This window comes from Pan troglodytes, chromosome 13 (genome assembly GCF_028858775.2).
Source record: "Pan troglodytes isolate AG18354 chromosome 13, NHGRI_mPanTro3-v2.0_pri, whole genome shotgun sequence".
Taxonomy (NCBI): Eukaryota; Metazoa; Chordata; class Mammalia; order Primates; family Hominidae; genus Pan; species Pan troglodytes.
Genome location: NC_072411.2, coordinates 47625168 through 47697256, shown reverse-complemented (window position 1 = coordinate 47697256; position 72089 = coordinate 47625168). Strand labels below are relative to the sequence as shown.

Sequence of the window (72089 nt, the reverse complement as noted above, 5' to 3'; positions counted from 1 at the left end):
AGCCAAGTGCATTAAAATTTAGCAGAAATTCCCAAGAGGAACACTCACACGGGGTAATATAAATGTATATTTCTGTGTATACATATATGTATAAAGGAAAGTAGGTAGGTCAGCAAATATATTATGAAATATATTCATAATAATTAAATGCTTCTTCTCATACTAATTCGTTTTATTATATAGCCAAAGGATTAGCTTAAGAACGCTGATTCAAAAAGGGGTAAATGAACCTTGTTCGTTTGGTAGCTGGACTAGTTTAGCTCATCTCGGTTAGAACTAGTAAATAATTTTCAGCAGCAGCATGAAGAAAATCTCGGTCAGTTTCCTGCATTTTAAATCAATCTCAGGTTTAAGAGAAGGTTCAGGCTTAAAAGTTATTACAACTCCACTGTTTTCTCTGATAAATTACGTGAATAACATTTGAGACAATGCATTGTTAAATATTTATGTCTAGTACTATAGAACCAAGAAAAGCACAAGAACCCCTAGAAGAATAAATATATTTACCTAAATAAATTACTAAGACAAATATACTCCTATGTGCTCTGTACCAATAAACAGTAGGTATTCACTAAATTGTAGAATATAAATGGTTCATTTCCTCTAAATGTACACTGAAAGATCTATAACATGTTACACATTTCCTGTGCTTTGCATATATATTTCAATATTCATCATGAAAAGCCTTGCTTATGTGTCAATATACATTACTTTGCATATATTAAGAAAGGCTTTTAAAAAAAATTTCAACATTACGGATGCTTTTTACTATGGGGGAAAGCTTAGGTCTTATTTCATGATTAACCCTTTCACAGCGTATCCTTTTTTCTCTACATGACATTTGCACAAAATGAATTGCTTGCTTAGACACAGCTAACTAAATAAAAGCAGGCCAGAGCTGATAGTATGAAAAATGGATTTTCATTACTGTTTCATTGATTCTTGTAAATAAGGGCCTGAGGCCTGCTCCGAAAAGGCTGCAAACAGTAATAATTTAATCTGAGGTGACATAGACCAAAATGTATGTGGACAAAAATCATCCTTGAATATTAAACAACAGCCTCAAGACAGAGAAAAGTGTTGCAGGCGAATTTAAATGTATGCAGATCGGTGGGTAACATATTTAAAAACAGAAATTAAAGATTCCTGTCATAAATCACATTTGCTGCCATGGATATGCCTTGTTATGCTGGCGTTTAAGAAAACCTGAAAGGTTAAGGCAGTTGGTGCATTAAATCGTACAAGGATAATTAATACTTTTCTTGTGGCTATTTATAAGAAATGGAAAATATTGTCAGATCAGCTGTGGCACTGTAGTAATTTGAGGGGGAAGCCATGAAAGCATGAGTCAATAGTTTTAACTGGACAAATGTCAAATGCTTAATGATGCAGTATCCCAATTTGGAAGCTGTTTGAAAGTCGTATATATTTTAAAATGAGATAAAATAGTTTATTCTCATACTAGGATTATAATTTGCTTGTCTCCCATCCTCTTCATATTGCCCAAGAAAAAAAAAAAACACATTTTTTTCCACATGGATTTTTTTGAAAGTTATTATGCCTCAGTCACCTATACTGTAGATAGTACATGAAAATAAATACCATTTTTGGCATCAAGCATCATAAATTCTGCCTTTCACCATGTCTCAAAAAATAGTAATGACACTATTTTTTTTGAATGACTAATTTGTTTGTCTCCTCAGGAATTACATTAGTAACATCAGAGGACTCTCCAACCACTTCCCCAGAGGAAAATCTACCTTTGTTACTCGATGAACTTAGGTTTATGACAAATCAATTAGTTAGAAATCCTCCTGTCATATCTTGTAGGTTTTCTATACTCTAAACTAAAATCAGTGCTGTTTATTAGTATCAGGCATTATGAAAAAGTCCCTCCACATGACAGAATGCTTATAGTCCTAAATCCTTGGGATTTGAAAGGGCCTTTTGTCTTTTACGGCACTGCTACCTGTATAGTATTCCTTTAAGCTCAGAGAAAGGAATGGGTGTCCTTTGGAAAGGAAACTATTCTTGTTATGAATAAAATAGTCTCACAAATATAAGTGCATCGTTTGTGCAAAATATAATGTAATTTATGGATTTTTCTTTTATAAGTTGGTTTCAAAATAACAGTGGGTTTAAAAGTATCGCAGGAGTAAACTATTGTATTTTAGCACAAAATAATATAAGTAAGAATAATTTCTTTTTGATGAAAGTATACTGACATGATTACACCCAGGTGCTTACTTTTCTGGTAATAAAATCTATTAATACATTTATAGTCATATTCAGCCTGGGTATCATTAACTGAAAGTTCAAATAGTCATTTAATACAAAAGCCTTTTAAATATCTTTTACAAAATAAGTAACTTTAAGTCAGTTCTGAGTTTTTGCTAGACTATGCCATCATTGAATGTTCCCCATGGCCTGAGAAACAAATTTGTTGGGGCTCTCATGGTTCTTTAAATAGGGTGACTCAGGAAACCTTGTTCACTCATCATTGATAGCTAACACTGAAGGGAAGTGATAAAACCATTTTCACATTAACACCCCTGTTCCATATTGCAGTCATTGGGTAGAGCAATAGTTATATATACCATCTTTCATTACACTCACACAACTCAAGACTTACTTGCATATCTATTTTTATTGATATTAACCCTTGTAACCAAATGCTCTATGATGAGTCTGAGTGGGTGAAAATTACTCTAGTGAAAGCTATGAGATTTATTTTAAAATTGTAGAATGTATTTTCAGAAAGTTAAAAAAAAAGAAAAAACATGTAAATGAAAGGAAAAAAAATCCCAAACAGATGGGGTAAATGAAACCTCCCTTGCTAACATCTGCAGGTTTATAATTGCTGAAATTGTTCAACCCTCCCCTGTGACTCAGTATCCAGAGACATTGCCTCATAGGTAGAGGATGAACACCAATACATCTGGCCTGACAAATATTCTGTGAGTAATGCCCCCATTGGCCAACACTTCTTCCGGTTTGAACAAAAATGATGTGGCTTTGAGGGAATGAAAATGGTTTAATATTATGACAATCTTCCTGACTAAGTGTGTGAAGTGCAAAGCATGTAATCAGACAAGGCTGAAAGAGTAAAATTGACAAGGCCATAGGAAGAACAGAACTCCTGTCTTCACAGGCTGGCCCCAGAAAATTTGGATTAAATACTGTCTCTGCTTGAAGTAAATTGGCCCTAACCCAGAGGCTTCTCGAAACATAGAAAGTAAAGCTAGGGATTAAGCTGTAATTTAAACAAAAATGATTATCTTTGCTTACGTTTCCTGTGTTTCTGTAGACTGGAACTTAAGTTCATAATTATCTTTTTTAATGATTAATGTCATGATCACTAATTTGGTGATCAACTTAAAAATTCTTCAGCAGATTGTTTTAAACTTAAATGCAAAGCTATTTTCAGTTTTCAACGTTCTTTTTAGCTATTGGTATTAAACATACATAACACATTTCCCTGGAAGTAGATATAACCCAGCTGTTAAGGATAAGATAGGAAAAACAGACTAAACATGAATCGCAAGTGAGAATTTTTCTTGAAGAGAAAGCCTCTGTAAGTTATGTTGCAAGGCGCTGGATCTAAGGCATAACATTTTATGCCTTGCTATCACTTACTATTTCAAGATAGCCAAATCCTTTGCTAGAAGTGAAATATTTTCTACATAACAGTAGATTATTGTCTAGACCATTATCAAGGGTGAATTAGCAAGAATAGGGACACAACCTCAAAGTCAAAGAGCAAGTACTAGCAATTCTAGAAATAGATTTTGATTTACACACCAATAAAATATATTCTGAAATCTATAACAGACAGGTATAAGACTAATTTTACTATTAGAATGTATAAATTGTTTCAGTATGAGTGGAATTTTTTTTTAAAAAAACAGCTCGCCAGAGTAAGAAGTAAACAGAGTAAGAAGGAGATAGAATAAAATGGGAGAGATCATAGACACTAATCTCTTAAGAGCTCTAATGGCTCCTGTGGGTCTGTTATTGCCTGCGTAATAAATATATCTACTGTGCATAAACATTAAGCTCTGCAAAAATATCAAGAGGATATGTAGCACATTGGCTTGTAAACATTAGTGGCAGCTGTACTGATATATAAGTGTACAATGAAATGACTCCAAAGTAGCTATTATGTCCTATCATGGCAGGCTTGGTGAATACCAATGCATTTACATGCTCAAAGAGACAAATGAATTGGCTTTAAAGGTATCATTCATTGTGAGCTTCACAGTTTTTCATAATTGACACAGGCCTTCAATGTCATGTAGAATGAAGCACATTAAAGTTATAGAGAAAACTATGGCTTCAAGGTTTCCACACAGGTCTGTGCATTGGGTGGAATCAACAGTACCATTTCACACGTGTTAGATCTGTACTCAAAGCAAACTTTAAAGAAAATGTACAATGTGAGCTGCATAAATACTCCATGATATCTACCTTAAACAGTAATTGACTACAGGAACCAGAGATAGTACAAATGTTACATTAGGTTTACTTTCTGAAATGTGATTTCTCAGCCATAACTCTAATAAATAATAAATTGTTCTTAAACATCCCTTAAGCATACCTTTTAATGAAATACTTTTACTTCTAAGGACACATGATTATTATACCACTTGTAAAGAAGGCCCTTTGAGTTTTTTGTAATGAATAAAAATTAGCACCTATATTATGTCCAACAACAGGGGAATGGATACACTTTTAATGTATTGCCATCAATGATAATACTTGAAATTTTCAAAGAATATCTAATGACTTGGGGCAATACTTTAAAACAGAAAATAAACAGGAACAAGGTAAAAAATTGTGTTGTGAATTTTGTAGAAAATATATATGTCAATATTAAAAGAATTAGAAGAAAATACATGAAGTTATTAATAGCATCTTCATGTATTTTTTTCTATAAACTTTCTAGTATTTTTCATATATTATACAAGTATTATTGTATTTAGATTTATCCTAAATATTTTCTAAATAAAAAAATTGAAAGACACATCCAATAAAGTAGTAATAAAAAACTCTTGAGTCTACTGGAATCGCTTTTCTATTCCTCTTCAAAAGAATTTAATTGATTTTCTTTCGTTTAAAGCAGAGTTTTATTAAGGAGTCCTCTTAGTGCTTCCCATTCCTCTGTAGTGATGATGAGAACTAAGGAAAGATTTTCCAACACTGGAATTATCCCTAGAATAGGTTTTGGAAGACAGGGATCTTCTCCTTTATTAAATCATCCCAATGAATATTCATTCAAATCCCCATTATTTTGTGTGGCACTGTCAGCTAGATAGACACCATATTAGCAACCTTTCCTGACCTTAAATCTGCTTCAGGTCAACTCAGGGCTATAGAGTTGACTAAGAACTGGCTCCATTTTGCCTTTACACTACCCTTTAGAGTGAAAAGACAAGGATACTTGCAGACCTGACCTGTGAACATTGGTACTCGAGTGCCTACTCATTCTCTCCATTTTGAAATCCACCATGTTACAAAATTGAATGACCGAAACTCTCTTCCTGAGCCACTTCAAATGCTGCCGCTCAGTATCTTCATCACAAACCTCGGTATTATTTGTGACACACCCTTTCTAGTCTTACAAATAACAATTCAGTCTTGTAAATTACTGACACCATTGATTGGTCTCAGTCATTTCCTCCATGATCCTAGTTCAGCCTACCATCCTTTCTCATCTAGATTGCTCCAACAGCTCCCTAATAGTTCTAATATTCAGGGTCTCCAGACTTATTTGACAAGCTAGTCTCACATTGTAGACATAGTCATATTTGTAAGACACTAATTGTGTCATGTCACCTCCTACATATAGCTCATGACCTTTGAAAAAAACCTAAAGGCCTCAGTGCAGTCTTGAATCCCTTCATGGTCTTGTCACTGCGTCCCTATCCAACCACATCTTTCTCCATATCCCTCTGTCCTTTCCCCTGATCCTGTTGCTCCAGTGATTCTTAAGATTCTACCATGTTTTTCTTCCCTCCTAGCCTCAGTATGTGATTTTCCTTCTGTGTGGACTTCTATTCTCTTTCCTGTCTAGCCCCCATATCCACCCAGTTCAATTAGATAAGCCCCCCAACAACTCCCACTTATGACCAAAGCCTTTTCTTACAGCCCTGGGTTCCTCAACATTTTGTTAGGTGCCCAACTTACTTGCTTCCATTTCATTCTTATCTACTTTGAATATAAGACTTATTTTATTGTATTGTTATTGCAGAGCAATTTCTTGCTTTTAGTTTCCTCCATTAAATGACATGCTTTGTGAGGGCTGGAAAAATGTCTGCCATATTCAGTTTTATATCTGTAATTCATAGCTTATGCTTCATAAATAGTATGTATTTGGTATTTTAATGTGTGAATAAATAAAATAAGTATTAACATTTTTCATATGAAATAGGTCAAACATAGAAATTAATCTTTAATGTTTATTTGTGCAATGTAAGGCCATGCTTAGCAATTAAACATTATACATACTGAATTCTCATAATGGTAATGATAATAATGGCCAAGACTTCATAGTGCTTGTTGTGAATTTGGCTTTATTCAAAGTACTTAACATACATTACTTCATTTAATCCTTTCACCACCCTGTAATGAAGTGTTTATTATAGTCGTTTTATACATGAGAAGGCTGAGGCACTGAAGGTTTACATTTTTTAAGGTCACACCGCTAGTAAGTGCTTACATTAGGATTCTGTGGCAACTGTGATGTATAAACCCTAGATTTTGAAAGGATTTCTATAATAGATGAGTATTTTTATTTTTATAATACTCCATTGCAGTCTCAGGTTGGGAATGAATGGACAGTGGAGAAATTCACTTTCACACAATATTCATGGAACTAGGCTGATAAAAGTTCTGCGAAACTTAAAAACCTGGTTTTCACCATCATCATAAAAGGCACGTTAAGATGACAGAAGGAGAAGAGTTTATGCAACAGATAGTTGTCTCATATTACTTCTGCTCACATTTCATTGTCAAGAACTCAGACATATCCTCATCCTAATAGCAAAGAATGCAGACAAATATCCTTATGGAGAAAGAAAATACATATTTTTGTTACATAGTTTGCATTCTGTACCACAGGGACTAGGCTGGGTTTGAACCCAGTCTGAATGGCTCCAGAGCCTAATTCTTAGCACCCTATTAAACCTTCTGTAATAGGAATGTGATTTACCTGTTTAATCCATCTCTTAATTAGATGTATTTAGCATGGCTTAAAGCTGTTTGCTCCCTGCTTAAGAAAATATAGATTGTATGCATTTTTAAAGTTTGGACAGCCTTCTGTTCCTTTTATGTTTACATAGAAAGTAGTTGGCATATGTTGTTCTGAAATCTAATGGAAAGGATTTGTAGCATCATTGCCAAAAGTTTGTCTGCACACCCAGGTTATTATAGTTATATTTGTAGCTATAACAATAATTATATATTTAATTATATACGAGGCATTTTCCTCACCTCTAAAGATGTTTAGCTAAATCCAAGATGAAAAACTGTTGGCCAAATTTAATAACATCATTTTTCAACACCTATAAATTTTGGTTTAAGAGAGAAATCCGTGTGAAAATTTTATTAATTTCATAAAAGTTAACCAATATTAGTTGAAGAAAACACGAGGGATGTTTTCCCTGGGATACCATGGAGGGAAAAGAGTATCAAAAAGTAAGGGAAAAAAACCACAGCTGACAGTTGTCTGACATGAAGTAGAATATCAAAGGAATTATCTGAAAATTAGAATTAATTAAACCTAGTCCCTTACAAGAAATTTCAAATTTGAAAAAAAAAATGCCAGCCTAAAATATTCCTCTGAGAAGCTTTGTTGCTTAGAATAAACAATTGGATAAATTAATTCATGCCATAATTTTTGGTCAGAAAGTTTGCAGAAATATAGTTCTCTAATCTGTACCAGTTCATATACCAGCAAAATGAATTACCCCAAATTTCCTCTTAAAACAATAATCTTACTTTGCTCATGATTTTGTGAATATGGATTAGGAATTTGAGAGGCACTAACTGGGTCGTTCTTGTTTGGGTCTCTTCTGCGACTCTAGTCAGATGACGACTGAGCATGCCATTATTTGAAGGCTCGACTGGGTTTAACATCCATCATGGTTCACTCACTTGGCTGGCAATTAATTCTGGTTGTTGAGAGGGACCTCAGCTGAGCTGTTATCTGGAGTACTTACATGGGTCTCTTGAGCATGGTGGTGTCAGAGTGGTCAGTTTTCTTGGAGAGACTTTCTCCAAATTTAACATCTCAAAATGGAGGAAGAAGCATGGCCTTTTATTACCTAGAGTTAGAAGTCACATAGGACAACATCTGTTGCATTTTATTTCTCACAAGTAAATCACCAAGGTCAGCCCTGATTAAAGGGAAGAGACATAGAACCTACCTCTCCATTGGAGAAGAGTTAAATAAGCTATGGATATGGCTTAAAACCACCACAAATTTTGATTATAATATCAAATTTATTATTACAAGTAATATTTTTACTAATATTATTTCAGGGGAGTATTGTAGAGGGCTGAGTGAATCAGGATAGACTTGTGACAATAGCTCTATACTCAAGAAATTTTTACTAAATATTGAACCTCTATATACCACTATTCATCATAAACTTTCATTTTATCAAAACTTACTTAATTTTTCCTTCATGTTATATAAAGTATGGGTAAAGATGAAATACTGAACAGATTATTTAAAGGGTTTTTTTTTTCTAACAGTGAGCCCTGTTCTTTGCCAAATTAACTTTAACTGTTTCCTCAGAAATGATTCCTCTGTATGGATTCAAAGTACAGTTCATGCAATTATTTTTACATTTCTTACTCCTTGGAATTGTATGTGAATCACTTCTTGGCCTTTTGACTAAGGTGAAGTATAAATTGTGACTTTTTATTTCTTATTAACAAGTTGCAGATTTTGGTCTTTCAGTTCATCATTTTATAAATGAAGCAAGCGATGTCAAGTTTTACTATTAACTATTCTGATATATGAATAAAATGGATACTTGCAGCATACCATGAAAAACAGAGATAATATAATAAGCACTGATAACACCATTTGGTTATCAAGAACTAAGAGTGAGTAGTTTTAGGGTAATAATACTGAATAATACTGATTGGTAGCCAATATAAAGAATCAGAGCTTATGGTAAACCACAGCAAAAACAACTCCTCTCCTTCAAAAGTATATTTTGTATAATTGATAGATAATTTTCAACAATTATTTGATCAACACAAAATTATTTCATTCCATCTGTCCATTTAAAACATATTTCTATGGCTATAAGCTATGAATAAAATTAGGAATATTCTTATGACTAGTCCTATGAATATTCCTAAATCAACCAAATATTTGGGTGAGAGTCTATTAAAAGAAGATGCTAAAGAGTTCTTTCACCTTCCTTAATGTTTAGGTTAAAATCTGTCATGATATTCTAAAACACTATGAAGTAGCCTTTTAATAGAAAAATTTGGTCCATTTTGGAGCAGATTGAAAGCTGATTCCTTATGCAAACCCTAGTCTTGCTAATATTGTCAATGAATATTAATCGACTGCATATTATACATCAGATGCTGTTCTAGAATGGAGCTATATCAGTGCACACACACATTCAAATGACTAAATATGTAATCAGTCAAGTGATGTTATGAAGAAAACTAAAACAGCTAAAGAATAAAGAAGTATAGAGAAAGGGTGAGGTATGTTAATTTAGATAGAACAATTAGGGTATGTCTTTCTGATGAAATCACATTTAGCAGATAGAAAAACTAGTGAAAGAGCCATGTGAGCCATCTCATAGAAGAAAAATACAGGTCAAGACTTCCTCTCTGACCTTGTTATTGTTTTTATCTGAAGATTAATTGGTTTAAGGAGATGTGTATGGATGCCAAGTTGGCAAGGGGTAAACTTGTGATGGTTAATTTTATGTCAACTTGACTAGGCTAAGGGATTCCCATATAGCTGATACAACATTCTTTCTGAGTGTGTGTATCTAGAGGGTGATTCTGGAAGAGATGTGTATTTGGATCAATAGACTGAGTAAAGAAGATCTGCTCTCACCAATATTGATGGACATCATACAATCTATTAAGAGCCTGAATAGAACAAACAGATAAGGAAGGGCTAATTCTCTCTTTCTGTTCTTGAGCTGTGACATCCATATTCTCCTGCCCTTGGACTTTGGAGCTCCTGGTTCTCTGGCCTTCCAACTCTGGGACTTATATTACTGTCCTTCTGCCCTCCCTGGTCACCAGGCTTTGGACTAGAATTGCGAATTGTACCCTCTGTTCCTCTGGTTCTCAGACCTTTGGACATGAACGAAATTATATCAACAGCACTCCTAGTTATCTAACTTAAATAGTTCCAAAATTTGTTGATAAATCTGTCTTTTTTCGATCCAGTTGGGTAATTGTTAAATTATCATTTACAAAATGTAGTTCATTCACAAAAACTTAATCATTTTCCTGTTGTTTACTTATTCTGGCTCCTAGTAAAATTTTTATCATTAATATTGAAAATTTTTATTAAAATATTTGATGGCAATGGGTTCTTCAGTTTTTTTGCTCTTGATATTTGTTAAGCTGTATCAATCTGTAACTGGATTTTCTGTCATCCCAATACAGTTTTTTCTTAAAAACAAAATATTTTTGATTATTTTTCCTTATATTTGTTATTGTTTTGGGCTTTTGTCTTGTGTTTTCTTTCTTTTATCTGTACTCGACCTTTCTCCTTTTTTTTCCTTTTCTTTCTTTTTTTTTTTTGGACAGTTTTTCTCTGAGTCCTACATGAATTTCTTGAGTTTAATTCCCACAAATCCCTTTTCTATTGTATCTTTTTTGTTGCTTTTGAGCCCTATCTTACGTTCAATTAAGCAATCACATTTTCCTTCTTATGCAATATTTTCTGATTTTACATTGTTTCTGTTTCATATTTTCTTCTTCCATGTAAATATATAAAATATTCTCTCAAATATTAATGAGATTATAAACCAGAAAGCTTCTAATTTTTTTTTGTTGTTTCAATTCTGTTTTGTGGCTTTTGTCTTGTTTTATTTTACAGTATATCTACTTTTTTTGAATCAATTCTTCTAAGCATTCAGGAATGTCCTCTTGTTTTGACATAATGCATCTTTTTATACAGCTATTAGCTTTTTTATTTTTTATTATTTTTTTATTCTGATACTCACTTAAAAAGAAACTTTATTTGTTCTGGCTGCTAGAGAAGGGAGAAACCCTGCCATATTGGGTTTCTAAAATGATCATTGAGACCACATCCTGTCCTTTTTCCTCAGAGACTGTGAAAGGGGTTTTCTCATCATTAGCTCTACTCAGATCCTGGCCACATTGTTCCTGCAGGCAGTGGGGGAAGGTCAGAAATCCTACTTCTGACTCTGATTCCCTCTTGCATAGCAATGGAGAGGAAGATAGGGAGGTGACTACTGCTAACTTCCCACTGAACAGACACCTGGCTGAGGACTTGCCATGTTAATTAAATCTCACAAATCTAGGATATAGATACAAATGCATTCTCTTTACATTTTACATGTAAGAAAATTGAGGGATAGGGATTTTTAATTTTCCTGTAAGACCAAGCAGCTATTGAGTGAAGAATCCAGACCAAACTTAGGTTCTTACCAAATACATCATTTCCTTTGGTTTATTATTTAATTAAAATCCTCTGGGCCAGGTGTGGTGGCTCATGCTTGTAATCCCAGCACTTTGGGAGGCCAAGGTGGGTGGATCACCTGAGGTCAGGAGTCCCAGACCAGCCTGGCCAACCTGGTGAAACCCCGCCTATACTAAAAAATACAAAAATTAGCTGGGTGTGGTGGCAGGTGGCTGTAAGCCCAGCTACTCGGGAGGCTGAGGCAGGAAAATCACTTGAACCCCAGAGGTGGAGGTTGCAGTGAGCCGAGATCGCGCCATTGCACTCCAGCCTGGGTGACAGAGCAAGACTCCATCTCAAAAAAAAAAAAAAAAAAAAATCCTTTGAAGTTGAGGGCATGAGACTATTATTTTTCCTATTTTTATCACCAATGAGGGTTTCCCTCCATTTTATATTCTTCTAGCCACTCCCATGGGTCTCTCAAAAGAGGAAGGTAGAGGATCAAATTTACAAAAATCATATTTCTCAGAAAGAAAGGCTCTTTAAATTGTACAAAAGAATGACCACTCAATGTGACCAGTTTATCTGACTTCTAAATCATAGGTCTCTGCCCTTTTTAAACAACATAAAAAGCTTGAAGTCTTCGCATTCTAAAAGATGTGGGTTCCAAAAGGATATCCGCTTCTTTTCAAAAATGTTGGTCAGAAAATAACATTTAAGGAATACAATTAAAATTGACTGCATAGACTTTAGGCTTTTTACCTTTACATTTCAAGGGTTTCGAAAAATTGACTATGAAGCTTTATTCCACAGGATTAACTACCATTTGATGACACCAGTGCCATTTTCAAAGGATTGTAAGTAGTTGCACATTGACCATCATGTAGCTAATATGACCTCAGTCCACCTCAGGTGAATGAGAGCATCGTAAAATTTATAAAGCAGCAGGTCATAAAAGCATTCATCAACCAGCGTACTCACGTACAGTGTCTTTATCAGGGTTTTTGGAATAAAAAAATAAAAATTAACTGTTAGCTAAGTGGAACATAAATCAGATAGATAAAAAGGTGGAAAGTACAACAGTATGAAATGTAGTAGACAAGTCGGGTATTTGTGAAAAGGATGACTTCTGAGATTTTGGAGCTCGAGTACTTATTTTATATATGGCCATCAGCACTTACTTGGATGCTTTGTCCATAGGAAATGCTCAGTAAATACCTCCCCAAGAGGTGATGAAATAGTCAGTGTCTAGAGAAGGATAATTAAAACAGAATGCTGCATTGATTTGTCAGTTATCATCTGAGGAGATACACGTAACAATGTCAACAAAATTGTATGTAGGCATTTGAACTCCATGACAATAGGGTTCTGACTGAAGTAAAACTTAAGCAACCTTTTCACTTATGGTAAGATCACATCCTTCAAAAATTATATCTGAAAGTGTGTCAGAAATAACAGTGGTAAAAAAGAATAATGGATTATTATTATTCATAAACATATCCAAATTTGGCTATTTAAGTGTGAACTTTTGGCATTTCTTTGAAATCCGCATTTTAAATTTTTTTTCATTTAGCATTGTAATGACAACATTTTACTTATACAAAGTGTTTCCATCCCTTTTGTCCTACAAAGACATGCATATTTCATTTAAGTCCCATAATGTTAATTTTAGCATTTCATGTATTGGAAACAATTGTCATGTAGCAAAAATCAGGGGTTTTTGGACACGGTGGTTATTTCTCGTAAAATAAGAAGTAATTATTGTAGGAACATACTAGTCCTTGAGAAGAGGAAGGGGATGGTTACATGTATGGGTTTCAGGGCATAGCTATGTGTAACTATTAGTTAACATATTTCCAGTTGACAACTTTTGAATATTTCTATTTAGACATGAAGCACCTTCAAATACTTGCTCTAAACTCAACTAATGACTTTTCTACTAACCTATATTTATTTTTGGCCTTTTCTCTGAGACTGTGGTGCTACCATATCTACTCAGCAGTCTCTAAACCTCCATCTCATCCTCACCTCCTGGTTTATCCTCACCATATCCATCCACCTTGGAACTGAACAAGCTCTATTGGTCTCACTGAGGCAGTATCTCTGTCATCAGTAATTTTTTTTTTTAGCTACAAATTTTTATTTGAATACAAGTGTGAAGGAGCAACTGCAGATTTTTCTACTTTATTGGATAGGCTCATTTTTACAAATCAGTTCTTTCAATTACCAACTGTTTCTTATTATTCTTTTAAAAAAATTATATCTGTCTTTTTTTTCAGTTTCCACTATTGGTGTTTTTGGCCAGGATTTTATTCTGTTTTGGAAATACATATATTCTGTTTTGTAAATATATATATATATGTGTGTGTGTGTGTGTGTGTGTGTATGGTAAATATATGTATTGACTTAATAATAGCTTTCTGGTTATTTTATACCATTAGATTGTAGACAGTCTGAGACTCCAACATGGTTTAATAACATAGGGATGTCAATTTTACCTTCCTGCTTTATACTATCTACCAAATATCTCTTAATTTCTTATCCAAAATTTACAGCCTCCCCAAATATGACTTCCAACCCTATTCAATTGCGGAACCATTGAAATGCAAATATGAAAGGATATGGCTTCTTCATCTTTTTTTATCCCATCATAAAATAGAACATAGCTCTTGGGCTATGCTAAGTTCAACACAAGAAACAATTAATATTTATGGATATGAACTAGGACTTATTTAATGAACAAGTTTTATACAATATGCTCTATTATATAATAGTTTCTGAACACTGTAGTTGAAACCAACTTCACATAAAGCTATTAGAGGAGCATATAAAAATGAAAACCTTACATAGTCTTGAGCTTTAAATTAAATATTTCTACTAAAATATAACACCTGAAGGTATACAGAAAAACCAATTTGGCAGTTATATTGAAGATGTTCATTAATTTTCCAGATTTTATATACCTATACATGCTCCATAAATGATGGAAATAAAATTACTGAATAGTCATTGAGTATCATTTTATTAAACATATATATCTTGGTATAAAACAATCACATAGATATATTAATTCCCAAACTAAGGCTTTCCTCTGTCACACAGTGATGAAACACATACTGTCACTGTTCCTCAAATGCATGTTACCACGGAGTATCAATAGTGCATTAGTAGGGCTCAATGAATATATTGATTTTTTATTCTTTTTCCTTTTATTATTTTTTAATAATCTTAATTAAAGAAATAATTTCAGGGTCTGATGGTCTGGTTTCAATTCCTTGGCTGCCAGTAGTGTGATCTTAAGGAAGTCATTCAAGTTCTCTAAATTTGAATTTCCTCTTCTCTAATGTGGGGATAATAACAATACCTACCTCATACTTACACTGTGAGGATCAATAAAATCATGTATGAAAGAGGCAAGCCAGAAAGAGCTACCCAAGTGTTGAATAGAGTATAGTTTTGCCAGTTATTTTCATATTTGATATGACAAAGTACTTAAGTCAAAAATGAATGAGACCACGCACCTTAGACAGTCTCCTGTCCATCTCTGTCTCCTCCTGCACCCAAATTTGTTTCAGTTTAAAAGTAAGCAGTTATTGAATGTGTATTATGTGTCAAGCAATATGGTAAATATTAGAAATGAAAAGCAAACAATATTTTCCCACTACTGCACAAAGTCTAGTAGAAGAGAGACACATAAAAGGCCAACATGGTGAAACCTCATCTCTACTAAAAACTACAAAAATCAGCTGGTTGTGGTGGCGGGCGCCTGTAATCCCAGCTACTTGGGAGGCTGAGGCAGAAGAATAGCTTGAACCCGGGAGGTGGAGGTTGCAGTGAGCCGAGATGGCACCACTGCACTCCAGCTTGGGCAACAGAGGGAAACTCCGTTTCAAAAAAAAAATAATAATAATCCCAATAAAGTACATGCTAAAATTGTTTATTGCACAGGGTGTTAAACATGTCAGGCAGGGTAGGGTAGCATTTCACTTAGCTTTTGTGATTAGGAATGTTCCAAAAAAATGACAACTGTATTGAGTTGCTGACTAATACTTCCAGTTATCATAATGAAGACCTGTAGGGTTTTCTATACAGAACATGCAGCAATAACACAGCCATAAAAGTGCAGCTAAGTATTCAGTGGTAATGAACCTGCAAGCTGCTAATTGTGTATATATAAATAATATACATAAACCTGGCACATAGTAAACACACAATAAATTCTATTCTATCATTTTTAAGCCAGTAGAGAAGGTGTTCGTTCAGTCAGTTAAGAGGTGATCATAGCAGTTCAGATAAGAGATAAAGGCCTGAGAGTGCAATGATGGATGAAAATATCTGGCACTGGTATCTGGCACTTCATAGAAATTCCATTTATGTTGAATAATGTGTAATAGATATAGAATTAGGTATATAGAAATCTTACATCATAGATTTAAACATACAATTAGTGTTTCATTCTAATTAAAGAATAACTACACAATTGTCCTATAACTAGGCAAAGAAAAAAAATTATGAACTTTTTTTTCCTCTATAAGATTGACTGGTTGTGCTGGCCTTTGAAAGTTGTGGTCCAACTCCGTTTAAGATAATTAGGCTAAGACTTAAAAGGTACAGGAAACAGAGATTTAGAAAGATTATTTAAACTTTGTATGGTACCTCTAAGATATGCACTAGATTAATAGCATTAGCAAGAAACCTTATGCTTATTCGGTTAAACCCTTTCTTTGCTCTTTTTTTTAAAAATTGTAAATTGACAATTTTATAAAAATTATGGAGTACAAATTAATGTTATAATTAATGAACACAATGTAGAATAATTCAATAAAGTTAGTTTACATATCTGTCATCTCAAATACTAACATTTTCTGTGGTGAGTACATTTAACATTTATTTTGAGAAATTTCGAAATGTACAACAGTCTATTTTTAACTATATTCACTATCCAGTGCAGTAGAACTAAAAAAAAAAAAAAAAGAAAGAAAGAAAAAAAGAAAAGAAAACGTATTTCTCCCGTCTAATTGAGATTTGGCACCTTTTGACCATCATCTCCCCATTCCAGCCACCCTCCAGTCTCTGTAATCACTATTCTACTCTTTGCTTCTATGAATTCATTTGTTTTAGATTCCCATATATATGTGAGAACATGGCGTGTTTGTCTTTCTGTGCCTGATTTATTTCACTTAGCATAATGCTCACCAATACAATCCATGTTGTTGCATATGACAAAATTTCATTCGTTGTAAAGTCTGACTAGTATTTCATCGTGTATATATAAATACCGCATTTTCTTTATCCATTTATTTGTTGAACACAGGTTGATTTCATAACTTAGCTATTATGAATGGAACTGCAATGAATATAGGCATGCAGACATCTCATAAATTAAATGGTTTCTAGTCTTTCGGGTAAATCACCAGAACTGGAATTGCTGGATCACATGATAATTCTCTTTTAAGGTTTTTAAAGATCTTCCATACTGTTTTCTAATTTACATTACCACCAACAATGTACTAGGGTTCCCTTTTTCTCACATCCTCTGCAGCACTTGTTATGTTTAATCTTTTCTATAAAAGCCATTCTGACAAATTGTGAAATGAAAGTTTATTGTATTTTTTATTCGTATTTCTTTAATGATTAGCAATATTGAGCATTTTTAAATATATCTGTTGACAAAGTTACTAACAATAGGAGGCTGCGATAGGAACTACAGCTACTGTGCAGCTGATGTCAAGGGGGAAGTTCCCCAAACACGCCAGCAGGGTATTTCCCTCTGTAAATTTCCTGTACCTTCAATTGTGCTGCAGGGAATTGCTCTTTTTAAAACTATATTTATATAAGTACTTCCCATCTTCTGGGTTCTTTTTGCTCTCATTTTTTCCACAAATCAAATTTTGAACAAATTAACTATGTTTCTTCATCATATAGGAAAGCACTTGTAATTTAGTCAAAACATATTGTAACTATTTGCCATTTTAAAGCACTGATAAGAGTGATAAGCAGATAATCTCTGTTCTTTTAATTTTCTTTGTGATTGGATTGGGACAATTTCCCTCACTGTGAACTTTTCAAGGGCAAAAACTATGTCTAAAACTTTTCTATCTGTTTCTATTTGGCAATATTAGATTCTCAATAAATATTTGATAAGTGAATAATTATAAATGAATGAGTAAAATAATATCATAAAGGTACTGAAGATAAGAAAAAGCTCCAAATAGTAAGATTATGAAAGTTTTGCTAAAGAAGTGGCATGCTAGCTGAGTTTTGGTGGATAAAAATTTCAGTAGGCGAAGTGGGTAAGCAGAGAATGCCAGTCTTGCATAAGCAAAGACATCCAAATGGGTCAAAGATGGCATAATGTTCAGGTGTCAGTAGCACAAAGATATGAAAGAAAGATACAGAAGAGTAACCTAGTAATGTAGACAGAGATCAATTGTGATTGGTCTTTAAAAACTATGCAGAAGAGATTGGGCTTTTTTCTCCTGTCAAAGCAGGGCTATGTTTTAAAGAAGAGCAGAGCCTAATGTGTACTATAGTTTGAGATGACTTTCCTCAGAAACCAGAAAACAGGAGCAATATAATATAGATGGTTGTGCAATGGAAAGTCCTCCAGCATGCAACACATACACACACACACACACACATGCATGCGTGCACACACACACACACACACATCACTGCATACCACACACCACACCTAACTTACTAAATTTTTTAAAGCAGTTCCTTAGTAAATCAACTGGATAGAATAGAACAGAATTCATGGGTTTGAAAACACAAGTCAATAACATTAGTTAAATGACATGCTTTCTATAATGAAGTCAGCCTTAGTGTTGACTTTCTATAGCAAATCAACATTAGTAAAATGACATGCTTTCTATAACAAAGACAACTTTCCTATTTTTATTGTTGTTGTCATTGTTGTTTTAACATAGGAGAAAATTCTGCGGACAGCGTTGTAGTGAAGACTGTCTCATGGCTGTGTTATATACAATTTTTAATGTCCTTATTGTAATAATGTTATATAGCTGTTTGGGAAATATCATTGTTCCTTGCCTGAGAACCATTGCTTTATAGTACTAAATTTAAAAATATATATATTTTTAGGGAAAATCCAACTTCTCTTTTTATTTGATTACTGAAAAAAAAAAATCTGTATTTCCTGAAAGCACTAGGCAACATTTTAGGAGCGGTCTCTCTGATCAGAGTGGAACTGGGTATCCCAGGTCACAAAAACAGTTAAGTTTCATTTTCAGGGTCTCTATCCAAACTCATGGATTCCTGAATAAGGTACAGTCAAGTTAAAGTAATATTTTTTATCTGAATGGGTAGAACCAAAATTAAAATACCTAGAATAAACATGATATTATCAGTAATTTCATTTCAAGTGTTATTCTGTATTTCTGAAAATAGGGACAGTGACTTTTTTCCAAGAGGGGAGAAGACCAAAAAAAAAAAAAAAAAAAAAAAAGTGTGTATTGGAGCCAAAAGCCTTATTTGCTGTGAAAATTGCAAATGTTTGCCTGGAGCAAATACGTGAAAATTTGCAATTTGTTGTAGGTGTGGAATTTTGCTATTTTTCACAGTGGAAGAACTGTTCTGTGTAGTTTGTTTTTCCCCCTAGATGTGTGAATACTCCAAGAAATTTTGAGATCTATGCATTTTGATGCCAAAGATGGCAAGGTGAACAATTACTTTCAACAATAACTCAAAGTTCTGCTATGTAATTCAATGAAATATTTTTTTTTCATAGTTCAAATTAAGATAAACAGTAGTCCCAATTTTGTATTAAGCTTTCATCTGGTGAAAAGCTCTGTATTAATGTAGTATAATTCTTTTTTTAGGAGTATATTGATATATAAAATTACAGATATGGAGAGTAGGTAGTTTAAAAATCATTCACGCTTTTATGACTTGTAATAAGAGACCAAAAGTCCTGCTGTCTTATACATGCAATGATTATATTTGCAATCTTATATATGCAAAATTACATTAAGATACCATATAAAATCAAATCAATTTACTAAGTACAAATAAATAACAATAAAAACTCCAAGTTACTTAACTGAATAATATCTGAATAATATACTTTTTTAAACTTCAGAGTGAAGGTATACAAGGTATTCAGTTTTTTGTTTGTTTGTTTGTTTATTTGTTTAGACAGGGTTTCATCCTGTCGCCCAGGCTGGAGTGCAGTGGTGCAATCTCAGCTCACTGTAATCATTGCCACCCAGGCTTAAGTAATCCTCCCACCTGTGCCTCTCAAGTAGCTTGAACCACAGGTGTGTGCCACCATGCTTGGCTAATTTATAAATTTTTTGTAATCCCAGGGCTCTGGGATTACAGGTGTGAGCCACTGCACCCAGCCTAAGTATACAGTTTTGAAGCTAGATAAGATTAATTAATTGTTCAGGAAAAAGGAAATAAAATAATTATGCTATTGTGAAATATAGTCATGTGTCACATAATGATGAGGACACATTCTGAGAAAGGCATTGGTAGGCAATTTTGTCCCATGTGAACATCATAGGGTGTTGCTTTTATGCTATAATCTTGTACAGCATGTTATGTACTGAATAATGTACGCAACTGTAACACAATGGTAAGTATTCACCTGAACATATGTTAACATAGAACATATACAGTAAAAATATGATATAAAAGATTTAAAAAATGATATACCTGTATAGGGCACTTACCATGAATGGAGCTTGCAGGATTCAAGTTGCTCTGACTGAGTCAGTGAATGAGTGGTGAGTGAATGCGAAGGCCTGAGACATTACTGTACACTTTATAAACACTGTAAATTTAGGCTACACTTCATTTATTTTAAAAAAGTAATCACACTATGACCTTACAATGGCTATGGTTTCACTAGATGACAGAAATTTTTTAGCTGCATTATAATCTTATGAGACCACCATCATATATGTCATCTGCTGTTGACTGAAACGTTGTTATGCGGCTCATGACTATATATACTGTTTATCCTTGAACACTGTGAGGGTTAAGGGGGCCAATCCCCATGCAGGAAAAAAAAATCCAGGTGTAACTTTTGACTCCTCCAAAATATAACTACAAATAGCCTTCTGTTGACTGGAAGCCATATTGATTGATTAACACATATTTTGTAAGTTTTATGTATTCTATACTATATTCTTCCAATAAAGTAAGCTATAGGAAAGAAAATGTTATTAGAAAATTTATAAGAAAGAGAATATATATTCATTAAATCCAGGTGAATCATCATAAAGCCTTTATCATTGTCTTCACATTGATTAGGCTGAGAAGGAAGAGGAAGAGAAGGGGTTGGTCTTGCTGTCTCAAGGGTGGCACAGGTGGAAAAAATCTGCATATAGGCTGGACACAGTGGCTCACACCTGTAATCCCAGCATGTTGGGAGGCCAAGGCATGTTGGGAGGCCGAGGCAGGTGGATCACCTGAGGTCAGTAGTTCGAGACCAGCCTGGCCAACATGATAAAACCTGGTCTCTACTAAAAATACAAAAATTAGCCAGGAGTGATGGCAGGAGCCTGTAGTCCCAGCTACTTGGGAGGCTGAGGCAGGAGAATCACTTGAACCCAGGAGGCAGAGGTTGCAGTGAGCTGAGATCTGCCACTGCACTGCAGCCTGGGCAACAGGGTGAGAATCCATCCCCCCCCCTAAAAAAAAAAAGTGCATATAAGTGGATCCTTGAAGTTCAAACCTGTGTTGTTCAAGGGTCAGTTGTATTTGGTCTTTAGCCTGGTTTCCTGACATACAGCTCCTGAAAGCCTTGGAATCTCTGAGGTGATTAGTGTCCCTTATGAGCTAAGAGATGACTGGTAGCTGGAAGGTTCTAAATAGTTTCAATATGGGGGCTGATCACGGGAAACACAAAGCCATGTTTAGAGGTTTGGGACTTTCAGCCCCACCCTCTAACCTCCAGGGAGGGGAGATGGGCTGAAGGTTGAGTTGATCACTAAGGGTCAGTGATTTAATCAGTTGTGCTTAGGTAATAAAGCTTACATAAAACTCAAAAGGACTGAGTCCAGACAGCTTCTGGATCGCTAAACATGTAGAGGTTCCTGGAGGGTGGTGCACAAGAGAGGAGATCCCATGCTCCTTCTTCCATGCCTTGCCCTGTATAACTCTTCCATCTGGCTGTTCATCTGTATCTTTTATAATATCCTTCATAATAAATGGGTAAATGTAAGTAAAGTATTTCTCTGAGTTCTATAAGCTGCTCTAGCAAATTAATCAAACCTAAGGAATAGGGTGTGGGAACCTGGATTTATATCTGGTTAATGAGAAGTACAGTTCACAACCTGGGGCTTGCAATTCGCATGTGAATTAGAGGGCAGTCTTGGGACTGAGTCCTCAGCCTGTGAGATCTGATGCTATCTTCAGGCAGATAGAGTCAGAATTGTGGACACGTCTGGTGGGGAAAATACTCACTCATTTCTTAGTGATCAGAGGTCACAGAAGTATTGAGTGATAAACAGAGAATAGGAAGACCTGTTTGCTTTTTCTATATTCTTGTGGTAGTACTCTATTTCTTTCTAGTCAATGTGATACTGTAACTGCCATGTTCCTTCTCTTTATGGTCTCTTCTGAAAAGCATAAAATGTTTGGATTGTCTTTGCTGTCCTTCCCAAGGTGATGCCTGCCCAGATTAGCTACTGTGAAGGAATGCTGATTGCTTCATCCTGGTCCTGCTTCTTTATATTGAGACGTTGTCTCCCTCTCACTCTGCCGCCCAGGCTGAAGTGCAGTGGTGCGATCTCAGCTCACTTCAACTTCCGCCTCCTGGGTTCAAGCAATTCTCCTTTCTCAGCCTTCTGAGTAGCTGGGATTACAGACGTGCACCACCACGCCCAGCTAATTTTGTTTGTTTGTTTTTTCTTTTGTATTTTTTAATAGAGACAGGGTTTCACCATGTTGGCCATCCTGGTCTCTAACCTCAAGTGATGTGCCCACCTCAGCCTCCCAAAATGTTAGCATGACAGGCGTGAGCCACCATGCACGACCTCCTCTCCTCTTTCACATGCAATTTTCTGTCCCATTTCTTATACCCTCAGAGACACCCTTCCTTTTAAGCTCTAAAATCATAATTAGCTTCTTTCATTAAGTAACTTGTGCTTTAACAGATTTCCCAGACCACTCCCTTTTTTTCTCCCCCAGGTAAGATGTGCCTTTTAGAGTTCTTCCAAAGGACATGTAGGACAATATACTTCTTTGGGTTAACGAAATTTTCTAATATGCATAAAGCAAGCCTAGATGGTTTGTGTTACAGTTATCCAATTAATCTACTCAATTAAAGTATGTTTTAATTAACAATATAGTATATGTATAAGATTCTAAAAGGCTAGCTTATCATTTGAATTAGTGCATAGGTTGCCGTTCACTTTTCAAGTATCAAAATCACTGGAATCTGAAAAAACTTTGCAGACTATTTCTGCATCTCTCCAATCTTTCTTGGAATGCTGCATAAAGCTATTTTTGGTTTGTGTTCGTTTCAGTAAGATTCAGTAACTTCAAAGCTTTTCTTAATATCAAATAACCTTAACACGGGTACCTGGTTTTCTTCATGCATTTCTGAAACTTGGAATATATATTTATCTTTCCATAGGAATAAGGAGAAAATCCACTACTAAATGATTCTTGCCATATGCACATAGGGTAAAAAAATGGTGGAGAAATGATCAAGGGAAATCATCTATTTAGAAGTATGCTACAGTTTTATTCCCCTTAAAATAGTAGTCTAATTGAAAATAATCATTGAAAATATTTTTGTAAAAATCAACTTTAAGAGATTGCTTATGAAGCTAAACACCACTTATAATAAAATGATTTACAATTGATACATACAAGAAAATAGTCTTCCCCTTAGAAAGAAACAAAAATCACAATTGTAAGGTTTATTGCTGTATTTTTCATTGTGGAGAATGCCTCTTGAAGTTTAATTCTTTAGTGAATTTCATTTACAGATCACCCTTCCAGCTCAGCCGTCTACTCGCCAATAAGCACCGAGGAATGTCTCCTTTCTGTGTCCTGACCATATTGCTACCCCTTTTTCTTATCTGCCCAATTAGCTTTAGAGGCCTTAGCTACCACCAGCCTAACTACCTTGGAGCTCCTAGATGAAAGTTTCTTATCCTAGGCTATTCTATTCATCAGAAATCTAGCAAAACTTAGGTTTGAATAGTTTCCTATGAAACACCTCCCACTCAACTGATTTGTGGTTCCTAATGAACCATAAGCTGATGGACAATTACTCATTTGGCTGAGCCCCATGGAACATTTAAAGGATACTAGGGATCTCACAAAGCTACATATGTGACTTCCATTTAAGTTTAGATACAAGCTTTTTGACAAGAGCAAGAAATATAACAAGACTTTAAATGGAATTACCGTGAAAGAGCAACTTTGACTTGAAATCTCAAGTTATCTGCGATTGGTGTTCAGATAAACCAAAAAATAATAAGGGTAACAATTTCTAACATTTAGAAAAGCAACATTGGGTTACATTAAATGGAAACTTTCTAGTTTTAAACCACCACCATGGTGTATTATAACTAGGAAGAGACTGCATTTTTTACATCCTTAATCAACGTGATTTTTTTCTATATTTGCAAAAGTTTGGACTTATATTTTACTTAAACCAAACATCCAGAAATAAAATAGAGTGGAAATTTTTTTTTGTTAAAACAAAACAGAACAAGGATATAGATGGCTAAATTTGTGATTTGTTTAAAAAGTGCTATTTAGGCTTAATAGGCATATCTAGGCACACTTCATGGTGAACACTTCTTAAATACTTCTGTACAATACATTTTCAGGTAACTAGATAATCAGAAATCCTAAGACAAGAGGATGCATGTTTAGTAATTGAAGACATCACTTGAAAGAATGTATTCCCTGGTGAGCATCATCTGACTCAGCATCTACAGTTAGAATATGAAGGACAAAGATGAACACACAGCAAAACCAGACACAGCACTTGGTAAATATATAGTGCACACCCTTAGAGCATCCCTTTTCATCCCAGGCTGGCCATAGGAAGAGTTTGTAGGTGCAACCACACACTAAGGCCTTCAAACCGGCGTTTGGTCTCATCAGCTGAGAATAAGCCTTGTTTCGTTGTTAGGTGTTGTTTTTGTTTTCTTTTATTTAGTTTTGAGGATGAGGGCACTACTATTATTTAAGGCTATGTGGCCAGGCCACTATTGTTAATTTAGGCTTATTGCCAGTGAATTTACTAATTAAAACAATGTTTATACTGACGGATACATTAAGAAACATAAAGCTTACTTTAGGGAGATCTCTCTCATCTCCACCCTGTGCCACAATAAAATGCCAATAGTAATAGTGCATGTCACAGACAGCACCAGCTTTAAAAATATAGCGGAGAACAAAAAGAAGAAAGGAAGTGGGGACTGAGACAATGAAAAATGGCAATATTATTTTATTCCAATTCAGATTCTTATTTTGACAGGTAACAGGCCTTAATCTGTGGAATAAAATCTATGGTACACAAAAGTAATATATGATATAAATATTCTGTTTTAGGACACAGTGAAGCAGTTTAATTAGTTAGAGGAAACATTAAAGGGAGAATAAAGAGATCTGGGCTTGGGTCCAGAATCTCATTGACTAACCTTTCCCAAATTTCTATTTTAAAATTTCTATCAGGTATAATGGGCTGCCTTAGTGAACAATTATAATATGCATAGTTGTAATACATTTTACCTACATATTGAATTTACTCTGGCTGTTTTTTAAAATATTGTAATAATCCATTTCCACTATGAGATTGTGGCAATTTTCTCTAAGTATTGCTTTTAATTTTGAAATTTCCAGTCTTGGAGATATTCTCTTAGAATTTTCTCAATATTCCATATCTTAAAATGTTTTGATAACAAATGATACGATGAAAGAATTATATTGATATTACTGATCATTAAAACATGTCTATTTTCATACCAGCTTGTGTGAGATTGATTCAAGCCTTTTTTTTTCTTATCTATTTCTGATGAATGAACAAACTGCAGAATCCTATAAGAGCTATATTGTAAGCATTAGCACTATGTACTGTAATCAGTGTCCAGAAGACTTCTCGTGTCATAAGAAATTGTTCTTGCACTATTTTAATGGCGCAATTGGAAGAAGTGTATATAATAAATTGCAAATTGGAGGCAGTTATTATAGTAAAGCTCATTCTTGTTAACACCCTATGAAACAAAAAATGGTCTATCATTTATTGAATTGAGAAAATTGTTTGAACTATGAATAAGCTTACCTATCTATTTGAATTTGTCTGTGCCTTGGAATTTTTTTCTTTTTGTTTTTTTTTTTGAGGAAGAATGTGCTTTTTGCTAGACTTGGTAATACTAATTTGACTATCTTCTGACATGTAACTGATTCAATGTTTAATGGAACTGTAAGAAATGTTCATTCCTTTCCAGATAAAAAATGGTTAAACCTTTGCAATTTCATATAGATCAACTAACTTCTAGGTGGCACGGTTTTCTGGTAACAGGGAAGAATTGGATAATGAGCAAAATGAGAGCTGGCTGACAACTATTTGGAGTTGTAGTACCTTGTAATATCATGGCTACACAGCTTTCTTCAAAGGTAATTGGCAACATTATTCACTTGATGAAGATTCTTTTATTTTCTTGCAACACATGTATATTGTGTAGCTTGTAGCAGTAGGAGATTCATAAAAATAAGTCAAATAAAAAAGAATCTTATGAAAATTATTCACTTATTGTGTCCTTACAATTCCAAAGTTGTGATATCAATAAGTATGCCTAGACACATTTTAAAAAGCATTTCAGCCATTGGAGAAGCATAACACAATTAATTTTGGTTTAAAAATATGACAATAACTTAGACCCTTCCATTTTATGTAGAAACGCATTGTTTCCCTTTAATAGCACTTTAATGCTATCTTATACTATTAATATAAAAAAGAGATTTTGTACTTGAAAATTGGAAAATATTTAATATGCAAGAAGAAAAATATGTTCAAAAATAGACCTGTGATTGTGAATCTCCATAAGCTAGCCACTTATTATGATGTAAATATTTGGGGTTTCTACGTTGTGTCAAGTCAAGGTGTCCAGAGAATCAACCAATCAAAACAAAAACAATAACACAGATTTAAGGCCCTGTATTACATTTCACTCATTTAGTGAAAAAAAAAAACAAAAGTCAATGAATAAAAACACAAAAGCTCTATTTATATATTCAAAGATTATTTTTTAGTAATTCAACTTTGAAACTTTGTTAGTATTAACAAGAATTTGCTTTAAGAAACTATTTCTGGCTGGGCATGGTAGCTCTCTCCCAGCACTTTGGGAGATTGTGGTGGGCAGATGACCTGAAGTCAGTTGTTCGAGACCAGCCTGGCCAACATGATGAAATCCCATCTCTACTAAAAAGACAAAAATTAGCCAGGCATGGTGGCTTGTCTGTGACCCCAGCTATTTGACTGGCTAAGGCAGGAGAACTGCTTGAACTCGGGAGGTAGGGGTTGCAGTCAGCCGAGATCATACCACTGCACTCCAGCCTGGGTGACAGAGCAAAACTCTGCCTCAAAGCAAAACAAAATTATTTCTTTCCCAGGCTCAAGCAATCCTCTCACCTCAGCCTCCCAAGTAGCAGGGACCACAGGCACATGCCACCATGCCTAGCTAATTTTTTTTGTTGTTGTTGTTGCTGTTAAGATGTGGTCTCACTCTGCTGCAAGAAACTGTTTCTTAAGACTGCACCCTAAACTCTGGAAATAGATCATATGAATCCCCTTTTTGGTCAGTATCATATTCTGGAAGTGGTATACTCAGATAACAGTGTCATCAAGAATGGGGATTCTCCTTTGAGCCTAGTCTGGTCTGCTTTTTCATAGACGCGACTTTATTTAAAGCCACAATAGCTGCCAATAAGAAAGGCTCAAGTAAGCCGAATCTGATCCAGACTCAGTCATGACGACACCTCTGGGGCCAAAGTGTCCTTCAGTTTCATTCTGATGAAAAAGACCCAGGGAAGAAGCACAAATATGGAAAGGCCAAGGAGAAACGCGGGAGGCCCCTATTCCTGGCTGTGTCCTTTTCTTTCCTGTATCAGCCTGTCTTTTTCAATGCTGAAACAGTGTCTTAATTCTTCCATGTGGCACCAGGAATAAAACTGTACTCTTAAGAAAGAAGATGAAACAACAAGTATATAGCATACAAAAAGCTCTTTGCCGTCATTATATATTTTAATAATAATAACAATATTTGAGAAAATATTAGTATCCCCATTATAAAATGAATACATTTAAGTCAAAAAGGGATGATTTATTTTGTCCAGCCTCTTATAGAGATTAAGTGGTGAAACTGAGATTTCAATTCAAATCCTGTGACTCCAAATTTACAGTTCTGTACTGTTGTAATGTCTCTCTAATTAGTCCATTCACACTGAGAAGGGAAAAGATTGATAGAGATTTAAGTAATAATTACTAAAATTACCTGGGAACTTCAAAATATTAATAAAGATTTCTCAACTCCAGCTTTAGCTACTATGTTTGAAAAGATCTAGGGTTTTGTAAGGTGTCTATATATTTTTAAAGTTTTTTCTAAGTAATTGCTGTTGCTCAGCCAGATTTGGGAACTTCTTTAAAGTATTGAGACAGTGTTAAAGAATTTGCAAGAATATTTGCATTTTTCAGAGGAGAAAATAAATCTTTTAAAAGAAGCATTTCTACTCAGAAGTTTTGCATTATGTAGATGGTTTGAGAAGGCATTTTGAGGAGGGGGGCAGGTTTCCTGGCACCTCTAAAATCATGACGTAAAGAGAAATACTCTCCTTTCTCAAAACTGTACTCTTACTTGCATTGCACATGCATGGATGCTGATTTGAAAAATAAGTCAGTAGGCTGCTTATCATTTCTGGTAGAACATAGTCTACAGAACACATTATTTCAAGATTTAGCTTCATCTTTGTTAGCTGCATGGACTTGAGAAAAAATATTTAGCCTTCTTGGGTCTTAGCTTGTTTGTTCATTAAAGGCAGATATTCACATGTATCTCATGGGGTTATCCCAAGGACAAAACAAGCTGTTGTACAGTGTTTGGCCTAGTAGATATGCAACTAGCATTCATTTTAAAAGGATGTAGACTTTGAACAATAACTGTTTGAACCACAGTGACCTTCTATTTGTCAATGTATCTCATCTTATGTTTTATTTTTCTTAGAAGATGCTGCGAAAATAACTTTCTATGAACAAATTTGTTTGGCCAATATAGAATAACTCTCATTGAGAGATTCATAATAAATAAGTTAAAAATCTTGAAGTTTTTCATGAAAAAAATGAGTTTAAACCATAATTTCTATAAACACATGTAGCTATGGAGACCTTTTCCTTATGGGACACCTATTAATATCGTAGAAATGATATCCAAAAATAAAAACTTTGGGAAAAGATTCTCCTTTTATTACAAATGTCTTCACAAACACATACAATTTTGCACTTAGGCAAATTGAGAGAGTGTAAAATGAAACTTCAGAGTGTAGAATTTAATTATAAGTAGGTATTATACTCACATTGTAATAGAGTAGCAGAAGTGAAATCCATCTATAATATGAGATTCCATGTACAGCTGATTTTTTCCTGTTTGCATGTAAGTGTGAATATCTATGTGTGTATGTTTATATGAGTATGTCTTCACGTGTGTGAGTTCGTTTGTATGTGTATGTAGAATCAGGAATTTTTTTGTAATTACTATATCAATTTGTGAATGATGTATGAAATGTAATTCCCCATTCAATAAAAAATGATTTATAATCAGTGCTATGCTGTTATACTCTTTATCTTATATGATAAATCTAGACTTACTACTCTTAGAAAGCCTATTAATTTAAATATCAAATCTAAGAACAAATTTAAAATAAAATACTTTAATCTATTTTCCCACATTCTCTCCTACTCTTCAGAGTTCACCTCTACTGGCTGGTATTTTCTCAGATAACCAGTTTATTTACAAAAATCCAAATAACTGAAAATTATGTTGTACACAAAGCTGTATTTAAGTTCTTTCAACATTTGAGGCAAAGCAACAAGAGATTTGACTTCCTCCAAGACCAACTTAGGGTCACTGCTTGTTTGTTTTCCTTCACATGGGCACTCCAGCCTTCCTTAACATCCAATTTGCTTTCAATCAGTGGGTATTTAAGCTTCAGGAGGAATCCAGCCAAAATAAGCCATCCTTCTGCCAGGCCCAAAGTCTCCTTTCCTCCTACTCTCTCTGGGTTTCCTCTTATAACTTACCCTTCACTTAGTTCCATGGAATTTGCCTGGGCTTTCTGAGGGACAATTAACTTCAGGGAGTCATTTGTATATTTCAAACAAAGTGGCAGAATCACTATTCCTGGAGAAAGTAATTGGCAGAAAAACAAAAAATCAACATGAGGACAAGCCCCTCTTCTTACCTTGGCCTTGTTCATAATGACTTTCTACTGATTCTGAAAATGTGGGTTGCTAGGGATAACCTCTTGACTATGACTGCCTCTCTCTGTCTCCCTCTCTCTGTCTCTGTCTCACTCTCTCTCTCTCTCTATATATATATATATACACATAAATAATATATGCAATATATTATATATATCTAAAGTGAATGAATTATATACATCATATATGAAATGAATTATATATCTATATATATAGAGAGAGAGAGAGAGAGAGAATGCACATAATAAAGAGGTGGTCAAATTCACAGTGTAAGAAAATTATTTCACATAAGTTCAGGCTTGTCTAAAGCTGTGGAAGCAAGTGCATCTACCACTGAAGGATACACTGCTCTATGCTTCTTCTTTTTTGTCATTTTCTAAGCAATATATCCAGGTTTATCCCCACCCCTATCAGTCTCCAAAACTCAAGTCCTGTACTTTCTCTTTTCTGAACACAAACTTTAATAAAAAAGGACCGTAACACATGCAGCCTACTAAACAACACTGCAGAGACTTTAGCTCACCTGATCTGAAGCATCTACCTGAAGGTACCTTGGTTTTACTTTCTGATTTCTCCCCTTGGGCGCCCCTTTCACTTAACAGGCATCCAACTCACCCATAGCAATCATGAACTACAGAATTTAGGAGTGAGAAACCTTCCCTAAAGATACATCCAAAAATGATTTTTTCTCATATCAAGAGCCCTTTAAAATTCTTTTTTAAAATAACACTTTGAAAAAAATAACATCTGCTTAAATCCTTTTATCATGATTTAAACACATTTTCAGTTATCACATTTTTTTCTTATTTTTTTCTTTTTTTTAAGTTCTTTTTATACCTGTTACCATGGACACAATGTTGCTTGCCTCAGAGTCTAATTAAAATGGTTCCTTGCTCAGCCAGGGATTTAGAGAAGAATCACGTGTTGGGGGAGTGGCATCAAAATCTGAGGAAACTACTGTTTAGGTTCTCTTGATAGAAATGTTTCTCCTCTACTAAAATCTTCTTTCCATTTTACAAAAAATGTTTTGACCAATAAATTTCCAAAAAGACCCAAAACATACTGTTTAGAAGATTATGCCCCAGATTTTAATCTCATATGCCTCTGATCTTTGGGTAGGTTTCCATGGGTTATAAAGCAAGGATCTGGTATCTGTATACCAAATATACAGAGGAGGAGGGGAGAGAGGAAATATACACAGTAGAGGGGAGGGAGGAAATTCCCTTCTTGCTAAAATATTGAATATGTGATAGTGGGTCCAAAGTAGAATTTTTAAAATACATTGACAAAGGAATTTTCTACATTGAAATCCTTCTTCCTGTAAAATCATGCTTTATCTCTTTTTATACCATTGATTTCCTTATTTTGGACTAAATCTCTTTATTATTTTTGTTAAGAGAAAAATCAAACATTTTAGGTGGTCACAAGCTTTGCTTTAACTTAATTGTGATAATGGCTTTGTGTAATACATCATCATGCAAGCGTGCATTTGAAATGAGATAAGTCAGAAATAATTTCTTTTTTTCCCCTTCAATTATAGTGCACACCACTGACAATGTTGACTACCGGGCTGATCAGAATAGATGATGATAATGGAGAAAGTTTTCATGGTTTTCTAGCAAGAGTATAAGCACAGTACTTAAAATCTTCAGGAGTAGAGAGACTTTACTATTTTATTTATTTTCCAAAGCCCATTCACTTTTGTGATTTTAAAAAATTATATACGATCTTAATATAGTTCTCATATCATCCAGCTTCTTATTAGAGAGAGCTGAAAGGTGTTCCAATGATTATTTAATATGAGCTCCTAATAGTTTGGGCCTGGGAGGTCGAGGCGTCATTGAGCCAAGATAATGTCACTGCACTCCAGCCTGTGTGGCAGAGGGAGACCCTGACTCTAATAATAATGATAATAATAATAATGATAATGTGAGCCCCTATCTCTTGAAATCTGTCATGAGTTTACAATTAGCTTTACCTGATGGTACATTTAGATGATTCTATGTTGTGTGGTTATTAAACAAACCACATAGAAATGAAATTCTATTGAGCAGCAATGCAGTAACAAGTAGTGGCCCAAGCAGCATCCAGCTAATGAGAAGTTGACTAGATGCTGTGGCAAGACATGAGAATTCAAGCAGAATCTGAGTTAGTTGCTAATAAACTACAAGACATTTTGTTGAACCGTCACACACCCTCTCTAATACAAAAGGGTGGGCCCATGGTCTCTAATTTTCTTCCACTTCCAACATTCTGCTATTCAATTTTCTAGCAACATCTAAATCAGTACCTCTCAAACTACCAATGACTTACACTAGCAATTAAGGATTACATTTCCCTGAAGCATAATCTTACTCATAGATTGGGAGAATTAGTTATGTGAGAATGCAGAAGGAAATTTTCTGGTAGATGAAACAGACTCTCCATGAATTTTGTGATGAACTGTGGAATTTTACAGAACTTGTTTGATTATGGTAGGTCGTTTTGGGTTTTAACCACAAATCCCCAAATGTCCAATTTCTTTGTCGTTAAGGTAACTGTACGATGTTAGTTGGTAAATATTGTTTGGTTAACTTCATTTGATTTGTTTGTCTCATTCATATTTCGCATTAAAACTGGTGGTTTTTCATTAAAACACATTGCCTAGGTTTTTAGACATATCCTCTACTGTTGCTGAAAACAAGAAACTTAGTAATTTATTATGTTTTTCCCAAGCAGAGAAAACTGCAGTTTTTACATTGAGCCTATAGGAAAAAAGCGGGGAAAAAATACAACTTACTTCTCATTTAACCCCTAAATTGTTTCTCCTTTGACCATTCTGCTGACTGTTTCATCAAACAATATACCAACGCCTGAGTGAATAATTCCTGGTCTGTCCCACACATAGTTTATAACCCACAGAAGCAGGAAAGGTCCTTGTAAGGATGCCAGATGACTCTGGCTTGACTAAGGGACAAAAAAAAAAAGGCAAATATTTCCAGAAAATCAAGTTTGACCTTACCCTTGGTACTTTGAGAATGAAATTTAAAATGTGAATGGAATTCAATTCACTTATATCTATAGCTATTCTTTCATGGTTAAGAAGGCTATAGGAGTAAGGAAAAGTAATGCATTACCTATATTGTCTTGGTTATACTAAATATATATTCTTTTTATTTAATTAGTCACTTTGGTGTGTTTAAGTTTCGCATTCAAATTAAGATGAAATCCAAAGTTTGAAAATTAAATTTAACAAAGTTCCAAAGCAAAAGGCCACACTGATTCGAAAAGGTGCTATAATTCACTTAGGGATGCTCCTAATCTAAACAGTATTCATTCATTGAAGAAGTATTTAGTAAGCTTCTTCTATGTGACAGTGCCGCACGAGGTGATTTAGATACAGGGAGGAGCAAAAGACAGAAGGATTATTCTCTTACGGAGTTTATATTCTACTGAGAGAGGCAGGTGATCAACAACAACAACCACAACTACAAATATGCAATTTCAGAGAAAAATAAGATTTGTAAAAAAACATTAAAATTAGTTGGGCAAAGCTCTGTTTCTTTAGACTGGAATTTGTGAAGGTAAAATTTAAGCTAACAATGGAATGACAAAGGGAAGCACAGTATATGAAAGTCTGAGAGGGAGAATTTCCAGAAAAGGCCTTTAAGACCGTGGTCAGGAGTTTGAATTTCACTTTAAGAAGGGGGAAGCTTCTGGAGTATTTCAGGCAGTGGAGTGACATACATGATCAGGTTTATACTAGCTAACTCCTACTCATCAGTCAGATCTCAGTCCCAATATCACTTCCTCCAGGAAGCATTCTTTAGTCAACTAGGATCCTTTGTTAGATCCCTTCATGACACTGAGATACTTTCCTCAATTGCATTTTGCCAAAAGTTACAACATTTACTTTCTTTGTCTGCTTGTTTTATTAAATCTCTCTTCTCTATTGGACTCTGAGCTTCGTGAAGTTAGGAACTTTGCTATTGTTTGTCTTGTATATCCCTGTTTCTAGCACATCTCAATAAACTTCTTTTAAGCATATGCATAAACAAATGAACTATAAATTAATAAATGAGTAAAACATTATGTGTAAGAATGGAAAAATTTTAAAGTCTAGGAATTACAAATACTAAATATTTGACAGACATTGAGGAAGATAAAAAGTTAGATAAACTCACTTCTTCTCTAATCCACCTGACTTAGGAAGAAGGAGAGTCGCAGAGTGAAAGTCAAATCAGCCTTGTCCTGAAGCCAAGGGCACAGACATAGATGGATTGATACTCTGACTTTTATTTCTGTTCTTTGCTGATGACCAGATTTATCATACAATAATTATTATAGAACATACATTTAACTGCAAAAGTATGCCTCATATCTGCCTGGAATAATTTTACTCTTTGCTTGGATTAAAGGTTTTCTCTGATATTTCCCAGTGGATTAAGAGAAGACTGGGAAACATATTATCCTTGTTTTTGCTTTCTTCCCAGTTGATGAGTCTATATTCTCCAGGAGCACGCCTGCCCATTGTTTTCCTGTCTTTTCAAAGGTGTTAAATATCCACTTATTTAGTGGACAAAAATATCTGTTCTTAGTTCCATTCATAATTAGAAAAAAAGACTTTAGCCAGACTAAGATACAGAAGCAAAAGCCCCTGTAGCAAGAGAGAACATTATAAGAACCAGAATGCGTAGTTGCAGCATAGAGGGGGAGAGAGAGTGTGTCTTCAGGTGCGACAGATATTAGTCCTATAGACAATATAAGAGATTTTATCTGTAAACTAAGAAAAATGGAATATTAAAGAGGAAGAAAATGGGAGAGGTAATGGCATTGCCAAGAATTTATTTTTAAATTGCAACTCTGGATTCTCTATGAAAGTGATGGCAGGCAGAACAGCAGGTGAGTACCTAATGGCCAAGGTAAGAGATGATGGCACTTTTGACTAGGAAAGTCCCAGTGATGAAAAATAAAGGTAAATACATTAAGAAGATATTAAAGAGGTAAAAGCTAGTGTTCTTAGTAATATGTTGTGCAGGAGTAAGGACACTGTCAAGGATAACCCCTAGATGATGGTGCCATTGACTGAGATAAGGACACTTTGAGGAAAACAAGTTTGAGTTTGTTTTTGTACATAATAAAATTGAGTTTCTTCTGGGACTCAATTGAAAATTTAAAATAGGCAATAAGATACAAGAATCAAGAACTCAGGTGAGAGTAATAGAAATGCACATTTGAAAGTCATGAGCTTATGAATGATAATTGAACTATGTTCAATAAAATTCCCCAGGAAAAACAATATGGTGAGAAGAGGGCCTGGCATTGAGCCTTGAGGAACTTCAGAAAGAAAGAGATAAGACTACCAAGGACACCCAGAAGAAGGTAAACCTCTGCTTACGTGTTACCTTATACAGGAAAGGGGAAGAGAGTGAGACAGTTTTGATATTCAAATTTATTTATTTAAGCAATACATACTAAGCACTGTATTATGACATTACTATAGGTTCTAGAGATTCAAAGAAAAGTAAAACACAATCTGTGACAACACAGCCTTGGTAAAAATCTAAGCAGTTCTCCTAGGACAATCAAGTTTAAAAACAGGAAAGTTGACATCAATGTAATCAAATAAAATATTCATTACATTTTTTATTCTCAGATATGTTTCATTTTACATGACCTCTCTATTTTCTTATGAGAATGCATTATTTGACCAGGAAAGAGAAGACTGTAGTTTAAGAAAACATTATACTACTCTGACCTTTTTGATATTCTATTTTTTGATTGGCTAGATTGGAATATCTTATCATGTCCATCCAAGTAAGGCAAGACTGTAAACACTATCAACTTGACTAGTCAGCCAATCAAATTATAGGGTGTTATAAAGGTCAAAGCAATACAAAGTGCTACGATAATTTACATAACATATGTGCAGCATTACAAGTCCAATATTTCCTTCAGACAAGGATTGAACAAGAACATAAAGGCCTGTGACTGTTTTCTCCTGACAATGGTAGTAGAAGTGGAAAAATTTTTTGGCAAAATTTTTCGTTGAGATTTCTAGAAATTGCTACTGAAGTTAAAAAGTACGTGTGTGTGTGTTTATGTGTGTATGTATGTATATATATATATGTATGTATTAGTAGCATAGCTGACTCCAGGTCTCCTGACTTATAGACTGATTTATTCCTTGCCTCTGTCACTTTCTTGGAACTTGTCTATAAACTTCCTACATTCTACCTAATAAATAATAAATACATATATGTGTGTATACACATATATTCATTATAAGTATATGCATATACATATGAATATACATACATTAGATATATTCATACATACATTATATATGTATATAAATACATTATATGTGTATATACATACATTATATGTGTATATACATATATATAATAAACATATACACGTTTATTGCATACGTATGTGTGTATTTACATATATTCATCAGTTATTAGAATTATATTTTATATATACACACACATATATATATTCATTAGTTATTAATTGAAGTGGATTCAAGGCAAGAGAAAGGATGTAGGAAGTTCATAGAGAAGTTTCAGGAAAGTAAAAAGAGAGCCAAGGAACAAATCAGTCTGTAAGTCAGGAGACCTAGCGTCTGCTTTGCTACTGATTACTTGTAAGACTTAGAAAGGTTATCTGATTTCTTGGACCTTATTTTCTTATTCTTTGAAGGGAGAAATATCTTCATAATTATTGATTTCAATAATAGTAGGTGAAATGATTTTGTTAAGTATTCAACAGTGAGTATGAAATTATCCCTGCCTTCAAAGTACATACAATCTTATAGGACAAAAGATAAGAAAATAAGCACTACTGAGATTAGTTTATGTAGTGAACATCTTACGGTAGATGGCCCCTGCCCTTGTGGAATGATCTACATTTATATTGATGATGATACAAGGTATGTGTAAAATTCTCATGATCTTAATGATTGTGGGCCATTAAGTTCTAGATCAGAGAAATAGTTCAAGATTCAACAATGAGGCAATAAGAGGCTCAACATATTAGTGATAGAAATGGCATGATTCATTCACATTAAAATTTTTTTGAATTAGCCCCTAAAACCTTCCTACCATTATAGGAAAATAGTGGCTGCTACTCTTCCATTCCCCTGCCATTAACATATTCTAGGCATAATGTGATCTGCTGTGGATTATTTTTTCTTTCTTTGCAATGATACTATTGATGTTGAAATAAACATATATTAAAATGTTAAGAAGGCAGGGAATGGCAGTGGATTGAGTATGATTTTTAAGGACTTTTGCTTTCTAGGTCAATCACAGAAATATCAAAGACTAAAAATACGAAAGTAAAAAGTAACTTGTAATATAGTAAGTTACGCTAATACTAAGTTAAGGTTTGGAGGAATAATACATTTTCTTCGAAAAGTTGCTTTACTTTATGTACTCACAATTTCTCAAGCCAAGTAAAGAGTGAACATATAGAGTAATAAATGACAGTATCCAACTGGCTGTTTTTTACCAAACAAAATTATAGAAAAAAGACATTTAAAATTAAACACTTATTTCCAATTGCTGAAAAATGACTAGCTGGTAAAAAATGAATACTTTACAAATGTTTAATACACATAAAACAAAATAGATTTGTGAGAGCATATTCAGAATCTCTTCTTTGTCTTTTTGTTTTGTAGTAAATATTTTATGTATTAAAAGTAGGTCAGTAAATATGATCATTTTAAAGTTTGTGATTGTTGCTCATGCAATATCTAATCTACTATGCTAGAGAAAAATCTTGGTACCTCTATACAACTGAAATGTTTTCTTTAAAAAATGGAAGCAAATATCCAGTTCTAAAATATAAAAATTAAAGTCATTGAAACAAAGGAAGTTTACCTACAATGACATCTATCCATCTATATATGTATATATCTATATCTATATGTATACATCTGTATATCTATATCTATCTATCTATCTATCTATCTATCTATCTATCTATCTATCTATCATCTATAGAGAGAGAAGTGCATTTAAAAGGAGTAAAAAATAATCTACAGGGAATGAATTTTTAAGAATTGCTTGGCATAAAAGTATTCTGTGATGTAAGAAAAGAAAACATCCTTGACTCACCCAGTTAATAAAGAACTGAAATAACCAATGTAAAAATGACTAACACACTACTTTTCAAAATACTGAGGACCTTTGAAATGATTCAAGTGTGCAATTATCTTATTTACAGATGAATACATTGAAACAGAGAGAGCTATATGACTTGTTCAAAGTCACACATATAATTAGTCGCAGAGCTCAAAATATTCTCAAGTCTTCACATCTAACTCAAGATAAAAACATGTTTACAATGGCCTCCAATGCAGTGCCAGTCAGGGCCCTAGCAGGAAATTGATGGTGTGCCAGGAATTTAACTAAGGATCATTTAATAATGGATCTACTAACAGAGGTGTGGGTAGGGTTAAAGAAGCCAATGATGGAAGGAAAGCATCTTGGAAATAACAATAATGAGAAGCTACTGTGCCTCCTAGATGTGAAGAGGAAAAAAGAATGAAACTTCTTGCTAGAGTTTTTAGAGAGCTTGGGGCCATGGGTGAAGGGCCATCTAACAGAAGAGGTAACTGGAACACAATCACTGATAGAATCAAGGCAAAGCAGGGAAGAAGCAGAGGTGGGGTTGCGGATACTTTTCTTTTCTTTCTCTTTCTTTCTTTTTTCTTTCTTTCTTTCTTTCTTTCTTTCCTTCTTTTCTTTCTTTCTTTCTTTCTTTCTTTCTTTCTTTCTTCTCTCTCTTTCTCTCTCTCCTTCCCTCCCTCCCTCCTTCCCTCCCTCCCTCTCTCTCTCCTTTCTTTCTTTCTTTCTTTCTTTCTTTCTTTCTTTCTTTCTTTCTTTCTTTCTTTCTTTCTTTCTCTTATGGTGTCTTCATTTGGGAAACTCAAATCAAGGTTATGGGAGCCTACATAAGGCAGTCCATAGACATCAACCTCCTGAGGCTCAGAGCATTGCAGAGAAAGCTGGAAAGTGTTCTGGAATGGGTAAATGGCACATGGCTCATCAGCTTAGTAATTCTTATGCCAAACATTATGTTTTGTCATTTTACAATCCATTAAAACCTATAAAGAAAAACTCCGGTGCCATCTCTGACCAAACTGCTCTCCATCTCACCAACAAATGCTTTTACCACTTCAGAGAAAAATTGAAAGTTATCAGATGTAATAGACTATTTCTAAACTTTCTAACACTGCAACTTTAAGAGTTACCCTCATTTACACTTAATTTTTTCTTGCTTCCCCTACCAGAGTATTCCCATTGCTTGTGCTATAGATCCTAGCTCTACTATTAGGTTGGTGCAAAAGTAACTGCGGTTTTTGCCATTACTTTTAATACTTTACTGCCTTCTCCTTCTCACTGACTCTCTATCTTTATTTTGAATGTTGCCCTTTTCACTGGCTTCATTTCATTAGCATTCAAATGTAGCAAATCTTACTAATCATTTTAAAAGTACAAAGATTGTATGATTCAGAGGCATAATAACTATTGTAAAAATATCCCCCAAATTTCACCATATGGGTGCTTAACACAATAAAGTTTAATTTTTCATTATGACAGAGTTCAGCTCAAGAAAATTCTACACAGAGATCTTTCCATCCTGTGATTATGTCACTTCATAGGGCTGGGAAGAACACCATTTAATTCTCCGCAACTGGAAGCAAGCGAGGAAAAAGAAAGACTGTGAAGAAGCTCATGAGATATTTTAGGGACCAGTCCTGAGGTACTGATTTCACTTTTTTCTTTTTTTGAGACGGAGTCTCGCTCTGTCACCTAGGCTGGACTGCGGTGGCGCGATCTCAGCTCACTGCAAGCTCCGCCTCCTGGGTTCACGCCATTCTCCTGCCTCAGCCTCCCAAGTAGCTGGGACTACCTTGTGGCACCCGCCACAAGGCCCAACTAATTTTTATTTTTTTTAGTAGAGACAGGGTTTCACCATATTGGTCAGGCTGGTCCCAAACTTCCTACCTTAGGTGATCCACCCACCTTGGCCTCCAAGGTGCTGGGATAACAGGCGTGAGCCACCGCGCCCCACCCTGATCTCACTTTTTTATGGATTTGCTAGAATTTAGTCACATGGAACCACCTAACTAGAAGAGACGCTGTGAGCCAAGAGGCAAAGATAGATTGTGGACTAGTTTTCTCTGGTTGCCATAACACATTACTACAGGTTTAGTGGCTTAAAACAACACAAATTTAATTATATACCTGCTTTGTAAGTCAGACGTCCAACATGAGTCTTACTAGTCTAAAATCAGCGTGTCGGCAGGGTTGAGTTATTTTCTGGATGCTTTAGGTAAGAATCCATGACCTTGCCTTTTCCAGCCTCTAGAGGCAACCTGTATTCCTTTGTTTATGGTTCCCTTTCTCCGTCTTCGAAGTGAGACACTGAATCTCTCTGAGCCTTCTCTTGCTGACCACTGCTAGGAAAAGTCGGCTTTCCAGAACTCATGTAATTAGAATGTATCCACTTGGATAATCCAGGATAATCTCCCCTTTCAAGGCCTGTACCTTTAATCACACCTGTGAAATCCCTTTTTTCTTGTAAGGTAAGATATTTACAGGTTCCAGGAGATTAGGGCGTGGACCTCCTTGGTGGTCTGTTTTGCTGCTTACCACAGGTTTGGAGCACACATTGCATTGTGTAGGCCACAGATCACTTCAACTTTCTCTCCAAACATGGATTGTTTTCCTCCTTTCCTTTATGGCCAAACTTTTGAAATGTTTTCTCTATTCATGATCTTCAATTCATTTTTTTCCTATCCATTTCTAAAAACAAAGCAATGCAGACTATCACCTCACCACTCCACTCCAACAGCTTCTGTCAAAGTTTACTATGATCCTGTTCTTGTCAGTGTATCAAAGGGACATCATTCAGTTCTTATATGATAGCATTGGCCATTATTAACGTATCTTGCTTAAAATGCTTTTTTTTCTTGACTTTCTTAATGTTTCTACTATCTTTTCTTTCAGCTCCTTCTCAATCTTCATTATGGATGTCTCTTCTTTTCAACCATAAATATTTTTAGTCTCTTGATTCGCTTGGGTGCCCATATATGAAATGACATATTCCACAAACTTGGCATACAAAAGATATACATTTTATTTTCTATTTAAGACTGACCTGCCCAACTCAACTGTATGTTTGCTCTTACTCTATTGACTTCTTCCTACACCCCCATGGCCTGCGCAATCCAGAACTGCCTAGAGACTAATATTCATTGACTATATATGTGATATGATATTTTCATACAGACAACCTTATTTAATATTTCTAATAGTCCTATGAGGTAGGTACTTATATTATCCTTATTGTATAGCTGAATAAATTGAGTTCCAGAAAGGTTGACTAACTTGCATATCCTATAATCTTCATCTGTATCACTCTAAACAGCACAGCCCCAGAGGTATGCTTAGTATGGAAAGATGAAATGGCTCTAGATTGATTCGTGAAGAGGAACTAAATAATGTTCCTGAGGAGAAGGGTGATACTGTTGTTTGTCAAACCACATTATAAAGCAGTTTCATTTATTATTTTGTTTGTTTGTTCATTTATTTATTTATTCACTTTTGACCGGAGGAAAGAAGAATCAAAATGAGATTTTTGGTAAAATCCCAGCCACTCTCAATGAACACAGTAGATGTGGAGGTGACTATAGTTAAAATTCTAGACCCTACCTTCAGTTCAGTCGATCACTCAAGGGCGCAGATTGAGTGTGCACTCTACAAAGAACATTGTGACTTTAACCTGCCCTTAAGTATGGCTTTGTTGGTAAAAGTCCCTGACTTGAGTTATAAATAATCACAAAAGAATGTTTTTCCTCCATTTTGCATGAAGCATGATAATACAAGTAGAGGCAGTAAGGTCCTGAAACCTTTGGGCAATCATGCTGAGAAGAAGCACCTGTCCTCCCTGGGCAGTAGCCCAACACACCTTCCATGCTCCTCACAGCTAGCTGCCTCTCAAATGAGAGTGTACTCTCTCTCCTGTCTTTGTTCTTTCATTTGCTGTCTCTCTGTGTTCTCTCCTTTGTTCTCGCTCTCTGTTCTCTCATTGGCTTTTCTTCTCTCCTTTCTCTCTCTTGCTTTTCTCAATTATTTTTGCTCGTCTTCTGTCTCTTCTCCTCCCACTTTTTCTCTTTCCCCCTGCTCATTCTTTTTCACCCTCTCCTTTCTCCCAGAGAAAAGTTTCAATTTCAGTTAGCATTTAGAGTGAGTCTTACTTTCTCTGATCTAGTTAATCCATCCTGACTGTGAAGTTCATCCAGCAGTAGTATAATTCCTCAAAAATTGCAGCCTAATGAGAGGACCAAGTGACCCTGAAAGCTGCACTGTCAGGGGCTGACGAGCCAGCTAGATAGTCTAACTTAAACTTGACATTTTAGAAACATGTGCTCCTCATTGGGAAAACATATCACATTTCTAGTAAAAAGTTTTAATATTATTTTGTTATATGTTAGAGGATTTCATGCCTCTTACATATTTTGAATAGATAGCACTAAAACGCAAACCAAATAAAAATAATTAAAAACCTACACTGAACATTGAAATGCAAGTCTGGAGCTATGTTCTTTCAACAGAGGCAAGAAGAAGAAATTTCAGTACTGCACTTGTTATTTGACCCTAATCATTGTAATTATGGAAGTCATCCCCGCAAAGAAGTAAACCCTTGTTTTTATTATATTTTTATCTCCACAGCATTTTTATGGTTGGAAAGTATCTTTGTTGTTATTAACTTGTTTAAAGCCAGTTTCTGTCATCTTTAAAAACCACTTTTTGAAAACAAGGAAATCATTGTATTTTCTGCTACATCCCTGGCATCTAGCACAGTGCCCAGCCTATGGTAGACACATATAAGGTAAGACTGCCTTCTAATACTAAATCTGAAAGCTTCTGGCAGGAAACTAAATGAAATGGGTATTTGCTATGCCCTTAGTGAGGTCGTTATGAGTGGAAAAAGCGAATGGGAGTGAGTGAAAGGGAGAAACATTGAGAGTTCATCAGAAAAATATCTATTCAATAGAAGTCAACTCCAAAAATGCTCATTATGTACTTTCTAACCTATAACATTTCAGCATTTAAGAAAATTACAAATGGCAGGTGTTTTCTTTATGCTCCTGAAATCCATTGGGTTTGCCATGGAGAGAAAAGGGGGAAAAATGTCAATTCATTTGTACATTTCATATAATAAACTTCATAAATTTATTTCCTCATTTTCATGTGTAAAAATAGTTCTTATTAAGTGCAAGGCACCATTTTGGACTGAAGGATGACACATGATTTCACTCTTCAGAAAGTGTGATGTTATAGAAACACTACCCTAAGCTTGACCCTTTTATATTCTCGACTTGAATGGTTGACTTCACCGCTTTGAGAGGCCCAAAGAAGTACTATGGCCCTGAAGGCTCTTCTAACGTCCCATCCTTATTTCGCTTTTGTCAGTTTTTTAAACTCTGAACACCCCTAATCATCATAGAGCACATGCTGTTTCCCCAGACAGGATACTCTTTCTTAAATCTCTGCTTGTTAATGCTTGCTATTTCTTCAGATCTTAAATGTTTATAATTGCTTGAGGAAAATTTGACTTGTCCTCTCTCACTAGGTTAAATGTGTTCTGATATGCTCTCACTTTACTACATTTTTATTTTAAACATAGTAGCTCTTTTACATGTATTACTGTGATCATTTGGTGAATGTTTGTCTCCATGACTGGTTTGAAAGATCCATGTAGACATAGTGATCACTGAAGAAGTATGTGTTTAGAGAATACGTAGATGCAAAACCACCAGGTTGTATCTACAAACTGTAGATCTTATGAATGCTGCTGGGTTTTAAACTCTAGATTGAGTCAATTTAACAGCAATAATACAAAAGTAAACAAGCAAACCAAAAAATGAGAAGAAATAGATCTCTTATGATAGGCATTTTACGTAAAGTCAATGTCCAGAGAGTGGATTTTTATTTTTTAATTGTGTCATGAATGTTTGGACTTACATAAATATGGTAATGGTCTATAACCTATATCTCTTATTCAGTTCATCTTTTTTTTTAACTGTTTCTTAACTTGTCCATTCTTTACCTCAGCTATGAGCTAACACCTAAAGAATGTAAATAGTAAAAATCAATAATAAGGCAAAATCTAGTTCTAATATTCATTTGAACTCCAGAATTCATTCATTCATTCATCCATAAACTTTCAAAATCAAATATTTATCTATCACCTAGAATACAAAAGAACATATGTGATACAAAATACCTTGATATACCAAATGCATAAACGTTTTTATTCTCAAGCAGTCCTTGATTTAACATAGAACTTAAAATAATTCTATTAATACCTGCAGTAGAACGCCAATGGGATGAGTGCTGTTAGTTGCTAAAAGTAATAGCAGCAAATTTTAGAAGAGATCTCAATTACTAGTAGGGGTTATGGGTAAAGGAAAGATGTCAAGAAGGTAGCATTTGCATTGTGCATGAAAGAATTAGAGTTTTGTTGTGTTAAAAAAAATCAGGCAGAGAGAAAGACATTGATGAAGGTGAGAAGACCAATGATCTCCATTGGGGAGCCCAAAGAATCCAGTTTAACTGATGTGGAAGAATGTTGTATGGAAGAATGAAAGGCGAAGTTGATAGGAGGATTGAACTCATTTGTCAAAGGCCTTGAATTAATTTGACTAGATATTCCATCTCGCCCATGATTGTCCCATTTTATATGCTTTCCCAGCATCCTATCTGATTTGCCATTTGAAAATATTATTCCCTTAATAGTTTTAAATAGAACCACATATAAGTCTACCAAATATAGAAATTAATTTTAATGAATTAATATTTATAAAATTATAATTTTATACCTTTAGCACCTCATTTTGCTCATAAATAGATCTTAGCTTGAAAGATAAATTCCATAATAACCCCAGCAGCAAAGTAATTTACAGTTATTTATTAGGAGTAAGATAATGAGAAAATAATCTCCCTTATTTTAATGATATAATATACTATAATATAGAGGGAATTAAGTGAAAAATGTATAGAATATTACGCAACATATGTTAGTTTTGTGCCTTTTTTCATAACTAAAGAAACTAAAGTTCCTATTATCAAGTATTTTTCAGATCTGTAAATATCATTTTATATAAAGCGTATTTTTCTAAATAGCTTATAGCTGCATTTATAAAAATGGAGTTCCATGGTCAAATACATTTGGATCAGAGAATATTTTATCATCCGCTTAAATAAAATATTGGATACAATTATTACACATTCATAATGAACATTGAAGACTTTTAGGTGTTTTGCAATGAACAAATTTGTTTAACTTTTTGTCACCCTATTTACCAAATCTATTAGAGCATAGAACTCTTTTAGCAAGTATAATAGAAAGGCATAATGCAGGAAGAAAAAATACGTATCCCAAATTACTATGGGAACTACTGTGGGACTTATTCCTCACAATAGTTCCCATAGTAATTTGGGATATATTTTTGTTGATAAATGTTGATTTCTCTTAGTATAAACAAACATTTAGTGATATTCGTAAGTAGTCATGAATGCAACCAATCAGCATTTTATTTCCCTAAATTCTAAGTAGCTGAGGGTTTTTGTTGGGGGTGGTGGTAGATGGGATATTTCACGTCGAGACTTTAGGGACCACAACACAATTAAGCTGAAGTGCATCCAAAGCATAGTTTACCATGCTCCTTACTCTCAGGGAAGTGAATAACTAAAAATCCTTCAGAGTTGATAGCTCTTTTTATTTCTCTCAGCTTTATAAGGAGGGAAACTTTCCAGTTGCCCATATCAGCCCATTCTGGCAGTATCCCTTTCCAGGGCAGCCCTCAATTGAGATGTTTTTGCTAAAGGTCCAACTCAACTCTCTACTGCTTTTATTCGAGTGTATTCCTTTGTGTTTGGTCTGTCACAGACACTCAGAACAACTGCTGAGCATCCTTCTCATAAATGTTTCATATACTTGACGACAGTATTTATCCCTTCATTTCCGCATATTTGGATTTTATTCAATATCTTTTTGGTTGGTGTGGAAGAAAGGGAGATGGCACTTATGTTTCATACTCCACATTGCTGCCAGCTCTATCTAAAACACAAATTGATAATGTCAGTCCCTGCTTACAATCTTCTCATGATTTCCCACTTCCTCCAAAGCCCAACCACCATAACATAGGCCAACTAAGACCCCTCATCTTCCTGCCTTTGCCTCCCTTCTTGCCTGAATTCTCAATAATAACCAACTTTTACCACAGACACACTAGAATAAAGTATGCAACACACCTTTTTGTTTTAAAACTCCATCCTTTTGTGTTTTGCTGTTTTCCGTGCCAAGAATGCCCTTTCCTGCCTTTTTCAGGTTAATGATACTCATGCTGTAAGGCTTTGTTTAAATGACAATTAAGTTACATGTTTTTTCATGCCCACCAGGCACAGTTGTTCACTCCTTCTGTGCTATTTCATGTTTGTGCTGACTTCTTTTATTCATACTATAACCTTGAAGCATAATTACATATTCACCTGCATTTTCCCCCACTACATTGTGACAGTGTTTGGGACAGAATATGCTTAAATCATTAAATCTAGGAAATGAAAACTGATACAGGTAAAGGGTTTATTTTTCTCAGGAAACCAGAATTCCAGGAGTAGGGAGTCCAAGGGGAGTACTACAGCCCAACCCCAACAGGGAATTGACCCACTCCCCCTGTCTGTAGGTCCCCAGCCTCAACCTGATTGCTCAGCCAGCCACTTCTTCCCCTCCAGATCTCCCATCCACCTCCAGGTATCACACTGACAGACCTGACTTAAAAAAAAAAAAAAAGAAATAAAGAAAGAAAGGAAGAAAGGGAAGAAGGTTTTGGGCTTGGCAACAGATTTCTCTAAAATACCTAGAAAACTTCACTTACATCTTACCTCCACTTACATTACCGTGAGAATTACATGGCATACCTCACCTTTATTGCAAGAGAGTTTGGAATGGTGAGTATTGCGGACTGGACATATTTTCCCCCTTAAGAAATTAAAGGTTTTTGTAGCAAGGAAGAACAGCAGATGATACAGGCAACTTGCAGACTTTGCTACTGAGACTTTGCCTTTGATATCCTGAATTATACTTGTCACATCCTAGGTGCTCAATGATTATTAAATAAATGAAAGACAGAATGACCAAGTCTGGTTTTTAAAACTACTAGCTTTCTAATTTAATCTTCCTCTAAGCATATGTGTGCTTTACACCAAGAGTTCATAGTATTTAAGTAATAATTTCTGGATATTCTTCGTTTCTACAGAATTTGAGTAAGATAACAGGCATTTTCCTCTTTTTAGCCTTCTTTCTTTTTTAACATTGCAAAGTGAAGACTTTGAATAAATAAATTACCTGTGCAACCATAACTACAATTATTAGTTTCAAACTTTTTATTGAAGGAATCCATTTTTATCATTTAATAACAAATGATCAAAGCATTGACATTGTCATATATCTAAAAAACAGTCACTCAAGAATTTTGCATAGTAATATTAGTTTCTAGGATTCTATGACTTCCCATAGAACATATTTTTCTTTTTCTGAAAAATCAATTACTTATTTCTATAAAAATGAAAAAGCAGAGTATGTATGTATACTGTAAAGTACACCCATTTATTTAAAGCCAATACTGGCTTTATATAAAAATACAGTGAAGATAATTTTATTCTTTTCCCCACCTTTATTTTCTTTTACCAATTCTTCCTAATCTGATACATTAAAATTTAAAAAGCCAAATGTTTATTGAACATCTCCTATGTGCCAGACACTGATCTAAGTGCTCAGAATTTATTAGGATATGTATAAATTATATACATAATCTATGTATTTATATTTCTTCCATATTTATATTATATGGAATAAATGCATTTTAGATACTCTTCCTGTAAACAAACTTCTAAGTAGTTTACTTTGACTTTCCATATTACTAAATCCAATGATTAGTTCTCTGTTCCTAACTTGAACAGAACTATCAGCAGTATTTTGACACATGGCCAATTATTGCCTCAATTTAACAATACCCTCCACACATGGCTTCCTGGACATTATGTCTTCTTGAGGTCATCTTGTCTGACGTTTACATCTTCTCAGTCTCCTTTGCTAATTCTTTCTTGTCTACTCAAACTCAACAAAGTCTCCAAGACTCAAACCTTAGACTCTTCTCTTTTTTTTTTTTTTTTTTTTTGCTTTTATCTACCCACTTTTTACACGTGATTTTATCTAATCCTATGGCTTTAAATACTTCATAAGGAGCTGAAAACTCCACTAGTAATAGCTGTTCTGAACTTCAGTCTTATATATTCAACTCTCTGCCTAACATGCTCATATGAGTTTTGATAAGGCATCTCAAATCTAACATAAATAAAGTCAGACTTCTTATCCCTGTTCACCTATCTCAAAGTTGCTCTCTCTACAGTGGTTCTCAACTTAGTAAAGGGCAATTCATTTTTATTTTTCAGTTGCTTAGGCTAAAATATATGCATGTTTTCCTAACCCTTTCTTTCTCTCACATTCAACACTCATCCAGCAGCAAATCCTATTCTCTTTAACTTTAAATAGTCAAAGGCCAACCATTTCTCATTATGTCCATTACTATACCACCTTGGTCTAAGCCATCATTATTCTTTGCCTACATATTTGCGAAGGTCTTCTAAATTGAGCTTATTGCAACCATTGTTCCCTATAGCCTAGTTTGAAAGTAGTCAGGATGAAAATTAATCAGATAATGTTACTTATTGTTTTAAAACTTTTCAGTAGTGTACTTCTCAATCAGAGTAAAATCCAACACCCTTACAATGTCCTATGTGGTTTTATACTATTATAATTCTGATTTCACTTGCTATGTGGACTCTGAGCCTGCTCCAGAAACACTTGTCTCTTTCCTGTTCCTTGATCTTCCCAGAAATCTCCACTTCAATGCCCCTTTACTTATTGTTCTTTCTCCTGCAATTTTGCCCCCAGATATCTATCTGGTTCCCTCCCTTGTTTTCTACTGTTCTCTGTTTAAATGTCACCTCAATGAGGTCCTGCTTGATGATCCTTATAAAGTGGCCCAATGACTACCTGACCCTGAACCTGGAACTTCCTTTTCTTATTTCACTTTACTTTTCCCCATTGGATTTATTAAAATCCACCCAACCAACCAAGTGTATATTTATGATTTGTTGTTGTTTATTGCCTATCTAGCCATTCCAGAAGTTAAATTCATGATGTCAATAACTATCTGTTTTGTTTATGTCCCCAGCAGTTAAAATAGTGGTTGGCATATGAGAAACACAGTAAATATTTTTATTTAATAGAAATAAATAAATAAGCTAAAAAAATATATAGATAACATTATGTTTCTTTAACAAAAACAACAGAACAAACCCTCTTCTAAGTTCTGAGTAAGCGTTTGATTTATGCACATTAATGATTCAAATCAAAAGATATCAAAAAGTATTTGAATTCAAATCTTTCATACAGTTTACAGTCTACCTTTTTCTTTTATTAGTTGACTAGGACTTGGGTTTATAGCAATGTACAAAAACAGAATCTGTATCTATTAATAATCAAAAGAGGAAAATCAAAGAAACATGTGCTAATTAAACATGTCTTTATTATACGTGTCTATTGCAACTTAAGCACCACTTTAGTTTCTATGGTCTCATAGGTTATAATTTTCTTTTATCAGAATAAGAATGTTTTAAATGGCTTCTTTTAGATGATGAGAAGGTATTTGCTGATCATTTAGAATAGCTTACCAAGTAAAATATATGTTAGATGGTTTTCTACTTACAACTTACATAGAAGTAAACCTGAAAGACCAGAGAGCAATTTCTTCTAATAATAAATTAAACTATTACCTGCTTCTTTTTCATTTTTCAGCTTAAAGATGGTCAAAATGGACTTAAAAAAAGAAAATCAGAGAAAGAAATAACTTCCAATTGCCTGTTTGCATGTATTAGTATGGAGATTTGTCTTTTAACATTTAGAGAAAAAATTACATGGAAAAAAATGAGGTGAAAGCCTTTTATGTTTCTAGACATTCTACTTCCATGCAACGTCCTCAGACAGATGATGGTGCTTCCCTTTTCCACACAGAAATTGTAAACTAAAGAGAAAAGTATTTGGGTATAAAGATCTTCATGATGACCTCTTGCTCTTCTTCTCCTCAAAATGCTCTCCTCCTCAAAAAGTTCAACTTACACAGTATTGTGAAAATGGGGTGCCTACCCCTCTACTTTGTTCATTTTTATAATTTATTTAATTATGCTTTATTTTCTCATACCCTTCAGGTCTTCCTCATTCCATTATAAGTCACCTTTGTAGCACCCACAAGTAGTGAAACGAATGTGACAAGGAACGAACAGATGTTTAGTCCAACTCCACAAATTCCATTTATGAATGGGGCCTATTATGCTCGTGATATGCAGTTACAAAATATTCTATAAAATTTCTTGATTTATTTACTCTCCAGTACAACTAGCAATTAGATGGATAGATAGACAGATAGACAGATACATAGGAGACTCCAATATTTAATTTATTCTGGGTCCAAAGTTCAGACATTTTAATAATAAGTGTTTTGTTTCAGTTTCTTTTAATCTTCCTGAAATGTCACCTTGAGCTCAAATACACACACACACACACACACACACACGTGTATACATATATAGCACATCTATATATACATATACATACCAATAAACATATATAGAAAAGAATGAGTAATTCCAATTAATATGAAATACAAATAACTGTAAGGGATCCAACATCTGTCTAAAAAGATGCTTTTACGCACAAATATGGAAAGCCTCCTCATGATCGTTATTGCTTCAGAGGCAAGAGCAAACACATTCAAAAGCTAGCAGAAGGCAAGAAATCACTAAGATCAGAGCAGAACTGAAGGACATAGAGACACAAAAAACCCTTCAAAAAATCAATGAATCCAGAAACTGGTTTTTTGAAAAGATCAACAAAATTGATAGACCGCTAGCAAGACTAATAAAGAAGAAAAGAGAGAAGAATCAAATAGATGCAATAAAAAATGATAAAGGGGATATCACCACTGATCCCACAGAAATACAAACTACCATCAGAAAATACTATAAACACCTCTATGCAAATAAACTAGAAAATCTAGAAGAAGGGAATAAATTCCGCGACACATACACCTTCCCAAGACTAAAGCAGGAAGAAGTTGAATCTCTGAATAGACCAATAACAGGCTCTGAAATTGAGGCAATAATTAATAGCTTACCAACCAAAAAAAGTCCAGGACCAGATGGATTCACAGCCGAATTCTACCAGAGGTACAAAGAGGAGCTGATACCATTCCTTCTGAAACTATTCCAAACAATAGAAAAAGAGGGACTCCTCCCTAACTCATTTTATGAGGCCAGCATCATCCTGATGCCAAAACCTGGCAGAGACACACACACACACACAAAAAGAAAATTTCAGGCCAATGTCCCTGATGAACATCGATGTGAAAATCCTCAATAAAATACTGGCAAACCAAATCCAGCAGAACATCCAAAAGTTGATCCTCCTCTATCAAGTCAGCTTCATCCCTGGGATGCAAGGCTGGTTCAACATATGCAAATCAAGAAACATAGTCCATCACATAAACAGAACCAATGGTAAAAACCACATGATTATCTCAATAGATGCAGAAAAGGCCTTCAATGAAATTCAAAACCGCTTCATGTTAAAAACTCTCAATAAACTAGGTATTGATGGAACATATCTCAAAATAATAAGAGCTATTTTTGACAAACCCACAGCCAATATCATACAGAATGGGCAAAAACTGGAAGCACTCCCTTTGAAAACTGGCACAGGACAAGGATGCCCTCTCTCACCACTCTTAATCAACATAATATTGGAAGTTCTGGCCAGGGCAATCAGGCAAGAGAAGGAAATAAAGGGTATTCAAGTAGGAAGAGAGGAAGTCAAATTGTCTCTGTTTGCAGATGACGTGATTGTATATTTAGAAAACCCCATCATCTCAGCCCAAAACCTCCTTAAGTTGATAAGCAACTTCAGCAAAGTCTCAGGATACAAAATCAATGTACAAAAATCACAAGCATTCCTATGCACCGATAATAGACAAACGGAGAGTCAAATCTTGAGTAAACTCCCATCCACAATTGCTACAAAGAGAATAGCAAGAATCAATATTGTTTAAATGGCCATACTGCCCAAAGTCATTTACAGATTCAATGCTATGCCCATCAAGCTACCATTGACTTTCTTCACAGAATTAGAAAAAAATACTCTAAATTTCATGTGGAACCAAAAAGAGCCAATCTAACCAAGACAATCCTAAGCAAAAAGAACAAAACTGGAGGCATCATGCTACCTGACTTCAAAGTATTCTACAAGGCTACAGTAACCAAAACAGCATGGTACTGTCTTCTAGTTTATAATCTTCCCACAACCTGTACAGCATGCTGCACACATTTTTGAAACATGTGATTGAAAGCTAATTGTTTCCTAGATAGCCACATAAAAGAAACTTCTTCTGGGACATCAAGATTACAGAGTCTGATTTAGAACATACCAGAATCCTGAATATACTGGCACAAATGAATCACATGCCAAAATAGAACAAAGCAAAATATCTTTCTCCTCCAGTAAGACCTGCCCTGCATAGCTAAGCTGGAATCAATGTCTGCAAGAGGTTGAAGTAGATACAGGAGAGTCTTGCTCTTGTTCAAATCTCTTAAATTTGGATTCCCAGGTTACCTACAGAAATGATGTCGAACTTGAGATGATTTCACGGACTCAAGGACACCTTCATTGGTCTTCCCAAATTTGGAGTGCACTCTTAACCCTTTCTTTGACCACTTTCTCACACCTAAAGCTGTTTAATAGGAGCAGCACTTTCAACTATCAGAGGTGAGACTTAAAATACAAATGCAACTGGGAGAAGTCTATTAACTTACAGCCATTCTACCCTACAAAAGATATTTCCCTTTCTTAGGTGAACATCCTGATGGAGGGCAACAAAAGTCAGGGGTGTGGGTTCTCCAAAAGGGGCATGACATGTATGTTTTTACACTTTTTCTTTGACTCAACTATTCTTGCTGTCTTGAACCCCCACTGTAGTCTACCACAAGAAAAGAGACCAAGGTCACTTTTTGTTTAAGGCTTATATTGTAACACAGGTAACAAAACAAACAAATAAGTTTTAAAAGTGTGGCTTTTTCCAGATAGTTTAGGTTAGACTCTCAAGAGAGACTCTCACTGGCTGGTTTGTGTCATGTCCCAATACTGAGCTCATTAGAGTGGCCAGGTCATTGGCATATCCTAATTGCCTGGGCTAGGCTCAAATGTCCATTTTGGGAACCAGGAAGTGAGACTTTTCTACAATAAATACACAAACTGAGAAAAAGAGACTGGTTGTTCCCAATGATCTTCTTGTATTTTGTTATTTGCAAAACTGATCATCTAGCCCAACTGCTGCTTATATCCCTAAGTTTAGAGGATACTTCAGTTGAATTTTCATCCTAAAGAGAAAAAAAAACAATATTTGACCTGACAGTGCTGGGTTTATACTTTGCTCATCAATATCTTTTAAAGAATTCCTTAAGTAGGTCAACTCTAGATGAACAATCAACTCTAAAAATGTTACTTAGTGTATTTTAATTCCCTAAATATAAATATAAGTAATTTAGATGTAATGGATGTTGTTACCTATAATTTTGGGTTGATCTTTACAACCCTTGGAAACTCATCCTGAGTCCTATGCATAATAAGTACTCAATCAATATATGTCAAATTTAATGGAATTTATTTTTTTGAGCCACATTCCTGATGGGGATTATTAGAGTCATTGTGATGTGTCTGTATATAACTATGAAAAAAAGAAACCCATCTGCCTGCCCCCCAAAAAATTATTAAGAAATGCAAGCAAAGTTTGAAGGATTAGGATGTTTATATCACTCTGAGCCATATATTTAAACTCATTGTCATGACTCATTAATGAATTGTAAGAAATTTCAGGGGTTGTTACAATAGCTAAACAATGTTAAAAATATAACATAGAATGTAAAAATGAAATAGAAAAGGAAGAATAAAACTGGGTGCATCACACATAGCAGGGATAAGTATTGATCCATGACATTTTATTTTATTTGTTCTTTGTATGTCTGCGTATGTACTAGGCTGCACCACAAAACATAGTTCTTTCAATCCATTGCAGTCAAAAAAGTTTAAAAAATATCACCCCTGGAGTGATGGTATGTGTTTTCTTTGTCAGTGTCCACGGTTTACGTTGTCAGCTGATAGCAGAATCAGACTGCAACATTGACACCTAACATGTAACCATACTTGGCAGATGAAGACCTTGGAGAGCATGTGCCATGTATGAATCCAGCTTAGGCAGGTTTTCAATTTGTCCAAAATGTACTCATTGGTTTGGAACTCTGTGGATGTATGTGTCATTTGGTATGGATGGATTTGTCTGACTTCTTGTGAAATCAATGTTTATTGACAAAAATCTATTTTGTTGTTTTGTCCCAGAAATCTATATTGGCACCATTCCCTGTGGATATTTGGCTAGTCAGTGGCAACCAGAGATGCCAGCTAGAGTTTTTACTGTTTTTATGGTGCCAGCTGCTTTCTTGGCTTAGGTTTCTTTTGTTCAGATTGTAAATGAGGGCAAGACACCCAAATCCACCCCAGTGTGCTCAGTGGGAAATGACAGGAGCCCAATAGCTTAAGGCTAAGCACCAGGAGCTTTCATGAATGAAGGGTCATATACAGTGGTAACTGTAACTGTGGAACTGTGCTAATAGATGTTATGCACAACAGTGCTGGAGAACTGTATATGTGAGAGTGTATCTGTGTGTTTCGTATGTGTTTGGAAAAGAATTTTTTTATTGGAATGTCACTGTTTTTAACTAAATTAGATGATTGATTTTGTTTAAATGCGTAAGAAAGCACTCAAAGTGTAGGAAAAATTTCTCCTCACAGAGTTATAAATATGTGATAGATTTTTTTTACAGCACTCACCAATTACTCCATTGGTGGATTATCTAGGATTCTGTTCTTTTTCTTTTATTCCTAGCTTATGCATTTTGACCATTCCAAGATTCTGTAGGACTTTTGCCAGAGGTACAAAGAAGGAAACAGACAAACAGGAAATTTAAATCTCTCAAATGGTATTATTTGTTTGCCTCTTTTATAAAATTATGGAGATCGGAGATTGAAGATTATGCTTGCAATGAAGAGTTTGAATTATCTGTATATTTAATGATCTGGGCTTTTAGATCTGCTAATTATCATAAGTAATTGAGAGATAAATGAACTGCACAGGATGTCCCTTAGACCTACCGTGGCAACCATGAGGGTTTCTAGCCAGGCATAAGGGATGGGGCCAGGGAGAGAAAGGGGCTACAGTATGCCAGGGTGGAGGGCCAAAGAGAGCCTGCTTTCTCTTGAATAACCAGCTTTCATTTGGGGAGATCAGTGATCCAGTTCCACTTACTAGGATGCACTGAAAAAGCAGTTTTAGGTTAAGGGACTATCTCAGATGTCTGTTTAAGGCCTGAACCTCACAGTGGGATGAATTATAATTGTGCTACCTCTTAGGGAGAAACAATAAAGAATAGGAAGAGTACATAATGATAGTAATTAAATAAAGATAGTGTCTCCTTTTAGACTGATAAAAATATGACTTCCAAATAAAGTTTTGATCCTTGGCATAGAAAAAATTTCAATTTTATAATTTTTTACAGTGTTGCAATTTTGCTATATATATATATATATGACAGGCTGTAAATACCTCCAGATTTATTCCTCTGTAGTAATAAGTTGTGGAAATTTATTATTTCCACAATATATTATGTGACAAAAATGAATTTATGATCACCCAGGAAAGAAAATCACAATACACTCATAATCTCCTCAGTACTTTTATCCTTTTCTATAGCTAATAAATAGACTTCCTCTGAAAAAAAATTGACTCCACCAGAAACCAGAAGAGATAGAAAAGACACACCCTGGGCTCCACCCAATCCTCAAATCAGATGAGAACTTTCTATTTTTTAAAAGAAATACCCCAATAATTGCTTTTCTGCTGCTTTGCATGAAATCATAAGACATGGAACATTTGCCAAATAGTTCTAAGCCTCTTAACATGATCAACTATGTGTGAGTAATGAAAAGGGATTCAGAAGGATTTTTTCAGCAGTGAGATCACAAATTTAGAGAAAACTGAAGAATCAACTCAATACCTTTAAAGAAAGCATTTCTAAGAAAATGCTTGGTGAAGAGTAACAGCATGAGCCCTTCTCACTTAAATATTTAGGAAAATGCTGTACTTGTATGCCCACAAAAACTTATGTCAAAGCATGAATGAGGTAACATTTAGACAGTAATTAGGAAAGGGACACTTGTAAAGTTTTTTTTCCCCACTAAATGTCCTGTTTAGCTCACATACAAATTAAGTGAACCATTCAGAAAAATCTTAAAAGAAGTGGTTAGGGCAAGAATCTATATCCAAGGTTGCAGCAAAGGGCAAGTAAATTCAGCAGTCATGTTATTTAATCTGGATACAGGCCTCAGTGTTTTCCAACAAGCATTACTTAAGGGTTTACTACCCTTCCAATTTATTTAAAGGCCAAAGCAATGCTCAGGTATATACAAACATTTACTTACTTTCTGTCTCAGAGTCTAGTAACATAGAGAATGTGGACCTAGCTACTAGGGTCCATTATTTACCCTTCAGCCTTCTCTCAATATCCTCCACATTTAGCATTAAACAGAGGTAGGGTTCATGTCACCATGAGATCCATGTATTATAATCCAAGGCCTCCAGGCTCCTGGTTATAGGCATGTAACATGGGAGTTATCACAATATTGTCATCTAAAGGGCAAGTTTCAGGGCTGTACTACTCTATTATGGCAAGCATGCCACTCCAGTTGAACCCATAGCTGTTCCCAGGAGGCCTTTTAGGCTCATGTAAGACAAGAAGTCTGTATAACTTTTCTGGGTCATTCAAATGAGCCAGACAATTGTGGGGGTCTCAGCTCTCTGGAGTTCTCAATTTTCCTGCTTGTTTATTGTTTGGAGAATACATTTCTTTTAGCTAGAGCTAAGGATCTTTGATTTATCCTTGTTCTGGATCATTAATAGAGAGAAAATACATGCCAATATGGAAGGGAACAGTTGTCCTGCAAGCATTCAACCAAAGCGTTACAATGATGAGCTTTCTAGGAAGTTTAAGGACTCTCTAGTAAACCCCTAAATCAGGGCAGAGCATGTTAGCTATAAAGATTCTGAAGAAAAGACCTGGGAGATCTGAGTGCATTTGGCTTTTCTTGAGTGCGAAATTAATATTAATGGAGACAACGGAGTTCTGTTTAGGAAATAGTGCCACTGAGTTTGTCTAAGAAGAAACAGAATCACCGGGGTTACATAAATATACATAGATCCCAGTGATACAGCATTTGTAAGAGGGAATTTCCTCCAGCAAGGGGATGTGAGTAATGTAATATAAGAAAATGACTGAACAAGTAATTCAGAATGTGTAAAAAATACTTCCCTGGAAACTGTGTTTAAAGCAACCACATTTTCTGGATGAAAAAAAAAAAAAAACAATGAATTCAGAGGTGATACTGGTACATTTAATTTTTTTATAATTCATAAAACAGGTCAAGTGACTGATTTTTTTTCTTCTTGATAAAAAAGAGGAATTAAAAAATACATACACATGCACATATATACATATTTCTTAATACTGGCAGAGACACATAAGGGAGTGTACCTGGATTTCAGTCCTAAATGATCTCTAATTTATACAATAAATTGCTCTTGTCGTCCTCTAGACTTGCATTTAGAGATTATTACTTCATTGTTAAATATTAACATTTCTCAATTTTTTGCTTCTTCCAGAAAACTGGCACTCTATTAAATACAAGCATTAGAAAGTGCTTTTGTATTCTACTATCCTCTTTGAGTTGAGGGTGATTGCATAATTAAAGCTGGCCTGAAATCAACCATATAAGAGTTGAATGAATACCAAGTCCAACTGGGGAGGATTTACCATATGAATGTTCCTTTCCTAAGACTAAAACACAGGTTAGATTTCCAAGTTTCAGAATGTTGCTCAATGAAAGAAATATGTTGCCCATGAGAAAAAAATAAATCAAATGGTGGTGCAATCTATAATCAAAGGCACCAATGGTCACAAAGCATTCAGAACAAAGGTTTGCTGAGCTAGCAAAGATGTGGAAAAAGTTTAATACATAATCCATTCTAAGTAAAAGGTCTTTATTACTAAAAGAATAGAAAAGCTTGTTGGTGGTGTATTTTCTTTTCGTTGTTGTTTTTGTTGTTATTTTTAAAAACCTCTAAACTAGTTTAAATAGATTAACTCTTTCTATAAAGGGAGACACTGTTTAGAATACAAAATATTTTGAGAAATTGAATAACATCCAGTATGCTATTTTTCACTCTAATTTCACAACCAAAAATACATTTCAAAAGAACTTTTCATTTTCTTTTCTTATTATATTTTTATTTAGGACTATTGCAAATTTTTGCCTCCTGGGTGCCTTGCAAGAAAAAGCAGAGATTCATCTCTGCTTGTTTAGTAGTTGGATTGCTTCTACAGAAAACATTTGATAAGCAGCATCAGTCCTGTAAAAGAATGCAGTGGTAGTATCTGCTTTCCCTAGACTTTAGACAGCAAGATAGAACAGTATCTATGCATGGCAAGAAAAAAAGACAAGCCTTATTTATTATTTTGTTCACAGGTAAAAGGAGATAAATGATATTTACATGAAAGCTGAATCCTTGTTTTCATTCCATGGCAAAATCCTTACTTGTTACTCAGCCTTAACACATTAAAAAAGAAGAAGCAAAACAAAAAGTGTGTCTGTACATGTGGCTTGCATATCAGCATTTGTGTGGGTGGTAAACAGTAAACCTGTGGTATGAGCAGAAGGAAGAAAATGGCCAGCATGCAATTTTAAGGAGGCATCTAAGAAACGTACAGATAAATAACTGATTGTTGTTGACCATGACAAGATAATGCATGCCATTTGCAAAAATTTTATTCTCCAAGTGACAGAAACAATTACATTCCCCCTGAAGGAAAATAACAATATTTTAATATTATAAAATTTTAATGTTACATCTCATATAAGCCATATTTTGCTTTCTACAGAGGATATCTCAACAATAATAAAATATGTAATGATTTGGTCTGCAAATTGTGTTCCTATTCATGTTTTGCTCTGGCAAATAGGGACTGATATTCCTGAGGGCAAAGGGTGCTTTGCTGAATCTAAAGTGGTGCTTTCTTTGCTGAACCTGAAAGTTTTGCCACTGCGTAAATTTGCCTGGCCTAAGAAGAAATGATTGAAATGCTCAGAGAATAAAGGGAGTCTGTAGGATTTGAATTCTGATGTTAATCTCCAAACACTTTTTCTTTCGGTTCCTTAAAATTCTCCTCAAAGTATCTTTCACTAGCTAGTTTAGGCAGGAGTCTGTGTTCTAGACTGTGCCTGTTTTTAGCCAATCAGATGAATCAATTAGAACTGCTTCTTCTGTAAAATAAAGGGTGACAACAAGCTTTAATATTTCAGCAATGAGAGCAAACCATGGATGTACTTTACTATGGAAGTCTTCTGAAGAATTTAGAACCCTTCCCTAGCAAGTTTTCACCTTGACTGTTGTATGTACCATTATCAGGAGAATCAATTTCCTTGTGGTGCTGGTGTGATGTCGAGAGTAGAGCATGCGAGACATTAGGATGAGTGTATACTGGCCCTGGTGCTTTTTATAAATAGAGACATATCTATAGTAAATAAGAGAATACTTTCCTGCTAGAAGCATAATTACTTGAAGTAGATTGAATATGAGGTACAGGAACAGCAATCAGAATTTTAGAAAACTTGAGATTATGGCATGATAAATATTTTTAATGTCCACTGTGACCAAAATATCAGCAGAAGTGGGAGGGAATAAGAAAATCTTAATTTTGATGGGCTTAGCTCTGTTTATCTAACACATATGAAAATCTCAAGTATGTGTTCAGAGGCCCTTTTGCAGACATGTGGCCAGGATCTGTAAATCCTGCTGAGAATGGTTTTGAGGAGCTGGGAGGCCAACATTAAAGCAGCTTCCCATGCTGCGTATTTTTAAAAAAATAGTATTATAAGAAAGGAGCACGGTGGATAGTATAATAGAAAGAACATTGTCTCGAGTCTCAAGAGGCCAAAGTCTAGTCCTGATTCAGTTTGTCAGTGAGTTTGTGGTGCTGGGCAATATAATTACACCTTTTGGAGTTTCAGTATCCTTGAGTAGAAAAAAGAATTTAGGGTGTCTAAGATCCTATTTCAGGAGCCCATATTTTTACACATCTAGGATTCGTTCATCAAATGATCTTTATAAACCCCTAAGAACATTAACTTGTTCTCTTGGCATTTGCCTCTTCCACCAAGCCAAATGCCTTAGGGTAATGAGATTGCAAGGAGGGATGGAGAGACTGGTTGTTCAAGGGTTCTAGGCCAGTGGTTTCCAGATATTGGAGATTTAATGTTCTGTATTCTAGCGGGCACACACTGGATGCTCTCCACATGATGCTGAGTCATTCTAGACTGTGGGAAGAAGCAAACTGAATGAAGGGTAAAAATACCAGACTGGGAAAAAGGAGTCCAGCCCTATAGTTCTTACAGCAGTAAGATTTACAGCAAGGAAACCAGGCATCAGAATGGGCACAGATAACAGTCACGATGTCCAGAACCTAGTGAATTAAATCCAGGTAGAGAAGCAAAGGAAAATGAAGCCAGCAGTTGCCACAAGTCACAATAAAATGACTGAGAGGTATGACGGATCAAGAATAACTTAGCCTCGACTGGATACTGAGTTGAACTTGTCTCAGGTCTTACATTTTTATATATTTTCGATTAACATTCGAGGTTCAGACTAAATACTCAAGTCTCTTAGGCCAGTAATCTAAAGCAATGGCTAACTTTGCAGACTGTGCATAGGGAAACACAGCAGCTTGCAATAGGCTGGCCCTGACAAGCTATGTTTTACTGTATGTTCTTAGCCCTGTTTTGAGCCAAGCATGTCTTTAACTTAGTCAGAGAAAGTGTAGATTACATACATACAGATTGTTGGAAAGACTCATACACATCAAAATTTTTATCTTAAATCAAATTCCTTCATTTTCAGTGATTTCTTCATTTCTTAGGGTATGTTCCTTTCTAAAAACATGAATGTACATGGGATAAGCAGTCATATCGTAGCACCTTAATATGACTGATTTGATTAGATTGCTCTCCTGGGAAGACAGCATGAGAGTGCCTGATGTTTGGGAAAAGAGTGTGATAACTAGGAAAAAAATGGAATGGAAGTGGGGTTCAAGGGAATGCATTTCCAAAAGCAAAATCTTCTCACTTCATACTTTTTTCAATCTGCATAAAAATAATCAAAAGTGATTTAGATTCTAAAATGTAAAATTGAACACCTAGGGACTTTAGATCTAACTTGATTCCAAGGTATATACAGAGCCTGCCTGTGAGGCCTTGGACTCTAGAGGGCCCAATAGTTCCTTTTACTAGTCAAGAGGAAAGCCAAACATATTCTTCCCTTAGTCTAATTCCTTTGTGCTGGAGCAGCTCTCTGGGATCCTTGGAAGAAAGGTGCTATGTAAACCATGAGGGTGTGGACTTGGATGGCTAGGGTGGGAGCCTGTGAGGTCTTGGATGGGGACATGCTTTCTCCATGTGCATTCAATTTATGATTTTTTTCACTTCTGGAACCCACTCAGGAAGCTGCTGGTGTATGTTATAAGTCTGGAAAAGCACATGCACGAAATAAATAAATAAATAAATAGCCAGCATCTGCCATAGAAGCATACTGCTTCCTTAGAAATGAGTCAGTGTAAGCTGGGCTCATAGAAATAACTGATAGGCCCCAACTTTCTGGCATGATTCATCATCTCCCTTAGACTTGCTGTCAGCGGGGTGAGCAGGAGAATATGAGAGAAGGAAGGAAAAGAACATTCACCCTCCTGGGTGGGACTTGTGTGATATGTTGAAAGCTCTCCTAGCTGAGGAGGGACAATTACTTCTTTATTTCACAGCATCAGGTTTGCTGGCCCCAAGATTGGATAGTTGTGGGTCACCCTTTTATTTACTTAGTACTTTGCTGAACTAAATGTTCCTTAAATCTCTGGCTAGAGATTCTTATCTAGAACTGAAAATATTTACTCACTTATCCTGTAGAGTTGCTTGTGTGATTTAGATGAAATGAACATGAATTCGTTTGTATTTTTATTGTGGTGGTTACTAAAGAGTTCAGTCAACGATGAAAACAGAAAAAGCAGAATGCCACATGATATTATCAAACAAACATCAGAAAAGGAGAGAATACTTTTATAAATGTCATTTATTTCTACAATTAAATGATACACAAAGAGATAGATGTTGCATGTTGATTTATTTAATAGCAGGATTTCCACTAGATGGTATCTTGAAGTTTGAGTCATACTACTAATATTTGTAGAAAGTAAATATAATTAGAAATATAGAGAAGTGAGAAAAGAAGTATTTTAAGGTCTGTGCTTCTTTTTTAGGTTTATGTTTCTTTAATTTGCAATTTTCACTCTTCGTATGAAAGGCCTCATGCAGAAAGTACACAAAAAGTCCCTCTTCTACCAAATTTAGAGAAATCAGGTATAAAATAGAAAAGAGTTAATGATGTTGACAGGGAAGAGAGCAATGTATGGTCCACTGGCTTTGGTCAAATTGTAGCTAACACCACAAATAAGTTGACTGATTTTTTTTCTTTTGTGGAGAAACCTTAAATGCATTAAGAAGTAAAATACTAAAAATGGCTAAATTACAGAGAAATCGTAGACAGCGACACAAAATAAAAAGATGTACTGGGTATCTCACTGAGTTCAGAGAGACATCTCTACTTAGAGTGGTTAGAAATCTATCCTGCCTTAGATCACACTGTAATCCAAATGCGTTTTTACATTTTCCATACTTTTAGATCATTTCTTCCCTTGTACTTTCTAACCCCAAATCCCAGGCCTCAGTCTAAAAGCCAGTTTGTGCCTAATCATTGGCAATAGAGAACTAGTACAGAAGCCAGTTATTCTGAGTGAAGACTATGTAAGCTGCCATCAGCCTCTTCTCTAATACCAGCAATGTTTTCCTTGGAGCATTTCTGTTAGTTAGTGTTTCTGGAAAGTTTGTCCTTCAGACTACCAGACTCAGAATCTTCTCAGGTGCCTACAAAAATGCAGATTCCCAATGCCCAACTCAGAGCTTCCCATTCAGATTTGTCTCGGGGATCTACAACTTTTCAGGCGTCAGAGGCAGTTTTATGTACAGCCAAATTTGAGAACCTCTGCTAAACCAGCAGTAAGATATTTCCAGAGTATGTCTTCAACTATGTTTCCATTCTCAGAGAAGTAACTCTAATGATCACATCTAAGGTAGAGAAATCCCTTTGTTATAACATTTCCCTTGCTGTGAAGCAACCCTGATGAGGCTGCCTTTTGGGAATGAAAGGAGTCTGACTGAGAGGAAATGCCACTGGATTTCCAGACCTATGGAATAAAGCATCTGAAGGAGACACACCACAAGGAAAAGCAAACTTTCAGAGCTTGTCACCAACATGTATTATTGATCCTAGAAAGCTTATGCCCTAGGAGTAGGGACCAACTTTTTATGTAAAGATACAGATAGTAAACTACTTTAGGCTTTGTGGGCCATTTAATCATGGCCACAGTTATTCAGTTTTTGCAAAAGCAGCCATGTATGATATGTAAACATACGGGTATAGCTGTGTTCTAATGAAACTCTACTGACAGTAAAATTTGAATTTTGTAAAATTTTTACATACAACAAATTACTCATCCTTTTTTGATTTTTGAAATAATTTAAAAATGTAAAGATCATTCTTAGCTTACCAGGCTGTACCAAAATAAACAGTGGGCAAAATTAGCATATCAGCGGCAGTTTCCCAATCATTGTCTTCAAACATTTCTCAAAATTTAAAATTCACCTGAAGAGTGTGTTACAATACAGATTACTGTTCCTCCCAGCCAGGGTTTCTGATACTGCAGGTCTCGGATAGGATTTGATGATTTGCTTGCCTAAGAAAATCCTGGGTGAGTTCAATGAACTCCAAGTGCCAGGAAAATATTTTGGTTGGTTTCAAACATTCACCTCATTTGACCAGTGTGAGAGCATTATATATTTTTTAAAATTCAGTCCTGTATTGGAAAGAACAAGAATGACCCCAAATCCAGGGAGATTGTGAGAGAATACTTTTGCTGGGAAGTTGTTGAGAGACTGATTTAGGCTTATCAACAGCAGAGGTGGAGATGTGGAAGATTTCTTGGCAAAGGAGACCTGGGAGGAGAAGAAAATAACAGAGAAACAGGGTGGAGAGTCCTAATTACCATTACATTAAGAACAGGTTCCTCTGATTCATGCTGACCTTAAAGTAATCTAATAGAGAGGCTGAAACTGTTCCATGTGAATCATTTTTCCTGAATTCCAAGTCATTATTGTTATTTTTATTGTTGAGGAAACACAAATTATTGTGTGGTCATGTAATTGGTTGACAATTCAAAGCAACTACAAAAAAATTAAAAGGCCAGGCTTTTAGATTTAGCCTATTTGCTGCTCTGTTTTGGATAAAATGCAAGGAGCTTTGCTTCAGGGGCCTTCGGCGTGTGCTAGAGATCAAGCATTAAGGATGAGGAAGGAAAAAGATAACCCCCTTCATTTTCTTAGTACTATCCCCACTCTTCACTTCTACTTTCTAGCCTTGTCAAGCATTCTCTATTTCTAGCTGTCTCCCTTGCTCCCTATCAGTAGCCTATTTCACGGTATGTATTCACAATTAGTAGTTCATCCAATCTTTTCTTCTTGACTTCTGCATCTTCTCAAACATACAAAGTCCTGAAAATTAACTATTTACCCAAACATGGGCTTATATTCTAATTAACTTATCTATTTTTAGTAAAAGGCAGATATGGAAATAAATGAAGAACTACCAAATGAAAAAAATCAAAGGCTATTTATTCAGAGCTTGCTATAGCAAGGGAGTCAGTCGCCCATCATCTGTGTTTTGGCAGAGACTCCAAAACAAGCAGAGGGTAGGGAAGCTTTTACAGTAGTGGAAAAAAGGGAAGTTTTTAGGCACACCCTGATTGGAGGCTGTTGGTGTGGGAAAGCTATAGGCGGTGAACTAGAATCGGGGCATGCTGTGTGATTGGTTAAGGGTACATACTTGGCTTTCTCCCGTTGGTTCTAAGTTGGAAACTGGGACAAAAATTAGAAAAATTGTCACTTATTAATCAAGACCGAGCCATTTTGAGATGATTGTTACAAAAGTTATTGTTTAGCTTCCTGAATATATGCCTTGGGAAGAGGAAAGAGGAGTGAACCAAGCTGGGGCATGCATCTACTGAATCCCCGGCTACGCATTTAGAACCTTATTCCTACTATCATTGCCCAAAATATTTATATCCTCTTCTTGACTCTGAACACCACCTCCAACTGCCAGCACATTCCTCAAGTTCGCTTCATCAGATTTGCTTAAACTAATTGTGTCATCTTTTTTCGCAAACTGGCTTCCAATGTTCAATATATTTACCTGCATATTTCTGTCAATTATAGCATTTTTCCTGGCCAAAGGGCTGCAAATGTTCCCATTAACTTGGTTCCTTTATCTTGTTACCCCTCCCTCTCCTACATTTGCCAACCACACTCATTTGGTTAGCTAACAAAGCATGCTGATTCTTTTTTAATAACATAATTGGATCCATTCTCTGCTCTTCATTGCAAACAGTGTTCAACCCAGTCCAGAACTAACACTTGAATTTGCATCATTATAAAAGCCTTAGAGAAGGCTCCTTGCCTCTAGCTGGCATAAGTGGAGAGATATAACTTCATACTGGAACTCCTTCCTGTGCCCAAGTAAAATATCCCAAATTAGTTAAAACTTTCTTTGCTATAGATCTGGATAGCAGTTACAGAACAATTTTCAATGTAATGCTCCAATCAGGCAACCAAGACCAATAATGTGGATGACGAAACTTGAAAAAGTAGAGAGCCCTTAGCAGCAAAGTATGTAGAATTGGGGTTGGTGGGGGTGGGTGTCACAGAGAGTTGGTAAAAGAAAACCAAGAAGATCTGAGTGTGACACACATAGTGTTCGCTACAAAGGACTGTTTTTATTCCAGCATTACATATGAGGAAACTGAGACTTAGGGGGAGTAAGTATTAATAATTCTTCAAAAGTCAGCCAATAAGTGATGCTCCTTCCTGAGGGCAAGGACTTGTCTGCTTTGCTTGCTGCTATAACTCCAGCTTCCAAATGTGATAAGTATTCAAAAATAACTGTTGAATGACTGAATGAATGGTGGCCTCATCCCCATCATAAGATTGGCTTAGCTTATCTCAAAATTGAATGTCTACATTCAAACTGATTTTCACCAAAACTCAGGTCTTTTTTTTTCTTTCTTTCTTTCTTTCTTTCTTTCTTTCTTTTTTTTTTTTTTGAGAAACAGCCTTACTCTGTCACCCAGGCTGGAGTGCAGTGGTGCCATCTCAGCTCACTGAAGCCTCCACCTCCGGGTTCAATCGATTCTCCTGCCTCAGCATCCCAAGTAGTTGAGATTATAGGCACCCACAACCAGGCCCGGCTAATTTTTGTACTTTTAGTAGAGACGGGGTTTTGCCATATTGGCCAGGCTGCTCTCGAACTCCTAACCTCAAGTGATCCACCTGCCTCAGCCTGTCAAAGTGCTGGGATTACAGGTGTGAGCCATCACAGCCGGCCAACTCAAGTCTTCTCAACTGTGTTAAGACTTTCTTGACCACTCCAGACCCCTATAATTTCTCATTCTCATTCTTTTGAACATTTACTATGGTAATCAGCGATATGCTATCTTGTAATACTGTTTTCAATTTGCACATGTCTATATTTTGTTTCACTCAGATCAGAGGTTCTTGAGACAGGATTTTACTTCTTTGATTATCCCACAGCTTTCAGTTATCCTTTAATTTTTAAAAATATGTCTTAATTATTGTTTATGTACCAGAGACTGTGATCACTTCTGGGCACAGAGTGGCCATGAAAAAAAGATCAGGTACTCATAGAGCTGCAGGATAGTGACAAAAGATGGCATTAAACCAGCAGGTGAACAAATAAGGATCAATTATATCCTGTAATCAGTGCTCTAAAGGCAACAGAAAGGGATGATGTTGGAGATAGTAACTACTTTAGATTGGGTTGTCAGAAGATACCTCAGAGGAGATGATATTTAACTTTAATAAAGATGAAAAGGAGCTAGCCATAGAAAGAGCTTTCTGGGCAGAGGAAATGTCCCAGGCAAAGGTCCTGAGGTCGGAAAGAGCTTAACAGGTTTGAAGAAAGAAAAGAAAGCCAGTGTCGCTGAAGTACAGTCCAGGACAGGAGGAATCGTGTAAGATGCAAAGCTTCCTGAATAGATATAAATGACTGACACCTGATCCTCAAGGAAGATCACATATCAACTGTACCTGTGGACACTGATCTTTTCACAGTGGAATCTTCAAATGGTATCATTTTCGCTTTTATTTTATATTCTCTACTTTCTTGTCTGTTTGTAAACTCTTTTAACAATTAGAATTTTGGCTTTTAGCTTATATTTTTAGATACTTTTGACATGACTCAAGCTTCTGGACAAAGGAAATTGGATTGGCAACCCAGTGACAATATAAATTTTGAAATAATCTCACTTTTTTTCTAGTCAAAGCAGGAAATTGAGAAATATGGATGAAGAAAATTATATAAAAAGGACCATCATAATGGAAAAAATGGTCAGTTCTATGCAATATTCATCAAATTCTTTTTACAAGGAAGTAGGCATATAAATTTTAAACAGATTAAATTGTATAGATTAAAGTTGCAAGTTAGTTATAACATCCAAAGCAAGAGGGCAAATCTAAGTTCTCCACAGGGTTAGGGATATGGTTTGGCTGTGTCCCCACCCAGATCTCATCTTGAATACCCACATGTTGTGGGAGGGACCCAGTGGGAGGTAACTAAATCATGGGGGCAGGTCTCTCCCATGCTGTTCTCCTGATAGCGAGTAAGTCTTACAAGACCTGACGGTATTATAAGAGGGAGTCTTCCTGCCCAATCTCTCTTTGCCTGCTGCCATCCACATAAGACGTGATTTACTCCTCCTTGCCTTCTGCCATGATTTTGAGGCCTCCCCAGCCATGTGGGACTGTAAGTCCAATAAACCCCTTTCTTTGGTAAATTGTTCAGTCTCGGGCATGTCTTTATCAGCAGCATGAAAACGGACTAATACATTAGCTTAAAAGTTATGATACGGTTTAATTATTTCATTTAGACTGGAATGTCAAACATATATATATATATATATACTTAGGTGATATTACAGTTACACCTTATTACTACAACTGGGGTCAATAAACTGTGCAAAGTTTAATTAAATTAATATTAAACTAAGAAAAGAAAAATATTAACTTTTTCTTAACATTTTCACAATGTTATGCTATAAACTTTTTGATTAAAAACTATAAAGATAAAACTTACAGTGAAATATTTCAATTATACATGAACACTAGGCCCCCAGTAATCCTTAAAGTTTTAGTCTACAAGCACTGTCAGGCCCATGGCAAGTAAATAAATAAAATCCAATAAGTTCTTGAAATCACTAAAACACTTAGATTAAAAATGCTTATTGAGTAATAATTGAAATCTGCTATATTTCAGAAAAAGAAATGATTTTAAACAAATTATTATTATTATTTTTTTTGAGATGGAGTCTCGCTCTGTTGCCCAGGTTGGCGTGTAGTGGCACCGTCTCAGCTCACTGCAACCTCCTCCTCCCGGGTTCAAGCGATTCTCCTGCCTCAGCCTCCCAAGTAGCTGTGATTACAGGTGCCCACCACCACACGCGGATAATTTTTGTGATTTTAGTATAAACAGGGTTTCACCATGTTGGCCAGGCTGGTTTCGAACTCCTGAGCTCAAGTGATCTACCCACCTTGGCCTCCCAAAGTGCTGGTATTATAGGTGTGAGCCACCATGCCCGGCCAACAAATTCTTATAATAAAAATATCAGGAAAAGTAATGAAACCCATAGTTTATTTCTCTTTGGTGCAAGGTAGTTTCAAGCCTCATTTTTTAATACTCTATGTTAAAAATCTATCATTCTTATAATGATTTTTGCTGAATACATTTATGAGCATTTTAGCAAAAGTTATAAGCCTAAAGAAGGCTGGTCTTTAAATGGTTAAACATATGGACATTTGTTATTTTCTAAAGTAGATGGTTGGATATGAATAAAAGATAACACCTTCAACTGAATAGTCACTAAATTGTGATTAGCTAATTGCACTATGAAATTATTATGATCTACAGGATAAGAGACGTGTTACACATTGTAATTTCTAAACAAACACATCAATTTCATGGGGCACAGTCCCGCCTCCATATACAGTAATTTACACACACAATCTCATTAGTATAAATAGGATTTACATACCAACTCCCTTTAGTAGTTAAAGGAGAACCTAACTCAATAAGATTATTTCAAGTTTTTAGGCAGAAATCAGGGATCAAACTACCCTGAGCTAGAGAAGTTCAATATTTCACTTGTCAAGAGACGATGGATATAGAACCTATTTGTATCATGATTTCCTATGTTAAATGCTTAGAAAAAAATAGAAGGAAAGAAATGAAATGAAATAGCTTTACTGAAAATACTTTGAGAAGGCCCTGGTGACCTTCAGCTTACCGTAGGTAGAATTTTGCTCTTGGTTCATGCAGGGTATGCTCAGCCAAAGCTTCAGCTAAGGTCATTATTGCTACGGTTTCTATTCAAACATATTTTTAGTCTTTTTTACTTAGGAAAAAGACAGAAGGGATTTCTTAGAGGGAAACAACTTGGGAAATGAAGAGAGATCTATAATTTTAGTTTACACAGCTTACAGTAAAGCTTAAGGTTAAAGTAACAAAACAGAGCAAAGCCTGATTCACATCAACAGAGGCAATTGCTTTAAGGTTTTATAAATGGAGAAGAAGAAAAAGAAGAAATAACAGATCAGGGTTTTAAAGTGATCCCAGAACATGCCTGAATCTATTTGTTGGTAGACTGTGAAAAAGAAAAGTGTTTAAAGGAAAGATTAATTGAAACCTTTTATTTTCTCTAAAATGTTTTTAAGTCCTCTGTGCACCAGGAACATCACACTTTAACCTGCAATTGGCATCCATACAGATTCATAAATAGGCTCCAGTTGGACAGACAGACTCATTAATTCTCTCTTTATCACAAACCCAGAACATCTGGGTATTGCCTTTTAAAACAACATCAGGTTAAGAAAACAAACCATTTCTCAGACCTGACAAAGGGTTTTGAGTTACAGGATGGACAATCTTAAGGTGAATAAACTAGTATAGTTGGATATCACATGCAGGTTATTTAGAAGTTTATTCACGACTTTATGGATTTCTGAATCCCATGCTCGGCACTTTGCCATTTTCAACCTTGTTCCTAGTTTTTGGCTAAAGGGAAAACAATTATTACATTTCAGGGAACAAATACATTTGAATAAATTATACCTGTCCTCAGAATATTTAGGATAAGGGTTAAATACCTCAAATCTCTCATGCCAACTCATTCTTTGGACAACACTGATTTAACTTATTAAGAGAAAGGCTTGGTTTGTTCTTGCTGATCCTGAACAGCCTAGGAAATTCTTAAATTCTGAACTCATATATCTCCAAAGATTATCACAGAAGATTTTTTCTACTTCTCTTTTTAAAAGAAACATCATGCCTCCTCCTGAAATATGACTGTTGCAGAGCCAATGACACACTTTCAATGTCATAAACATGGACGAATTTGCTTCGAACATTGCATATAGGAAAGAGTGTGTTTCTTGCTTAATGTTTGTAGTAAAACAAACAGTAGATGCACAACCCTATTGGAGACTCCAGGCCCACTTTGGATTTCATATATAACTATCCTTGTCCATAAGAGGAAAAAGAATATTATCAGATCTAAATTGACCAGGCTAGGAATGTGTGTACATCTGTGTGTGTCTGTTTGTCTGTGTGAGTGTGTGTTGTGCACTCCGTAAATGTGGATTTGAAACAGCCTTACAAAAGTATAATACATTTTTAAAATTATTGTAAACAGACCTCTACATACTCCTTTGATGAGATTAAAAATTAAAGTTTTTTTCCTCAGATTAATGACAACAAAAATAATTTAATTGGGCATTTTCAGATTAGATTGGTACCTCAAGTCAATCCAAATTCCAAGCTTCTTGATTTCCTAAATGTAAATTATTTATAATAGGCCTGTATTAAAGCATATATGATCTAAAGCTCTACTTTATAAAGACCATATGCAAAAGGAAAACATTTAAAAAATAAAAAAATACAGAAAATGAAACCCCAGAGTTGCTTTATTTTAAATTTGCTGTTGTTAGCACTTTCAAATGTAAAGGGGACATTAAATCACACACATATAACCACAAGCTTAATGTTTTCATGTCACCTCTTCCCATTTTATTCTTTTAATTGCAATGCTACAAAGAGGAACTTTAGATAATTCTTACCAGCAAAGCCCAGTGTTGCAACATAGCTAACTACCCCCGAGCTTCTATTTAAGGTTACCTGGCATAGATAGCTCTGCCAGATGTAGTTTTGCTATTGGATAATTTGATTTACTGACAATGTGCACTGCCTTAAAATAGGAAGTGCCTAGGTGACTGGTGTCCAAATCACACATATTCTTTTTGTTAAAATGAAATGTGAGTCTGAATTTAGCCTTTAATTACATTTCCTTCTCTACCTCCAACAAACAAATTTTTATAACCTCCCCAATAAAAAAAAAGTCATATTTTGTGAATTACTATTTT

The 72089-nt window shown here is 35.2% G+C and overlaps 1 long non-coding RNA gene across 1 annotated transcript; it reads left to right on the top strand.

Moving 5' to 3' along the window:
* The first annotated feature begins 21514 nt into the window (after window positions 1-21514).
* Window positions 21515-50170, top strand: LOC107973697 (uncharacterized). The gene is made up of 6 exons (XR_010150281.1): window positions 21515-21829; window positions 24460-24623; window positions 26086-26254; window positions 35380-35471; window positions 42842-43001; window positions 50037-50170. It is a non-coding gene; the product is annotated as an uncharacterized LOC107973697 (long non-coding RNA).
* The last annotated feature ends 21919 nt before the right edge of the window (window positions 50171-72089 follow it).